Source organism: Nelumbo lutea, chromosome 6 (assembly GCF_056320005.1).
Source record: "Nelumbo lutea isolate HS-2025 chromosome 6, American lotus-T2T, whole genome shotgun sequence".
Lineage (NCBI taxonomy): Eukaryota > Viridiplantae > Streptophyta > Magnoliopsida > Proteales > Nelumbonaceae > Nelumbo > Nelumbo lutea.
The window spans coordinates 5,304,067-5,376,155 of record NC_142689.1 but is presented as its reverse complement, the minus strand read 5'-3'; the positions used below and the strand labels follow the sequence as shown (position 1 = coordinate 5,376,155).

The 72,089-nt window shown below is 38.2% G+C and overlaps 3 protein-coding genes and 1 pseudogene across 10 annotated transcripts in view; 1 reads left to right on the top strand and 3 right to left on the bottom strand.

Moving 5' to 3' along the window:
* LOC148846994 (serine/threonine protein phosphatase 2A 55 kDa regulatory subunit B beta isoform-like) overlaps positions 1-11,936 on the bottom strand; it is a 19,514-nt gene extending 7,578 nt beyond the window's left edge. For 2 of the 4 annotated variants that reach the window (XM_088952141.1, XM_088952143.1), the window contains exons 1-6: positions 11,332-11,936; positions 5,729-5,832; positions 5,480-5,575; positions 5,265-5,384; positions 1,393-1,596; positions 1,203-1,294 (exon numbers count right to left, since the gene is read on the bottom strand). In XM_088952141.1, the coding sequence (XP_088808267.1) occupies positions 1,203-1,294; positions 1,393-1,596; positions 5,265-5,384; positions 5,480-5,575; positions 5,729-5,832; positions 11,332-11,446 (731 nt within the window). In that variant the 5' untranslated portion in view covers positions 11,447-11,936. Of the gene's footprint in view, positions 1-1,202; positions 1,295-1,389; positions 1,597-5,264; positions 5,385-5,479; positions 5,576-5,728; positions 5,833-11,331 lie in introns of all 4 variants that reach the window. The other 2 variants (XM_088952140.1, XM_088952142.1) reach the window with 1 other exon arrangement.
* Positions 11,937-19,100: 7,164 nt separating this feature from the next.
* On the bottom strand, positions 19,101-26,767 carry LOC148846993 (uncharacterized). 2 transcript variants are annotated; one of them, XM_088949917.1, is made up of 7 exons: positions 26,315-26,767; positions 26,093-26,203; positions 25,729-25,797; positions 25,237-25,368; positions 19,901-19,978; positions 19,674-19,802; positions 19,101-19,451 (listed from the first exon to the last, which is right to left on the bottom strand). In XM_088949917.1, exons 1-7 carry the CDS (start codon positions 26,519-26,521, stop codon positions 19,263-19,265), a joined length of 915 nt encoding a protein of 304 aa, XP_088806043.1. In that variant the 5' UTR covers positions 26,522-26,767; the 3' UTR covers positions 19,101-19,262. The 2 variants fall into 2 exon arrangements, with proteins under 2 accessions (XP_088806043.1, XP_088806044.1); XM_088949918.1 differs by having other exon boundaries at positions 26,093-26,196; positions 26,315-26,655.
* A 373-nt stretch (positions 26,768-27,140) lies between these two features.
* On the top strand, positions 27,141-39,190 carry LOC148846992 (SNF2 domain protein). Of its 2 annotated transcripts, none has more exons than XM_088949915.1 (5): positions 27,141-28,219; positions 37,245-37,297; positions 37,750-37,916; positions 37,995-38,146; positions 38,260-39,190. In XM_088949915.1, the coding sequence occupies exons 1-5, from the start codon at positions 27,397-27,399 to the stop codon at positions 38,727-38,729; spliced, it is 1,665 nt and encodes a 554-aa protein (XP_088806041.1). In that variant the 5' UTR covers positions 27,141-27,396; the 3' UTR covers positions 38,730-39,190. The 2 variants fall into 2 exon arrangements, with proteins under 2 accessions (XP_088806041.1, XP_088806042.1); XM_088949916.1 differs by having other exon boundaries at positions 27,221-28,219; positions 38,082-38,146.
* Positions 39,191-46,284: 7,094 nt separating this feature from the next.
* On the bottom strand, positions 46,285-52,853 carry LOC148846991 (pentatricopeptide repeat-containing protein At2g03880, mitochondrial pseudogene; annotated as a pseudogene). Of its 2 annotated transcripts, XR_016100398.1 has the most exons (4): positions 49,434-52,853; positions 47,452-47,543; positions 46,602-46,738; positions 46,285-46,351 (listed from the first exon to the last, which is right to left on the bottom strand). The product of XR_016100398.1 is annotated as a pentatricopeptide repeat-containing protein At2g03880, mitochondrial pseudogene, transcript variant X1 (transcript). The 2 variants fall into 2 exon arrangements; XR_016100399.1 differs by lacking the exons at positions 46,285-46,351; positions 47,452-47,543 and having other exon boundaries at positions 46,601-46,738.
* Between the last annotated feature and the right edge of the window lie 19,236 nt (positions 52,854-72,089).

The following is a 72,089-nucleotide window of genomic DNA, read 5'->3' as shown; positions in this document are numbered from 1 at the left end:
AGTGCACCACCACCTTAGAATCCCCTTTCTATTATAAGATTTGCAAATTGCAAGCTTTAGCCACATGGAATCCTTGCACAACAGCTGTTACTTCCACTAGTATGGCATCACCTTGAGCAATGGATCTTGAAAATGTTGCCAGTATGTTCCTGGGGGAGTCCCTAAAGGCTCCTCCAATGCCAGAAGGTCATGAATTACCTTTACTATTAGCCATCAAAGCTCACTTCAAAGTTCATCATGTAACTTTCTGACCAGGTCAAACGATTTGGCAGTTCAACCAGCCAGGTCATTAGGTTGTTTAGTGTTTACCAAGTCAACTGTGTGCAACTAAACAAATCGAGGGGTAAATGGACCCAGGAGGATAGGTGACAGGTTGAGCAGACTGACCGGACGATTCAACCATGGGTTAAAAATATTATCCCCAAATACATTTGTTCTCTGTAAACCCTAGCCTTGCTAGAGTATCAGCCACCCCATTTGGTGCTCTGGGGGTCCATTTCTGTTTCACTCCTATCTCCCTTGTTAGATGAATAAATTATCTCAAAATGTGCCTATACTGCCAGGGTCTTGAGTACTATTTTTTCAGATATCCCACCATTTTTTATGGATATTCAACAATTTGACTGTTGTTCTACTATCACCTTCTACCTCCATGTTATGCAAGTTCGGCCTTTAACACTAACAGATCTTTAGTTGTTGAAGACCAGCAAGCAATTCAACTCATGTAGAGTCTCCCTTCGCTAAAGAGCATGAAAAGAGGACTACAAAGTAACCTGATCTATCCCTTAGAATACCTACCATGCCCAATGGACCTGGTTTTCCAAGGCTACATCCATTAAAGTTGAGCTTAACTTCATTTGACATTGCCAAGACCCACTCTCTTGCCCAAATTATCCTTGATATAGCCTTGCTTCAAGAGACACCTAAAGTTCTCTTTAAAGGTTTTCTTTCTACACCTATACCTAATTGTAGATCATCTGATTATCATTTCAAGAATTTCTCTTGAAATTTACTATTGAAAAAAGATATTTGCTGAGCTTTTGAGCTAATAGCCTAATTCTAATAAAAGAGAAAATATCCCCAAGCTAAGAGCATAAATGTTAAATTGACAGGCACACACAACCAGAAGAAAGTTGAAGAAATATACTACAAGCCTACAAATGAAAAAGAAAAAGCATATTCAATAAAAAAATCAGATGCACCTGTTATTTGAAATGGAATTTATGTGATAGTCATGAGCATGAGCATATATTCTTCGACATTTAGCCACAAGGCTTGTCTCATGGCTTGCTACCTAAATACAAAAAATAAAAATGTGTGTTACTTCTGCACAGAAAATAAAATAATAGCAAATGTTCCAGAAGATCAATAGGCTAGGCTGGATACAACTACCACAGGTAAATGTAGTGACGGAATGCCTCCCGGTGGAAATGCAAAGTCATTGCTCAAATAATTGTACGATCTCTCTAGACATACTCCATTTGCAAGATATGGTTTCACACCAGCTGTTACACTTGAACTGGCAACATTACCATTTCCCACCCTCGAGGGGTCCACATTCACTTCACATAATTTCTTCACCTTCTTTTCTTGAACCTGCCAAAATTCAAACAGAAATACCACACAACAGCAAGCTTAAGAAGCCACTACCCATGAATCAGAAAACTCCAAGCAAGTGTAAACAGTAATGGTGTCAGAGAGAGTTCACTGCCTACAGAGGTAAAAAATGCAAATTTTCTTTTGAGAGAAGGTAAAAATGCAAATCTCAAGTAGCCATTCTCCTAAGCCCATAGCTAACTTATGCACGCATCAAATGGGTGAATGTTGACCACATATGTAAAGTTGTGAACAATGGACAGGATTAAAAAAAAATTAATAATTACAACCATAAATTAAGTAAAAATAAATTCCTATTGAGCGAAACCATGAGGACAATTCTGAGAAAGGCAAGCCCCAAATAAGCAGCAAAAGTAGTACAAATGATAATCTCTTGCAACAGGTTTTTCTACTTTTCTTTCTCTTCTCCCCAGGGGAAGTGATCTGGACACATCCCATTTTTTAAAAAGGGGCATACACCTAATTAGTAAAAAAGTACATCTTCTATTCTTCTAAATTACAAAAACATCCCCTGTGATATGATTTTTCTCATTATAAATAGGAGTTCCAGTGTCTTTCCACTAGGAGCTTGCCTGATCTATCAAAAATTGGATATGACTAAATCAATCCCCCTTCTCTCTGCAGTTGAGGATCTATGCCTACAATACTTTAATCTATAGAGACCTCTTAGTATCCAGATAACCCAAGTTTTCCAAGATTTTCCTCTTAAACCAAAGCAACAGTACACAACAAAAGATGAAGACCTGAACATCGTAAGCCAGAGCAAGAATTCAGGAAGCAGCCCTCGGAGACTGACTCATTCTTTGAATAAGATTATAGAATCCATTGCTTTCCTTTTAGCTAGTACTATGTGGGTTCACTGTATTGATTGTTAATTGACTAAATCTAAGCTGGTCTACCTATTTCCTTCAAATGGCATTGAAATCTCTGCTGATCAATCAAGGCGAAGAAATCACAATGGAGAAAGAGGAGCTTCATACGTGCTAATAGATGGAGAATGAAATGTAGAGTTGAGGCCAAGACCTTCATTCTAGAGGAGGTTAAAACCAGAAGAGGGATTCTATTGAAAATCAATGAACTCTCAAAGGCAACAGTGGTGTTGAATGGGAAAGCTACATTGTGGTTCAAAGGCTTTCTAGAAGGAGCCATCCACTCACAAAGGCAGGTAAACTGGAGTGTCTCTTACAGGGAAGGAAATACCACTTACTGGGTGGAGATAATGGAGAATATATGTGGAGCTTATGTGATGCTGGCTAAGTTCTTCAATCCTGGAAAGAAAAGTCTGGCCTGCTTCCCAGAAGGTAAACAAAGTGTGGGTTGGAAACAGGTAGCAGAGGTCTTACAGCACTTCCTGTCTTTAACAGGTGAACTGAGGAAGACAAATGAAAGGTCCGAGGTAAGTGAAGAAGTATTAGAAAAGAACTTGGAAGAGAACAAGGCAGAGGCTTGCAACTCAGATTCTGCTACAGGGGTACAGAAGGAGTTGAGTGGTACAGACCTTGTTGACTCAGTGTGGTTCTCATCTGCAGAGCATAAACTGTCTCTGGAGGGTATCAAGGAAAATTGAGAAAGGAGATATGTGGTAATAATGAAGAAAGAGACCCCTGATCGGAAGAGAATCAAAGAAGTGTAATTCTACACCCAATGTTTTTTTGCTCAAAAAAAAAGTGATGAAGAAGTTGAACATAAACATATGGCTTTCATAAGGCCTTTCAAAAGTGGTAAGGCATTGCCGGATGTGGAAATAAGGAACTGGAAACTTCAACAGTGGAGACCAGTGAGGAAGTACTGTTGATAAACCGATGGTGCCCCCTGTCCAATGACGTATTGAATATTGATGGGGCTTTTACTCCCAAAATCTACGGCATACCAATACATTTGTTGCAGGAAGTCACTTTTCACAGAATTGTTTCAACACTGTGATCACTGAGAGGCCATTGATACAAAGGATTTGAGTGCTGACAAGATCGGGGTCATCGGAGTTAAACCAGAAATGGTGCCAAGGACTCTGAATCTACAAACTGAGGGCCTCTGCTACAAAGTTTGGTTTGTTTTGGGAGCCAATGCATCACTCTGGGGTGGGTGCAGGAAGGAAGAAGAAGATAGTGATGTGGAAGGTTGGGAGACATGCAGCGGTGAAGTGAGAAGTGATAGGCGCAAAGTGGAAGAGGGTGGATCAAAGGGAAAGCAAAACAGGTCCCTCAAAGAGTAAACGCAACCGTTTCTTGCAAAGAAAGGAGACCAGCAGGCTTCTCTAATTAATTTGAAGGGGACTTCTTATACCCAAGATTGGACGGCCAAGAGGACCTATGCACAGATTATGTCATAGAGGGGTGTCGTGTCCAACAAGTCCTTTGGACAGGCGGTGCTTTCAAATTTTGAAGGTGTTGAGAGGCGAGTGGACAAACAGTATGAGGTGCAGGTTGAGCCATCCCATCTCGGTTTCATTAATGGGGTGGGCTCAAGTGTTTTTTTGTAAGGCTCATGAATCTTTAATGAGTCATGTGCCTTATTCCTTAGAGTTGACAGGGAATGAGAATTAGGTCTTTTGCCATCCCCCTCGACGGTTTCTTACACCCAAGAGATGATAGGTGCGGCAACAAAGCTTGCCCAGAGGACTGTTGACATTCCCCGGGGTTCAGTTGGATAGACAGCAAGTAATCTAGCTTGGAGGCTGATTGCAGTTGAGAATTCCACCCCCCTGAAAGACCAAATCCGAAGTCTAACAGAGAAGATAATGAGTATTCAGACGCAGATAGCAACCGGGAAGATGTACAGCTTGAAGGGGATGAAGAAGTTAACCAACCTTTGAGTAAAGAAAGCCTAAACTCGACTAAGGCTTGTAGGATGATGGGGGATGACAATTTGGGTACGGAATATTGCTTGCAGAAGATTCTTCTAACAGCACGATTCTGCTGAAAGAGTTTGGATCTTGTGAGGCTCCTGCTGATGGCAATTTGAGTACGGGAATCTTTTATGAATCCAGTTTGCACATAAATCCTTTATTTCCAGTTCCTATCATCTCTTGAACATATCTATTGGCTATAACAGTTTGATCAGTTATCCATTAATCTTCAACAAAAGCTCCTTTGATGTGGAAAATTTAAGAGATCCATGATAATTCTTACTAGGCGTGGCATTTCTTTTAACACGCTAATGATTCTTCAAAGCTAAACCAGAAGTGATGCTAGCTTTTACTAGGCATGGCACATTAGTTCTCTAAATGATTAGAAAATATTCCTTTTTACTCTATATAATTTGGTATTTGTTTATGGCTTCCTTTCTTCAATCTCCAGAGGTTAACATGTGAATTCTAAGATATGGCTTCCTTTCTTCAATGTCAAGGCATCTAGCAAATAGAATGCACCAAGAAATGTTTTCAAAGAAGAAACTTCCCCAACAGGTACAAGATTTATCAATTTACCAACCAAGACAGCAAATAAAATCATTATAATTCTACGCATCCCAGTACAAAGGATATCTTCTATAAAAACAAAGTTGGAAATGATGTTTCATGCCAGAGATATGGCCCTACATGGTAATATGATAGCTGAAAAGATTATACAATAACTATGACCAGGGAAACAGTGCACTTTCATTTTCACCCTCATGGTAGGAAGAAAAATCCAGAAATTTTGCCACATTACCTTCCAAAACTTAATTGTTTTGTCATTAGTGGAGAGAAGAAACAGGGCACTGTTGGCTGTCTGGCACCATCTGATCTTGTTGATTTTCTCTTCTATTTCCAAGCTCTTAAGATAGTCAAACTGAATTTACATGCACAATTGATTAACACCCCAAAGTACACAAAAAAAAAGAATGGATCTATACAAGTTTCAATCAGAGATGACCCAAGATATACCTCAGGTTCATGGCTTTGAAATTCTGTTTTGTACCGGAACTCTGGATGCCTACTAATTGGATTATCCATCCTCTCAAGATCCCTTCGAAATCCATGCTGTACAACATCATAACAGAACATATATGATCATTTTACAAGAAACAATAAGTACCAAAACAAGTAAATTGGTAATCATATGTCACATAAAAAATCAAAAAATTCACACATCACATAATTAAAAAGAAATGTGCAAATGGCCAAGAAACTTACATGCCGTGTGTCAGTCCGTTCAAATAAGACAACTCGGCCCCCTCGATCACCAGTAGCAAGATGATCTCCTGTTTTATCAAACTCAATTGCTGAAATAATATCAACTGCAAAAGGATAGTGGGATAATCAGCATATCAGCCAGTGAAAAAGAAAAATAGGAAGCCACATGTTAATCCCTACCAATATATTGGAGAGAGAACAAAAATTTACTCGGATGAGCATATACTCAATCTCAAACATTAGTGTCTGTACCAAGTTTAAGAATGATACAACCCATAAAATACAGTTAGATGTGTGAAACACATTAAAAGGTGAGTACGAAACCACCACAAAGCAAGAAAAAAGGTCATGTCTGCCTCTTTTTTAATACAATGAAACACTAGAACCAAACTTGGCAGCACCTTTTTTTATCTTTTCAAAGCCTACAATTTACCCCAGTAAGGTTTTTCCCCTACCACCTGCAGGATTGTATCAAAAGGATCACCATTCCCAGTTGTTAACTGGGAGAAAAAAATAAAGGAACAGAACTTATTGACACCTCAATGGGCAGTTAATACAGGGTGAGGACTATACAAACTAGGTGCACTCTATCATAGAAGGATTTGCGCCTCCTGATGGTTCTCATGGAATAGAGTGCACCTACTTTGCAACAAGAACATCGTGAATTGACTTGGACACCATGGAAATTTTCAAGGACCATACAAATAAGGAAAGCTAAGCCTCTGATATGGTGCATGTATGTTTCATTTAACAGGGTTATAGATTAGATATTTAGATGCACTCTATTATAGAAGGATTTGTACCTCCCGATGATTCTGTGGAATAGAGTGCACCTACTTTGCAACAAGAACATAATGTATTGACTTGGACACTATGGAAATTTTCAAGCACCATACTAAATAAGGAAAGCTAAGTCTTTGGCTTGGTGCTTGTAGGCTTCATTTAGCAGGGTGCTAAGATCTGCAAATACTCTAGCATACTATCTTGCTAAAGAAGGAACAAATAGGCACGAATTTTGCAGGGTATCATGACCTCCAGGATAGTGTAAATGTCAAAGGTAAGAATCATATGAAGTTACAAACTTGGGATGAGAAACAAAGGGGTTCACTCTGGTTTTCTATTGCTCTGTTTTTCGGTTTCTGTTTCTGGTCTTCTGGGAAAGAAGACCCTTTTGCCTCTATTGCATATCTGCTATTCTCTACTCAAACACCAAAAAAGGCCATCACGTGAGAGATCTTCTCAACCCATTAAATAAAAAACTAAAAACAGGGACAACCTTCTTAACTATAGGCAGTAAAGAGGTAACCCAATTTCATGAGCTTCATTCTCTTTAGTGCCATGTGCAAATACATCTAATAATTTCACAACCAATGGAAATCTGACTAATATTTTCCCCTTTTTTTGAGAAAAAGATAAGGTAATATTGTATTATCAGTATACTACAAAATAAGATTACAGTGTGAAACATATATGCAACCATGGTTCAAAGTATCGATACGCCTCTGTGTATCGGCAGAGGCGTATCGGTACTTAGATACACGCGAAAATACTAGTTTTTTTTTTCAAAATTTGGTTTTTGGGAAGATATTTAAAATATTTTTTATTGAAAAAGAGTGGGGTCCCAAAACACCTGTAAACAGGTGTATCAGACCCTCAAAGATACGATAAGATATGCCTGATACAGGGAGTATCATATCGAAATTTTGAACCTTGTATGCAACATGTACAGCCAGAAACTATACATCAAGTCTCAATGGAAATCTTCAACAAAAACTTCCAAGGACTAAAAACTAAACTTGAAAGCCAGGAATTTCTGATGATTTATCTGGCTAGCCAAAAAAGATTACTGTGATAAAAAAAATACTCATTATGAGGGGTTCTGCTGAAAAGGTCTTTAGCCGATACTGACAAAAATTAAAAAAAAGAAAAAAGTCTTTAGCCAAGAACCAGGAATGTATAGATGTCATTGCCTGCTGAATCAAACTATCTTTATCCCCACTCTTTCCTTCAAAGACCCTCCTATTCCTTTCCTTCCACAACACCCAACAAACTGAATGGGGTATTGTACTCCACAATAACTTCCCTTTCTGATGTAACCCCTGCAATTTCCAGGACTGAAATAGCTCCCACAAACTCCTCAGATGACGCCAGCTAACATTCAACAGCCCACAAAAATGATTAAATAAGCAACCGATTAATTTGCAATGTACAAGAAGATGACCAATAATTCTTCTTTCTGTCCACACAACACAAACCAGAGAATCCAACAACATTCCCCTCCTCTCTAACTGAATCTTCAAAAGGCATTTATCTTTTACAGCAGACCACATAAAGAAATTGATCTTAGATGGGGTTGTGAAATCCATACCTCCTTCCAAGGGAAACCCTGAGAAAGGAAAGGAGCTGAGTTATCATAAAATGATTTGACAGAGAATTTACCATCTCTGGACCATCTCAACACTCTTTCATCTTGCCTGTCCAGGGAAGGCTGATGGCTAAGGAGTCGTTTTAGTAGACCCATCAGATCTGAAATCTCCCAATCATTAAGTTGTCACCTGAAAGTTGGGCTCCAAACTCCCTCCCTTCCAATATAGTCAACCTGCTTAGAAACCAAAGCATCTCTATTCTCTGCTAACATTTTTCACAAAAATATCTAAGACAATTTGTCAGTTTGCTAAGCTAGTATGTATGACAAAGTTGTTGCATACATCTGAAATTAAAACCCACTTTTGATTTGTAACCAGGTTTGCATGGACTGTCCTAACTGGATGTAAGTGTCCATTTTGGACACACTTTGGACTATAATACTCCACTGATTCTTGAAGGAAACCGCTATGTGAACTTTTTCTTTTTATCCTTGCTTTTTTAACATAACACAATGATTTTTTTTCCTAGAAAATGTTATTAAATAAGAAAGAACATCTTTTGGACCTTTGTCTATATGTTTATTATTTTAGAAGAAATTGTATTCATTCGAAAAGAGACAAAATGTACATGAAACAAAACAACCCGCTCCAGCACAAAAATTAACTGGGTAAAGTATTACTGCTATACAAGAAAATCACTATGAACACCCACTTTTGCTAACCCATCCACCAATCTGCTAAGCTCCCTAGGAATCCATCTTAGGGTATACTGAATGGACACTAGGATGTCTCTGTCTTCATCCAAAAGATGGCTAGCCTCCAGGGGCCACTCCTCCACTCCCTCAACAAAGTATTAACTATTTTACTTTAATAGTTTAGACTTTTTATAGATGTGTCCGCTAGTTCTTGTTTCATTACACCACAACACACATCAAATTCTGATGCCCATGTCCATGTCAATGTAACACTGCTTCTAAATGAACCGATATGCTTGCCTCACAACCACATGGGGTCAGGTACATGAATCCTGTTTTTCCATTTCGTTCTAATTAATGTCATATGCTTGCTTAACAATAAGGTTCTCAAAATTTACCTTCACCAAATAAATCACTTTCTTTCTTTCCTATAAAAAGGATGAGAAGGCCTCGCTCTAAAAATAATGGAAAGACAAGATGATCAACACATTAAAAAGGCATCCAGGTAGGGTTTATCATGAAGCTATAGTTAAATAGTTTCACTTTCATATAATACCATAACTAATCATAGGCGAGAAAATGATTTGTATTATAAGTGGTGGATTCTTCCACAAGATAGACTGGCAGTGTTATGATCAAAGGAAAAGATTTTGGATAACCTAGTCTTCTTCAGCTCTCTCCCTATCTTCATCATTTTCAATGCAATTATCCTTTATGTGCCAAAAACACAAGGCATATTTAAATTCTGAATTCCAACTTAACATGCTTCTTTCACTAAGGGTATAGATCTCCTCCAACTGACCATGTTAAGTTGTAAACAGATCAAATTCTCATCACTCAACTCAAGCACAGCCTGTGACTACTCTGAACTTTATCCATGCTGCATTCAGTTAATGAGTTGAATAAATTGGCATCCTGGTGAAGCTATCAAAATAAAGGAACTAGGGCTCTCAATGTCATCTCCAAGATCTAATACTAACCCTATATTTGTTCTGCCACTATGATGAGGAAAACAAGGATATCATTAGCAAGCTTGTCCTGTGAACCACCAATGACCGAGTCCACTTGATATATAACAAATTAAGTTAGCCTAGGACTCTACCAAGTAGACACCTAATGAACAATATATTATCAGCACCCAGTCATATGTGTAGACTTATCACTGTAAGCCAAGGCACATACACTCACCCTTCAGGATAGATAAGGCATCAATATTTTCATGTCTTGACTCATGAGTAGGGTAGTGGGTAGCATTGGTTCTTGGGAAGCTTTCACAGGTAGCTTCAAGAACACATCTGTCTGGGAATTTTTTATGGGTCCGAGTCTGTTTAGGGGCTGAAGGGGTGAGGAACTATGTGCCATTATTTGTTGAATGTAATGCCCTTGGTGTTTCTTGAGGGTCCTATATAGCCCCCCACCATATGCCAAAGGCTTCCAATAAGGACTCGATGTACAACTTTGGTTCCAACTTGGTGTATTTTTTATGAATTTAATAATATCTTACTTTGGCAAGTGTGGCATTAATAAAATCTTGGGGGTCTTATACAACATTTGAACAATGAATACCTTTAGTGAACATTAAAAATGAGGATCATAAAATTAAACTTCAAAATCATGCAATATATACCCAGTCCATGTGCTGTAGTTCAGGTTGTTCACTTCATTCAATAAGCCAAGTCAGTCCTTACATGTCTCAGTTGAGAATGAAGTTTAGGGCACATAAACCCATAACCAAGACAAGCTTCAAAAAAATCAAAGTATCATCTATGAAATGAAAACTGAAAAACTATGACCTAGACATTCAGTGAATGCAACCAAAGTAAAGTACAACTAATGCAATAAAATACTAAATAACTGAGAATCCAGAAAGTAACATGAAATCCGTGTATTCTTATGGTTTCGACAAGAAAAAGCCTAGGTCTGACACCAAAAAGAAGTGTCATAAATATAAGATATGCTCGTTGGAAATAAAAAACAGAAATTTTGACTCACTAAGATCAGACTATACCAGGTCTATTGAGTTTAGCTGCATGCTGTGGATCATGCTATTCAAAGAAGAAATTATTTGGCATCATTAAATGATCCCCTGTGCATGTTAAATGCACTCGGATCAACTCATACATCAATTTACACATAAAGGATGTTCTCGACGGCAGAAAAACAAAACTCCCCCTAAAATCCAACTGCAAACCCCTATCTGGCTCAATTGCACACTGTTATCTTTTTTCCCGTTTAATAAACTAGTTCACTCGTGATATTTACATTCTTCGTGCACGTTACAGGCACTATGGATCAATTCATTAGCCACTTCCGCAGCAACCATTCGTCCACAAGCAGCATTCCCCACCAACTCCACAACAAAATTTCATATTTTTAGCCAAAAATCCCATTAAAATCCATTATAACAAAAGCATATAAGACGAACAAAGCAATCGAAGATCTAAAGATAGATCGACACACGCCAACCAAACCCTAATCCAAACTAGGGGTACCAAATACCAGAAAACACCCTATAGTACTACGGATCCAGAAAGGGTCATACCTTCCTGAACTTCTTCCCCAGCCGTCCGTTCCCCAAAAACCTGAGAGAATTTCCACTCAAGCGACTGCGGCGGCCCCGCCGGAGAAGCAACTTCTGCGTCTCCCCCGCCGTTCATTCTCCAAAGGAATATTCGGCCAAATCGACCAAAGTATCCACTCCAAACGACCTCACGGCATCAACGATCGCTCTTTTACTTGACCCTCTGATACGGTCCTAGCTCCAAGTCCGTCCAGAAATCCATAAGAATGCAGGTTTCCCGTTTCCGATTCTTGCATCTCCCTCACAGATAGAATAAATGGAGGGTTTGAATAACGACTGGTGTTCTCTCTCTCTCTCTCTCTCTCTCTCTCTCTCTCCCTTCTTTTCCCAAAAAGAGATTGGAAGAAAATAACGGAGCAGGAAATGCGTCCCTTCTACCTTTCGGAATGAAGCACTCTTCCCTTACTAATAACTCTCTTTGGTATATGAAGGGAACGTAATGTTAGTTTATTGAAATCTCCCAAATACCCCTGTTCTTTTTTTTATCTTTATAAGATTGCTACCGGAACTCGATTAGCTTTACCCGATTGATCAAGGATATACAAACACTTGTGAGCAGAGAACTCGAATGACGCTAACTCGACCAATTAGAAAATAAACTACAAAGGGAGAGTCGAGGGGCGCCAGTTTCGTGGGTATTTTCGTCAATTCGTGCACCGTAGTCAATAACGATGACTGGTATAAAGAGTACCGATGTGACTGTAATTCTGTGATTATTCTGTGTGGGTTTTGCGATGATGAGTACGTTCAGTGCTCACAGCTTAGACAGTGCACACGTGGAAAGATACGGAATTGGAATCATTTTAGGGGAAGCGATTGAAACGAAATATTCCGATCTAACGAGTTTTAGCACGGAGTCTATAATATCACCTCCTCCTTAGGATGAGAAAGGACGTGGATTGATTTGAGCGCACGGACAATGATGTGAGAGCAGCTTTGTTATTTGCACTACCTACAAAGTAGGAGATAGCACATATCCTATGTCTGCTTTCATAGAAAATAAGGCAGAAAATTCTTAAGGAAATTATATAAAACTTTTGTCGAACCAAACACAGCCTCGAGATTTCCTTGGTTTATAGGTTGATATTATTGAGAGAAATAAACATGTTTTCTTTTGGATTTGTCGGGTGCTAGTAACATAGGAAAAGGAAGGCTTTCCCAACTATGAGAATATCACATACAATTCAGTCAAAATAACTTGCATCAAAACTACCTAGCTTTGACTGATATGCTAATTTAGCTAATCAATCCATTGCTTGATTCCCTTTCAGATGTGATTGTACTTAAGCTCCCTTATCCCTTATTTCTGTAGAATAAGTAATAAAAATCATGGTTTAAAAAAATGACTTAGAAATGGAATCATTCTGACCATTGATTTTCGGGTCAATGGTTCAATCATTCATGGATGGCTTGTTCTCACAAAAATAAATAATAAATAATAAAAAAATGGTAAAAAATCATTGAGTGGGTTTACGATTCGATTACCTAAGTCAACAGGTCATTAATCGATTCAATGATTTTTGGCCAATGCCTAGGTTTGGGCAAAATGAAACTAGTTGCCTGAATGGTTCCTGGGCCGAATGGCCCAGTCGTCCAAATCATTGGCGGTTCGAAAGCCATGATAAAAATAGCACACATGAATCCCATTTCCTCTCTAGTTATGTTTATGGTAACTTTTTATGTAGTTATTTATGGTTCAAGAGGATCTAAGACTACCTTGTTGCTTTTTAACATTGCTCAGATTTGCTACCCAGTAGAATGCTATAGCCATACATTAGGAACATCTCTTACCCAGTAAAATGCTATAGCCACACATTTAGGAACATCTCTCCTACTTGTGTGTTGTTATTTACAGGGAAATGTTTACAACATGCATGTGTGGGTGATAGAGTATGGGGCTCCATGCCACTTGTGTCCAAGTCTTGACTGAGATGGAGGTTGGCACTATTCGATGCATTGATCGCTCCAGCGAGAAGAGGTTGGACCTATGGGCGGATTTGTGGGTTGTGGCTCAACAATGGACCTTGACCTTGTGAGGCAAGAAGAGCTTGGGAGGGGAAGCAAAATGTGGAGCTTGGTTAAAATGCAGTACATTTATATTCAAATAGAAACCCTAATTTCTAGATCTCTCGATTCTAATGGACAATGGAAGGGTTGAAGCTAAGAGAGAAGTGCAGAAATAAATTAATTGATGGTGAGATGCTCACTAGAAATATCTATCATTTGAACCAAGGAAGAACCAACTCCAATATATCTAATGGGATGATGTCATTTAACCAGATGTAGGTTTGGCACTTTAAGATGGCCAAGTGTTGGTTGGGAGTAATGCTCTACTTCAAAATCAAAGTTGTAATACCTAATTGGAGATCATTTGAGAAAGGAACTGGACTGTTTCAACCTATGACACTACACATTTTTATTTTTTAATGTGAATTTATTTTCGGCTGTCATGAGAAGTTTTGTCCGAAAAGCAAAGACAATTAATCTGTATGTCTTAACTAGGTTCAAAGTATTTTAAGGGTCACCAGCACATGAAATACTTTAAAACAAGGTCAGTTGATATTTTTAGGTTCATTTTGGAATGAGTACAAATACAAATATGTAGAGTGAAAAACCTAGTATTCTTTATGTATTTGCATTATACATATTTGTATTTGTACTTTTTCCAAAATAAGACAAATGATAATAATGATGTTAATTAATGTATTTAAATGCAAATTTGAGTATCGTGCCTACTTTTTTTTTGTATTGATTACTTGCCTTTGGCCCATTGGGCCATAAATTTTTCTTGGCATAATATAGCACTTTTCTAGGTAATGTGTTATTTTTCCCCTTTATCTGTTTTATGCATGTAATTTATTTGTGGTAGCTTCTTGAAGGCTTGATTTTTTTTTTTTTGGTAATCAGATAAAGCTTTTGTTGAAACTAATAAACATGAATACGAGATAAGAGGAGTCACTACCTGACTCCTTCATCGCACGCATAGCTAAAAGGTCAGCCAACGAGTTACGTTGTCATGAAACATGGATAAAACGGTAAGCCTCCAATGGAGATATTAGACTTCTAATGTCCTCCCAGATTACACTCAAGAGGGGAGAAACATGTCAAATTAGGGGATTCAATAGAAGTCTTCAACTCCTTTATCACCTCCAATGAGTCTGATTCAAACAATGCCTTTACCTGGCCAAAACAGGAAGCCTCTAAGCTGGGGCGCTTTTGCCATCTTCACTGATGCACAGCTACATTTCAAAACTCTTCCCATCAAGATAAAGCCAATTGAGTCTATGCAGGCAGTCGCAACAAAGTTACTCCTGTGAGAGAAACTCGCGTCTACATTAACCTTGACCCAACCAATGGGGGGAGGGGTCCAGCATTGGCTCTGCTAAGCCAAAGGAAGCAGGGAGGTGTGAGTACGATGGTCAGGCTAGGAATCCACATAGCCACTTTTAATTCTAAAATGAAGTTTAGACTTCTGGTAATTACTTGCTCTCGGGAGGTGACTGAACCATTAGAAACCAAACCATTCCCAAGGGTTACTCATTCCATGACCTGGAGCTAGCAAATCAGTGAACCAATCAGCAAATGAAGTATGTGAGATTTCCCCTATTCTTAATGTTAGACTACTAGCCAGCCAGAGGCCCCTAGCAAAACTGCATTGAAGCAGGGTCCGGATGTAGTAGGCACATTAGGTAAGCACAATGAGTGAGCATTGTGTGACACTTGTCCCAGCTAATGTGCTTTTCATCCAAACATTTTTGTTCAATTAGATAGAAATTATCAATTATTTTATTATCTTTGTCAAAATAAGTAAAAATAAAAATAATGAAAAAGAAAAACGTAAATGAGTCACAATTCCCAATACATTTAAGTTTTTATTTTTCATTATTTTTATTTTAAATTATTTTGACAAAGATAATAAAATAATGGATAATTTCTATCTAATAGAACAAAAACGTCTGGATGAAAAGTACATTAGCTGAGATATGTGTCACGTAGCAATTACGTGTTCATTCATTATGCTTACCTAACATGCCTACTACATCTGGACCCATTTAAGCAAGGCATGAATTATTGATTCTTCATCCTCTCCACATCTCCACATAACTACCAGCACATTTGAGATATAGCCCACCAGAGAAAATTCTTGAGCTTCGGTGGGGTGGGAATAGCCCAAACCGTTTTCTAGGTTGGGGTCGGAATGTAAGGGTGATTACTATGCCTATAGGAAGATTCCGCGTGGGAAGACATTTGATTTGATTTTTTTGCAACATAGTAGCCACTTCTTACAGAGTATTCTCCATTTTTTGGAGAATTTCCAAATGAGATTGTCTTGTTGATCATGCTAACCTAGAGGAATTTTCTTTATGGCATTAACTTCTTCGGGCGAGAAGAATACCACCCTTCAACCTTGCACTTTTGGTTGTGTTTTGTTCACCATTTCCGTAAACACTTTTGATTTATTAGCCCCAGTGGAACTAGGGAGGCTCAAATATCTTGGCTGCCTTCTGCCCTCCTTGATACCCAGAATCCCAGTGATTATTCTCCGGAATTTAATTGGGATGTTCTTGCTAAAGCTCACATCAGACTTGTGCAAATTAATTAGTTGCCCCAACGCATCAGAGTATTCCTGGATAATCTTTTTAATTTGTAAGGTATTCTGAATACCAGCTTTTAGGAAAAGGAGGCGATCATTTGCATAGAAAAGGTGGGACTAGTGTTTAGCGGATCTTTGATCTTCATTGGGTGAAGTCTTCCATCTGCAATTGAATACTTGATCATGAGAGATAAAGCTTACACCGCTAGAATGAAAATATATGGAGACAGGGGGTCCCCTTACTGAATTCCCCACGAAGGCTTCAATTTTCCTCTTTGCATTCCATATACATTCTAGACGATCATATGCTTTATTGAGATCAACTTTAATGGCCATATAGAAGTTTTTGCCTTTAGTATGCTTCTTAAGAAAATCGGAAGCCTCATGGGCTATCCTAATGTTATCAGAGAGCATCATATTTTTCATAAAAGCACACTAAGAATCATCCACTAGAAGGGGTAAGGCTTGTTGAAGACGGTTTACCAAACACTTGGCGAAGATTCTGTATGAAACATTTGTTAAACTTATCGGGCGGAATTGGCTCATATCCTGGGGGCACCGGCGCTTTGGAATGAGGGGGATGCTTGTGAAGTTAAAGCTATCTAGAACTACTCCTTTTTCAAACCAATTTTGTAAAGTTATAATGAGATTAACTCCGATAATGTTCCAAATTTTTTGAAAAAAAAAAGAGTCAAAAACCCATCCGGGCCTGGGCCTTCATTGCCCCCATAGAGAAGAGAAGGTTGCTCTATAAATTTCATATGCACTCAAGGGCTCACACAAACTAGAGCTCATCTCTAGAGAGAACAGGGTTAATTTTCTCCAAAAGAAAACTACTATTTAAAGTTGGACTTGAGGATGTAAAGAGATCACTAAAGTAACCTCAAGTTACCTCCTCAATTTTTAGATTCAACAGTAACCATCTGTCATTCCTTGTTTTTGATGTAGTGAATTCGATTTCTTTGTCTTCGGATGATGGTCGCTCTGTAAAAGAATTTGAAATTACAATCACTTTCTTGGAGCCACAAAATCCTCAACTTTTGTTTCCACGTCACCTATTCTCTTTGTAATTCAATATCTAGTTGGTTTCGGAGATGAGCTACTTGTTGAAGATATGCACTGTCCACAACATTGTCTTGATCCACTTCTAATTGGCGTTTTATTGAGTTAATGCGGTAGCGGATGTGATCAAAAGAGTTATTTTTCCATATTTTTAAAGCTTGTCTACATCTACTCAACCTGGAACCCAAGGAGGATTGGCTATTTGGATTTTCCCATCTCCCTTGCCTCCAAAATTACTCCTTGACAATTCGAGTGAGAGACCCACATTCCTTCAAAATGAAAAGGCTGAAAACCCCTCCAAAGTTTTTTTATGGCAGTGAAGAATAATAGGCCCATGATCTGAACCCACTACCATCTCATTAAAGACCCACGCTTTAACATATCTCACCAAGTGCTCCATTCTAAGCAATGATCCAATCATTTGTCCAACAAATAATCAAACCTCCGGCACTCGGCAGTGCCAACCAGCTCCACCATGACTAAATCCATAAACCCATGATTATTAAGAGTGCGTTGAAGATGACTGGAGTGGATTTTAGTTTCTGCGAGAAAGATAACTGAGGGGTCCTGAATTCGAATATGCTCCTTCAATGCTAGAACCGCAGGGGCCCGACCCAAGCCCTAGCAGTTCCAACATAATAGATTCATTTTTCTCGATAGCCTATGCAGGGGTTAGTGGGCTACACATTGGAAGCAAGCAGACCTCTACTTGGAGGATGTATTAACCATATGCGAAGGGGAAGCATTGGTTGGGAGCATGACTATGGTACTGACCTAACAAAAAAAAAAAAAAGATACTGGTGATGTTGATATAATGCTCAAGTATTCATTGAATCGTCAGCATTGCAAGGTCTCAAGAACTCAACATTACAAGATGCGCCTGATTGGATACAAACAATATCTATCATCTTCGTCACTATCATCTCCACCTTAAGGAGTTTGAAGAATTTAGAATCAAGGTTCAAAGTATTGACACATATCGGCCCGTATTGGCCGATATGTATCGTTTCGGGACCCTTCTGATACGCCCCTACAGTGCGTGTATCGGAGGTCTGACCTGTTCAGGGGGTAGAGGAGACCTAAACCGGCCCCCCTGAACCGGTTGTGAAAAAAAGGAGCAAAATGTATATTGATTCTCGATATTTTGAACCTTGTTTAGAATATCTATAAAATGCCAACAGTACCAGAATTTTAAAAAATTAGTTCCATACGGAGTGCAACTTTTTGCCATTGTTGGGAGTCTTCTTGAATAAAAACCTTCTCTCATTATCATCAGCACTACTTACATAGGGAGTCCTCTTCTCCGTTCTCCCCAACTACCTGAATGCCTTTCTTAATATTCCTTTGCAAAGATGAGTTTTCTTCCATTTCTCTAAGGCTATGTTGGGTTTGAAGGAAAAAAGTAGGGAAAGATAGGGAAATCTATACCAGGTTTGTAAAGGTTTCCCCGCCTTTCCTTTCCTTTCCCACTTTTTTCTTCAAACCGAACACAGACTAAAGGTTCTTTTTGCAAATTCCTCACCCCCTAAGAACAAACCCAGGATTCTACTCACCTCCACTTCTTTATCCACCAATCTGAATTTGGACAAAAGGATATTATTGCAGCCCTGTCCTTAGAACTTCTGTCACGGGATCTATCTACGAGATAGGACTGCAGACCGATGAAGCAATAACCGTTGGCGTGGCTGTGTATTGGTTTTGTGTTTGCTTTTCATTTTCAAATGTCACTCTAATTTCTATTTCTTTATTCTACTGGTGGCATCATTATTCTCCCCATTGAAGCAATAGAAGCTCAACAATGGCTCTATTATTCTATTTATGGATCTAACTCTGATGGTGTTAGCAAGCGAGCATACTTTATAAGACTACTAGAATATTACATGTATATTAAAATTTCTTCCTTTAAGTCGGGAAAACTGGTTTAACTGCTGTAGTTATGAGTTATGACTTACGAATACCTCCAGGACATTGTGCTAGAGTCATACTGTTCATGACAAATCCCAACATTGCAAAGCAGTTCCTGTTATGGATTTTTTTTATTATTTTTTGGTTTAATTTCTGTAGGTTGAATTAGTTTTACATTTGAATAGGTATTCTCAATTGAACTCTAAATCGTCTGCAACAGTTACAATAGTATAAAATGCAGCAAGTAACCGGAAAACAGAAGAAAGAAAGTGAAAAAAAAATAAAGATCCAAAGACTCTTCTCTTCACGAAATGAACTGACCCATACAGTCCTAAAGCTCAGCCTTTGCTTTGGAAGGTTGTTTAGCAACTTGTGTTTTCTTCCCTTGCCACCATCGCCTTATTCGGAATGCCACCTTGTTTGCATGCCACCTAAGTGCTGCCCCAGTATCTGTAATTCCTTTCATGATCCTCTGTTTCCAATCTGATTTTGTGGTTTCCATAGTCCTAAGAACTTTTCCCTGCAGGCCAATCAAAGAAATAGCCACACCATTAATAGATAAAAAATTGTTAAATAAAATTTATAAGAAAAAATAAACAAATAAACCATTATACAGATGCACCATATCATATATCAAGTGCTCTCAGTGCTTCTTTTGGCAAAAGGCAGAGCAATATGTAGATACTCCATAACTGAAAATAATAAATAAAACTATGATTTTCTTGATATTTTTGGTCAATACCAATTTAGAAGGGAAATCTTCATCATCATCATCATCGTCATCGTCATCATTATCTTCATCCCCAAAATTCTGCATGTTCATTAGATCCTCCCTTGAGTACATTTTCATACTGGGTGCTCCTGGCATACCCTGTAAAGAAATTTCTGAAAAATAAGTACCAATAATATGGCAAAGAAAGTGGAATTGCTTTATAAACCATGCACATGCTGAAGTCAACGGAGAATTACTTCCATGGATCTCAATATTTTTTCCATTTCTGCCTCTTTAGACAACTTTGGAATAAAAGGTTCTCCTGGATTCCTATCCTGAGTCACAAGAAAACAGATATTCGTGAGCCTAAAAATAAAAATATCCTATCACTTCATGTTATAGAAATTGCGAAGACATGGCTTTCCATCTAAACCAGAACTGACCCATGTAATTAGGTTTCTCAGGCTTACTAATTTTGAACCTAAAAATCTTAGTGCTTGTTATGCATGGACCACGTATATCTGGAATAGATAAATTTGAACAAAGAACATAATTTGCATAGACAAGGATTTGCTAAGAATTTGTCAATGGGATGTCCAAGTACAGAATCTCACTGTACAAAGGCACTTTGTATACACCTTATAATAATACAATACTTAAACTTTTCAAAAAAAAAGTCCTGCAAAATGAAATATGTAATATAGGATGGAATTTTAAGTGCTTTCATTTGGCAACCCTTGGTTCTTTTGGTTCATACTAGGGAATCCTACTACTTTCTGAATTACATTCTACAACATTAATAAGATCTACAGGACAAGATTAGCATCCAGGGACAGATAACACTTTAAAAGGTTATTCACTAGATTTCTGATGCGGGAATTACATCTTGATGCATGAGTTTAGGGCTTTTAGACCTTATTGTTTTGTACTTTACTATTGTGCCTTAAGAATCATATTTCAAACTCTAAGTATCCTTTTTTCCTCTTGAATTTCAAAACTTTCAGATATTTTTATTATCCAGTTCTCTGACATGAGAATGTGAAAGATTTACTTGGGGGTTGATATGTAAATCCGGTAGCCACCATTGAAGGGATATGGTTATGTGCTTATTACAGGTGCAACTTGGGCTGGGTTAGCCGAGACCAAAACCTGAAAAAGTTGAGTTGGGTTGGGTCAGGTTGACAACTGGGTTAAGGTTGACGCTTTCTAACCTTACTTCACTTTGGGTTGGGTTAGGGTTGACCCCTTAGGCAATCCGACCCAACCTGAACCCAACTCTACTATGGCTGTTGTAATAAGTATTCTAATCCCACTACATATCATCATATCCCTTTGTCTTAACTCTTAAGCCCTAACCCTAATGATAGGTTGTCATTATGATTTTCATTCCACAATAGGAGATCTATCCTAATTTGAAATAGACTCTAATCATTTGAAACATTCATTCTTTCCACTTTTGCAATAAAAAATAAAAATAAAATCAAACAAGTAAATACCAATAAAAATATGATCAGTAATACGGACATAAAAATTCAGTTTAAGTTTCTTAGCCAAAGCTTAAAAGAATTTCAGAGATTTTAAGAGGATAGGAGAAAGGTTGGGTTGGCTCCAACCTGAGTCCAACCCAATCTGAAGTCAACTTTGGGTTGGGTCATGGTGGGTTAGGGTTGCAGGATTTTAGGTTGGGTCAGGATTAGGGTTGACTAGGTCAGGTTGGGAGTTCAGAACCTCCTAAGGACTGCTTACCACTTGCTAAACTCTGTTGCACATAAGAAAGCAAACAAGAAATAAAAGGAAATCCATTGGATCCATATAGTTGAGTTTCTCAGTGTTGTCCTGGTGGGCTTGCTAATTAGTGGATGGTCCTTAGTTATTAGATCATCTCCTCCTCGTAAGGTATGGAAAACCATTTTCTGTAACTCTATATTGAAGAGCTTCACCAATCTAATTTTTGACAGATGCTCTCTAGGTAATTCGGTTCAGCAGGGATTTGAGAAACATTGTGAGATAGTACTATAGTAGTGTTACTGTTTCTAGCATTTTCAGGGCCAGCAAAGTTAGGAGGCTCTAGGACAACAGAGCTTATACAGTGTCAGACTTTAGGTGTCTACAGGATTGAGGGAGATTCGTAGGACAGATTGCAGAGGGGAGAGGGGATGTTGCAGAATTTTAGGCCTTGAAGGACAGCTTGAAATTATGCATTAATTGGATCCCCCACTCCCAATGGTCCAGAGTATACCACAATGAAAGCACCTGAAGTATCTCCTATGACTCCCCTACCCTGGATGGGCCAGCATTGCCCATGCCGCATCCATCAAAGTTGAGTTTGATGGCTCTAGAATCCAGAGGAGTCCATTGCAACCCTTTGACAGTTTTTACTTGAGCTCACTACTACCTGTCATCAGCCCATCGCCCCCTCTTTTGATAAACAAGTAACTTTAGCTGAAGTTTATTGATATACTACCTGCCATCTCCTTATAATATTTAGAGAGGAGAAAGGATTAAAACTAACTGCAGGAATGATCTCTGACATCAGAAGTGAACCCCCTGTTACATTGGGTTCCCAGATCAAAAATATCTCTGGCATACATCTTTTGGTACATGGCCCCTGTTTGAGGATATAGAGTGGTCCCTGGTTTTTTTTCTTCTAAAATCTTATTTACAATTTTTTATTGAGGCTCTTGTGTTCTTACCATTATATTTTCATATGATTTTTTGGTTGACCCTGAACAGAAAAGGGAAGTACCTTATGTTTTCAATACAGAGCAATGCTGTTCTTCATGCAAAGGCATGGATGAATCAAGATGACTTTGAGCATTCAACTGCATATCAAGATTATGTAATAAGGTTTTAGAACTCACTAATGCAGTAAGTGTGAGCAATGTTAAAAGGAACCCCTCTCCTCTTTTGTTTTGAAGGAAAATTGGAAGTTTCCCAGCTTTATGTCAAGCTAGTTAGCTTTCAAGATATCAAATTGATACTTCTAACTTCCAAGATTAACAACATAAGCAAGCTCTATGCCTTAAGAATGATTTTAATGGCTGCTTGTTAATCAACATTGAGTTCTCAAGGACACACAGCATCATTTAGGTGTTACTCAAGCCTTTAGACTGTGTGAACACATCCAAGGCATTCTTTCTCTTCTGAGGGCATTGTGAAGGCAGTGCACAAAAGGAATTTGGAGTTTGAAGGTGACATCCAGAACAAAATAGGAAAAGGAAATAGACAGTATTGAGGAAAATAGAGTGTTAGTTTTGACAATGAATAGATTTTTTCTCTTATGACAAGATCTGCATAAATTGCACTTTTTCTTTTGAGAGAAAGGTGGCAATATATTTATTGACAAAAAAGAGTGTGAACATAAGAGGATGTACAGGAGCAAAAAACAGCCTCATCACTCAATAACAAAAATTGGGCAGGAATAGAACTATCGCCATACAAAAGGCCCTTTGTGTGTCAGCTCTAACTAATCCATCAGCTATTGAGTTTAACTCCCATGGAATCCATCTTCTTTGGGAAGAAAAGGGTGAAGTAATCTCTAACATTTCATTCAAGAAATGGGTCAGCTGACTCAGCTACCAAGGCCCCTTGCTCAACCCCATAGCTCCATTTAATAACATCTGCCGAATCTCCCTTGATGGTGAGAGGAGGCCCGAACCTCTTAGTATTTGTAAGTTGGTATGGAGGGCAAGCACCTCAGTTTTATTTGAGGTCACATCTCCAATAGGTCCATTGAAGATCCAAACAGTGCTCCCATCTGCTTTGATGAAAATGTCCCAACACCAGTTAGCCCTGGGTTTCCATAAGAGCTCCTATCAAACTGTAACTTGATCTCACCTTCAAGGAAGGAGAGGGGGCCTCCTAGAGGGAGTATGATTTGGAGAAGATATAATGATTTCCGAAAGGTTCCTTTGTGCAAGTAAATTGTACTTAATAGCATGAATAAGTGTTTACATTGGCAGAAGGTACAAAGATGCATCAATTCTACATGAGGTTTTCTGACACATCTACTGGATGAAAATGAATAATAGATAACTAGTGTTTCTATTTTTGTTTTTTCTCCTGGTGAACTGAGGGTTGACTTGTGAATGATATTGTACAATATGGAAATGGATGGTTACTAAATACAAGGCATAAACTATGTGCATTTAGGGGAATAAAGTTGGATGGTATACAATATTACACAATGGATAGAATCATTAATATAATATCAAGTATGAGAGGGTGTGCGTCTAGATAGGTTGGATGACATGATTATTAGCCAATCAAGGTCAGAAAAAGGAGAGAATTGTATGGACTATGGACATTAACACTTAAAAATGATCAACACCTGGGCATTCATGCTAATTAGGTATAATAAATTAATGATACAATATTGCCAACACTTGTAGTCTGATTGATTATTCAGTTCAGGTAGAACTCTCAAACATGGAAGCATGTAGGCAAAGTATTCTTCTGTTTTTACTTGACTACTTTTTAGAATATTCCCTTTTAGTAATTGTAAAGAATATGGTTGACTGTTATGACCCTAAAGGTTATACAGCTTGGTTTGATGTGTTCCAATAGTCACGAAAATTTTGGCATATTGGTCAAGTATGTAACCATTGCTATCAGAGCCTACCACAACATCTCAAATTCAAATCATGGAAAAAGTACTTGGAGCAGAGTGAGAGCCGTCATAGGAAGGGCTATTTAGGGTAGAGTGAAAGTCATCATTAGAAATGGCTACTTGGAGTAGGGTGAGAGCTTCCATAAGGAAAGGGTGATGAACTGCCAAAGTGAGAACCACCATGGAAAGGGCTAGCAACCACCAAAATGAGAGCCATTGTGGAAAGGGCTACCTACTGACAGAGTGAGAGCTGGCTGGGGAAAGGGCTACTTGCCACCAAAGTGAGGGCCACCAAGACGTTAACGTGGAAGTGTGGTAGTATGTTATGGTCCTAAAGTTAAACAAATTGGATTAACACATTCCAACAGTGTTAAGGCTCTTGGCGTATTGATCAGGTATGTAACATTGAGACATAATAAATGGCCAACCCTGTCCTGCATGACCACATAGAAAAGAAGCTGATAAAACCAATGACTTTGGACTAGCACATAATCCACTTTTATCTGATCCTATTGTATGGGAGTCCTGGCCCCCAGACTCTATTCTAAGTTTCTTCTAATATTAATGACATATGAATGTTGCAACCAAGAAAAATGTAGTTTAGAAGGAATTTTACTTGGATAACCAAACAAGGCCATCAATGAACCATTGACATTATAGAGGAAGGTTGCATCTACAACCTTTCTAGAAAGGATCTATCAGGTCTAAAATCTTGGCAGTAGACTCCTACAGACCTATGCTACTTGGAACAAAAGTAATAGTAGCTGACAGTTGGATAATATAGAAAAAAAAATATCCCAAAAATGTGCAGGTAATTTTTCTGATTTGTTTCAAAGATTGTACAAAATGGATAAGAACATCAAGAGTCGAATTGATAAAAGTGGATAGTAATGATATATGCAGTTGACCCTTAAGTTAGATGTCATTCATAATATTTAATTGATGCTAGTTTCTTGTCACTTGAACTGTTTAAATTATAGTTACCTTTGGAACAGGAGGTGGCTCAACAGCACATGCTTTTGTAAGATCATTGCAAAGAAACTTTACCAACACATCAATTTGAGGCTTGGATCGGAACAGATATTCTGCAACATCAGTGTCAGAATAACCCATAACCTGGAAAGAATTCATGTAAAAGTCCACATACGTCATGAGAAATGTGGCACTGGATTGATTCATAATATTTGATAACATCAAGAGCTGAAATTAAGGTCATTAAATGGAGCCTAAGTACCAAAAAAATGCAGCAATACGAAATTACACTGTGCTAAAGTATTTCAAGGAATGATTTAATTTTGGGTTCACGAATATTGGAGATGAGTAAAATCATTCAACGTTTTTGTCCAAATTGTTGCTCCTTGAGACAGAAAATCATTGGTTTCCTTGAAAAGAGAAGCTCTCTTTCAGTGGGTAACGCAGATAAATTTGATTTATCAATCACAAAATTTGGGTAACAGCAAATGAACAAAGTTTCACCTCTTGGCAAGCCCGTTCGATGGTCTTACATTCTGAATTGCATTGCCCTTCAGAGTCTTGTTCAACAAGCTGGAAGATGAAGGATATTAATATGAGAAACCACGGTAACAAACTAAACTAGAAAACAAATATTATACTTTTACAGTAAAGATATATGCTATCTATTAATATGATATCCAGAAGATAACGAAAGCATAGAAGAATCCTCAAGCTTGAGAAAAATTAAGAATCAATACGTGATTTGGTTACTGGGCCAAATATGTATCGTGAACCCTTGTTACTGTTTCATCAACAAAAAGTTACAAACTACGCAAAAGACAATTTTTTTCCCAAACATGATTGTGACGCAGAAGATTATTCTTACCTCCAATTTATCCCCCTTCTCTACGATGTCTATTCGTAGAATCCAATCAGCTTCCTGCTTCTTCAAATTGCAAACGTTCTCTGACATTTCAATGATCTGGAACTCTGAGACCTAAAAAGGAAGAATTAAATCAAATGAACACACCTCTTCTAACACAGTTAACCGTGACATTTAATTTAAACGAGTAAATATGGCTAAATCCGCTAACTTTAAAAAAAGGACCTTCTTGGGAGCGATCTGGGCTTCTTTGTTCTTGACTTGGTGGTATAGCTGATGAGCTATCTTCTCGCAAACTTGACATTTAATGTACGGTATATCTTCCTTCCTAGCGACTGAAACTGGTTTCTTAGCAGAGTGAGAGATGGGTACCCATGACGACATTAGCAAAGTTACTACTAAAAAGACGAAGATGGATTCCGTCTTCGCCATTAATCTCTGTATCAAAGCTCTACAGCTCTACAATATGCCCCCTCGATTTCGAAAAATACGAGATTCATACAAATGCAGAACTGAAGCAATACGCTTGAGGGATCCGCCGCATCGCCTCGCAGAGTGAAGTTCTCTATGAATTATGTGTTGGGCGTCTCCGATTGGCTACACGTAAGAAAAGTTTACTGGGGGCCCATTGTTTGCAGCCAATGAGAAGCGGCGTGTCATACCTCACAGAGTGGAGTCCACAGTCCAAGTCGAATCGAGCTTGGCCCAGCTTTGGATTGTATAGAGTTGGAGACTTAGAGCTACGGAGTTGGAGTCCACATCCGTTCATGGGCTACTAGGCCCAGAAATAAGTGGGCTTGTTTACTGGGGGCCCATTGTTCACTTGGACGGTTAGATTCAAAATTCGTTCGAGATGATAAATGATCAGATGGCTATAAGGTATTGAACTCTGTCGAAGAGATACACCGCATCAGTTTGCCCTGTGTAAGTCAACGTAGTCCGTTAATGAAAGTCAATGTCTAGCGTGAGCGTCCACTCATGTGACTATGTGAGAGGCAACGTCATCAACGGACACCTTTCAAAATTCGAATTCGAGGGCGTAGTGTCACCCAGGTACATGCTAGTAACGAACGCCAGTCTGAATTCGAAAGGAAGTCCGTTACTTAGTCTAAAACCCTAAAAAAAAAACTCGGCATTTGCAAACCCTCCCTCTCCCTTCCACTCTCTCTCCATTCGGACCAGAACACTAGGGGTTTGCGCGCGTAGCTGTTCTTGACCTGTTTGAAAATCATCTAATCTAAATCACCTCCGGAGCTTTTCAATCCTTTTTTTTTTTTAATTTCTCTTGAATTATTGTAAATTTCGACATGGATGTAGTCGCCGTGGAACCTTTTAGCGGTGGGAAATCGCCGGATTTCGGTCCTCTAATCGGCCATAATTATGAAATAATGTTAAAAGAGTCGGTAGATCGGTTCTTAGATGAATGTCGGAAAGGCATTTCTGATGTTTCTGGTTTTGGTTCGGTTTTCTTTCGACTACTGCAAGCTAGGGTTGATCCTCCTATCGAAGTTATCTGGTTCTACTCCGCGGTTAGCTTTCGTGGTGGTAATCTAGACGGACTAGACCCTCTAAGTCGGGTTTTAATGGTGAAGGACCTGTTTCAGCTGCTTACCGCTTGTTCGGCTTCATGTAATGGTTTGAAGAGTGTTGCCGTACTAGCTCCAGTCCTGTTTGAGTTGCACCAAGTAATTGTTGGTTCCTCTGAGAAAAAGCAGTCGTTGAAGACCGAGAAGAAACTCACGAGGGAGATTGATTGTCTGATCGAAGGAATTGTTGGCTATATCAGCATATGCTGTAGTAAGGATTCAGATGAAGAAGATGCTTCGGTTAGTCTGCTTCCTTGTTTTACAGACTTGATTCGTGTTTGGATGACTGACCAACCGGAGGGGAACCGTGATTCGCGGGAGATTTTGAGGCTGTTTTTCCCGCTATCCAGTCAAGAGATTCGCCAAGAGCTTGGTGATGGAGGATGTATGGTCGGTAACCTCGCTGGAGTTGTTATCGCAGAGGCTTTCTTACTGAGATTGTCATTGAAATTTCGTACTGGAATTTCAAGAGCTGAGTTGCAGAACGAGTTGAAGTCTTGGGCAGTCGGTTCGGTTACTGGGTTTCGTAACTGTTACTTCTTTGGTATGCATTACTTTCCTCTTCCATATGTTTCCATTCTATTTTGATCTATAAGTTTATTTCACTTCCCAAATCTCCAGTTCGTAAGTTGGATTCTTTGTGTTTTATAACATAACTGTTCCAATGGTTTTCCTCCCTCCCTGCTGGGCGAGGGACAGATGTACACAGCCTTACCCCTGCACATACAGAGAGGTTGTTATTGCCAAGACCCACTGTTTCCAAGATAAGGGGATAACAATCAACAATAAATTATACTTATTTTAGCAAGATAAAAAAAGTTTTCTACCTGGTAGTTATGCATAACAAAAATGCTGAATGCTGGCTATGCATACAACGGGAGGTGTCAGAAAGGAACTGCTGCATTGGAAGATCAGAATCCGAGATCATGGAGAGGATTCAGTCGGGAGAGATTTCCCCGAAAGAAGATGACAATGCGGTAGAAGATGACTTAAAGATATTGGAAGAGCCGGATTTGAAAAAAAAAAAGGGTGGGAGGGAGAACAGTTTTGGAGAGAATGAACATGGACAAGGGGGAGAGAGGCACGAAGTTCAAACAGGGCTTGAGATGGAAAATGGTGACCTCCATGTCTCTAGGGAAGAAGTAGAGACCATTGATGAGGAGGATGAGGAAAAGAAAAAGTCTCTTTCAAGAGTCTACATAAGGAAACAAAAATCCAGAACCAGGCCTTTGAAGAGAATGCAGGAGTAGGTAAAGAGGATGGAGCAACAGGTACAGAGGAGGAAGAAGTAGTCATAGATGAGACTCATGGAGTTGAGAAATCTGTGGATATGGGAAAGGGTGCTGAACACAGGGGTGAGGGTCAGTAAATTGTTGGGTTTATTCTTCTTGGGGGGAGAGGATTTTGCAAAGGAAGCTTTTAGGGAGGTGGAAAATACTAGAGTCCAGACGAAAGAGAAGAATAAGGGGGTGGCTGATTCTGGTTCAGGGACAACTAAAGAATTTGGAAGTGTAAATATAGTTGGAGATGTAGAGGAGGGGAAGGGTAGAGAAGACCTGAGTGCAGATCAATTGTTTGAGAAGAATGCCATATTTGAGTTAGAAAGAATTAATGCTCAAAGGGAGGGATCTACAAGGGTGAGAAATGCCCTAATGCAGTAAGAAGATTTAGAAGACAGAAAACCAATCAAAAGAGACAAGTTTCAAATGTTTTTGCAAGACTGAAGATGGGAGTATATGGAGCGGGATTAAAAAAGAAAGGGAGAAAGATAAAAAAGTTACCCAGATGAGACAAGAGATTTCTATATTAGACAGTGGGCATGATGAGGAAATGGATAAAGTTTAAGTTGAGCATTTCATCAGTTGGAATTTTTGGGTTTCAGGATGCTTTTTTCATATGTTTTCTGGCAGAATTTGGAGGTTCTGGGATTCAGTCTCTTGCTTGTTTTAGTTTGTTTTAGGAGTTGGTGGTAGGGCCCTTTGTGATTTTTGTTGTGATATTTGTAATTGGATATGGTTTGTTTCTTAAGGTGCTTTGGTATGTCTGCAGGGTTAATTCTCTGTTTTTTATGGGTTTTTGTTAGGGTGGATCTGTCGTATTTTGGGTCTGTTCTTGCTAGGTGATTCCTTATCACCCTGCTGTAATATCCTTTTCCTATTCTCTAATAAAGTTTATTTTTTATTTATCTTCAAAAAAATGCTTTTATTATGTTTGGTTCTTACATCGTTTGGGGAAATTGTTACTATGTACTGTGTGGCTAGGAAGCCAAGGAATGACTTGTTTGACCATTGTTATTTAGTTGGGGAATATTCTTTGCTTGGTTTAAGTTGATTCTCTTCAAGAGAATGGGTGGTGTTGGTGTGCATTGGAGGAAAGTAATACCTTTTTGTCCTTAGTAGATGTTCAGGACTGTTATCAGTCTTGAACTCTAACGGATTTCAGGTTCGGAAATAAGGAAAAAGGGTATAGAGAAGAGAGGAGAAAGGGGGAGGAAGAGAAGTAGAACACAAGAGTTGAAAGGAGGAACAAAAGCTTAATGTTCTACCGCCGCCACTTTATTTAATATTTATAGGTTATGCTCATTACATGGAAATGACAGATCTGCCCTTAGTCTTTACATAACAAATAGAGCAAAATAAGACTAAAACAAATAACAATTGAAACAACTAAATGACCAACAGCTGACCCTAGGAAGACTAGAACACCTTCTTCCCTATGAACACAGTGGGACCGTAGCTGTGGGCCCACATCAGTGTTCTCTACACTCCCCCTCAAGTTGGGAATAAATGTTTATCATTCCCAACTTGGAGATCCGCCTCTAGCTTCTTCCGTGGTACAACTTTTGTGAGGATATCTGCTAGCTGCATGTTGGAAGTGATGTACGGGAGACACACTTCTTGTGATGAGACCCTCTCTCATACAAAATGTCGATCAACTTCAATATGTTTAGTTCTGTCACGCTGTACCGGGTTGTGTGCTATATTAATAGCCACTTGATTATCACAATACAGCATCAGGGGCTTCTCATACTCAATACCCAACTTCTCAAGTAGTGATCTCAGCCAAAGAATTTCAGCCACTCCATTAGCCATTGACTTGTATTCAGCTTCAGCACTCGGGAGACAACACTCTGTTTCTTATTCCTCCAAGAGACCAAGTTACCTCCCACAAGAGCACAATATCCAGAGGTAGATCTTCTGTCATCAATACTCTCAGCCCAATCGGCATCCGTATAGACCTCCACCTTCATGTGACCATTGTTCTTGAACAGTATACCTCTACCCGTGCATCTCTTCAAGTATGCTAATATTCTTTCTGTTGCTATAAGGTGCGTGGTTCTAGGAGAATGCATGTACTGACTGACAACACTAACTGTATAATTGATATCTGGCCGAGTGAGGCATAGATATAGGGGCTTTCCCACTAATCGCTGAAACATAACCTTGTCTTCAAGAGGCTCCCCATTCTCTGCACTAATCCTGTGGTTCTGTTCAATGGGTGTATCCACAGGTTTGACACCTAGCTTTTTGGTTTCCGCCAACTGATCTAGAACATATTTCCTCTAAGAGACAAAGATCCCCTGTTTAGATCTAGCAACCTCAATACCCAAAAAATACCGTAGTGCACCTAGATCTTTCACCTCAAACTCTTGATGAAGGAGCCGTTTGAGGGACTCAATCTCATGGCTGTCATTTCCTGTCACCACAATATCATCAACATATACTGCAAATAATGTCAGAGAAGACTCCACCCTCTTGATGAACAATGTATGATTTGACTGGGCTTGTACATAACCGAACTTCCCAAGGGCTAGTCTGAATCTGTCGAACCAAGCTCTAGGTGACTGCTTCAAACCATACAATGCCTTATTGAGCCGGTAGACCTTCTTACCTGCCTCTGTATCATAAAATCCATGAGGCAACTGCATGTAAACCTCTTTCTGTAGGTCCCCATTTAGAAAGGCATTTTTAACATCCATTTGGTACAAAGGCCAAGTGTGGCTTGCTGCAAGAGATAATAGAACTTGAATGGCGGTCATCTTGGCTAACGGGGCAAATGTCTCCAAGTAATCTATACCATAAGTCTGAGTAAACCCTTTTGCAACTAGCCGAGCTTTGTACCTCTCAATGGAACCATCCGCATTGTGCTTCACAGTAAATACCCCTTTGCATCCAACTGGTTTCTTTCCTTTGGGCAAATCAACTAGCTCCCAGGTATTATTTTTCAACAGGGCATCCATTTCAATTTGCATTGCACCTCTCCACTCCGAGATTGATGGGGCTTCTTGCACTGTTCTTGGAATAAGGACATTAGCAACGGAAGTGAGATAGGACTTGTAGGAGGGAGATAGGCAATCATAGGATAAGAACTGGGAGATGGAGTGGGGTATAGATGTGGTGCAATGCCGTTTTCCTTTACGGATGGCAATGGGAAGGTCAAGGTCGTCTATAGGGGGTGAAGTGGCAACAATGGAAGGACTCTTTGTGGGCCCTGGGATTGTAATATCTGGACTTGGAGCTGCAGAAGAGGTTGGAGCTGGTCGGGACTACTGATGACCGGGATCAACCTGCCTGCATCGCCTGTGATAGACTCTCAACTCCTAATCCCCCTGCCCACCCTCGCTACTGCAACCCTCATCACCCAATGGAATAGGTAAAGGAACAACCCCAAAAGTATTAACCCTGCCCTCACTGCATTCCCCCTGAAGAAAAGGACCCAAATCTCCACGCTCACTACTCTCCCCCTGAGGAGAGACCCGAGATTAGTAGGGTGTCTCTTCAAAGAAAGTGACATCCATGGAAACAAACTTCTTCCCTGAGATAGGATCATCGCAGCAATAACCCTTTAGAGTTTGTGCATAACCAAGAAAGATGCATTTGGAGGCCTTGGGTACGAACTTGGAGTGATGGGGACTGAGAAGTTGAACAAAAAAGGTACAACCAAATGTTTTCAAGGGAATAGTAAACAACTCCTCATTGGGGTATAGAAGGGAAAAAGGGAGGTTTCATATCAAGAACTCGGGAAGGAACCCTATTAACAAGATATACCACTGTGAGGATAGCATCACCCCAGAAGCGAATAGGGACATTGGAGGTAAACATAATACTTCTAGCTACCTCCAAGATGTGCCTATTCTTCCTTTCTGCAACCCTATTCTGTTGAGGTGTATGAGGGCAAGTGCTCTGGTGGATAACCCCATGATTAAGAAGGTACGATGCCAATGGCTTAGCAAAGTTTTCATTGGCATTATCAGATCTAAGAACTTTGATCCTAGTAGCAAACTGGGTTAGGATCATTTGGTGGAAGTTTTGGGTTAGGGCGGGAACCTCATCTTGTGAACGCACAAGATAAACCCAAGAAAACCGAGTATGGTTATCAACAAATAACAAAAAATATCTATACCCACCCATAGAAGGAATGTGATATGGCCCCCAAACATCAATATGCACAATATAAAAAGAACTATTACTCCTTTTATTACTCAATGAATAAGAGTTTGTACAATGTTTAGCAAACTCACAACTTTCACATTTCAACTGAGACGACTCAACAGACTCAAACAAAGTAGGGAACAAACTCTTTAAAGATCGAAAAGACAAATGACCCAATCGGTTATGCCAAAGCATAACCGGACTCACAACCTGAGAAACAAGTAACTTCTTATCCACTGACTCTTCCCGACGAGAACTCTCCCTGAGCAGATAGATCCCATTCATCTCATGGCCAGTCCCAATCACCTTCTTCGTCTCCAGGTCCTGAAAAACACATCGGTCAGGGAAGAAAGTTACTGAGCAGTTCATATGTTTGGTAATACTACTAACTGAAAGAAGGTTAGTATCATGTTTAGGAACATGCGGGACAGAAGACAAGGAGATAGTATCTGACAGTCTGATGTCACCCTTGCCAGAAATAGGGACAAGAGAGCCATTAGCATTAGATACTCTATCCCTACCAGAAGATAAGTGATAAGTAGTAAACAATGAGGGCAAGCTAGTCATATGGTCGGATGCACCTGAATCTATTACTCAACAGGGTTCAATAGTACCTGGAGCTGAGGCATGGTAGGCTGAGGCTCGAGTACTTGAATGTGCAAAGGCCGATGTGGCAGGGGCTGATGGTGACCGCGGTGGCTGAGCTGAGTTGCCAACTTTCTTTTCCAACTGTATTAGAGCAGCCCGAACTGCAGCTAAGGTCTCTAAGGGTGTGCCTCTTGTGCCAGACAAGGATGTTGAATCAGTAGTCACGGCCACATGAGCATTACCCTTCTTGTTTCTCAACTTTGCCGGGACCAAATGTGGATGCAGCTTCCAACATGTTTCTTTTGTGTGTTTAGGTTTCTTACAATGCTCACATACCACATCCCTTTTATCTTCCTTCTTTCTATCCTTCTCTGAATCACCCCCAATTTTGGGTTTGACAGCTACCAAGGCAGGTGTAAGTGGCTGAGGTTGCATCATGGCTTTCCTCCTGGTCTCTTCACTGTGCACTAAGGAGTATGCCTGAGAGAGGGTCACACTATCTCTGGTCAAAATCTGCTGCCTCACAATATCATATTATGAATTCAGTCCTGCTAGAAACTCAAACACCCTGTTTGTCTCGATGTGCTTTCTATGGGTCTGAGCATCTTTGGGACTCTCCCACTCAAGAGTCTCTAAGTGATCAATCTCATGCCACAGGGACTTCAAGGTAGAGAAGTAGACCGAAACCGGTTTCTCTCCTTGTTTAAGGGTATTCACCTCACATTTCAATTCATATGCTCTGGCAACATTAAGGGGTTGGGAGTAAGTTTCTTTCATCATATCCCATATCTCATTGGTTGTCTTTGCCCATAAGTAATTTTGGCTGATATGAGGCTGCATAGAATTACATAGCCATGCCATAACCAAGTAGTTTTCTTGGACCCACTTGGTATACATAGGGTCTCCCTTGGAGGGCTTTGTCACATCTCCCAAGAGATACCCTACTTTGCCCCTTCCCCCAATAGCCATCATGGCTGATTGGGCCCATTCCAAATAGTTTGATTCATCAAATCTTACGGTTGTAATCTGAAAACCTGTCTCAGAACCACACCATAACTGTTGTTTTCAAAACTGTCTTCTGCCTGATTCTTAAACTCCATTTCGGTTAAGAACCAATAGTCTCAAAATTAGGGTTACTACAGTCAAAACAGCACTTGGACTATCAACCACAATCACAAAATCAGTATAGAACCAGTCTGTACTCACAGTAGATGTGCATGAAACAGGTATAAAACTGATCTGAAACCAATTACCACACACAACAGCAACAGTCCGTACAGTTTTCACCCCCTTAGAAGAGTTCGAAACCCCAAAAAACTGAAAAAACAGCTTGGAGAATAATCTGATATGCTAAAGCAGAATTAGGGTTTTAATCAGTCCTAAAAGCAAATTCTCAGCCGTACACTCCAGACAGTACCGTACGGATAAGGCTTGTAGTAGGATTAATATGGAACCCTAAAATTGATCAATGAGGGGGAGAGAACTATTAGGGTTTGCTGCAGTGTTAGATCACAAGGTTCAGCCCAGTATTAGGGTTTGCCACAGGGTTAAGACAAAACCCTAGAGAATATAAAGATAAAACCCTAGAGTGGTTCGGCCGCCCTTTCTAGATAGGTCCAACCTATCTTCTGTGATAGTACTTCTCTTAGAAAATAAAAGACTTACAAGTGGATGTTGTTCGCTGCCTTCCAAGGTTACCCGAACCCTAGCCTTCCCTGATTTTTCCTGATCACCAACACGCTGCAACTGTGGCAATTCTTCAAATAGCTGCTAAACCCTCTGGAGATCTCCAAGAACCAGTCAACGAACTCTTCTTTCTTAGCTTCCAGCCTTAGATGGTTCTCATGTGGTCGGATGGACTAGACTCACATGAGAAACCTTAGCTCTGATACCAAGTAGACCTTCAGGACTGTTATCAGTCATGAACTCTAACGGATTTCAGGTTCAGAAATAAGGAAAAAGGGTATAGAGAAGAGAGGAGAAAGAGGGAGGAAGAGAAGTAGAACACGAGTTGAAAGGAGGAACAAAAGTTTAATGTTCTGCCACCGCCACTTTATTTAATATTTATAGGTTATGCTCATTACATGGAAAGGACAGATCTGCCCTTAGTCTTTACATAACAAATAGAGCAAAATAAGACTAAAACAAATAACAACTGAAACAACTAAATGACCAACAGCTGACCCTAGGAAGACTAGAACACCTTCTACCCTACGAACACAGTGGGACTGTAGCTGTGGGGCCCACATCAGTGTTCTCTACATCCTTTTTAAGCAGAACAGGTATGTGCATCATAGAACTGAATATTAGTGGTAATTTGTTCAGCAATCTCAGTATGGTTAGTATTGATGGCTCTTATGGGAATGATAATGGGGAAAAACATGTCAATGTCAATGGCTGTCAAAGAATCCAGCAAAGAGAAAACCGGTCCTTCTGGTGGAGAGAGGTTGGTGTTATTTCTTGGGAGTCCAAGAATCCTAAGATATGAGCCTTGTGCAGCAAGAGGTCAGTGCACTGACAAGTCTTTCAGAGATGATACGAAAGTAGTAAATGTTTTCTTTATTGATGTTTATGAAAAAAGTTACTTGAAAAGATAGTGGGCTATTGCTTGAGGCTTGAATGGGTTTTCCCTTATTGGTCATATTTGTGGCAAATGGAGCTTTGTGCCTTTTTTCAAAATGAAATTTAATCAGTAATGTTAAAACCCTTTGTTAGGCTTCTAGGAAGCATACTTGGACTTGTGGATTGGAAGCTCTGCATTGAAACAGACGACAATTTGAATCCAGTGGTAACCCATTGACTAGATAAAGAATCTGAGGTCCATGTTTGTATACTGGAGCTTAGTTTCATGAAGAAGAAAATTGGGAAATGGTGTAGGATTGAGAACTATAAATGGTGTCTAGGCAAGCTGAGTCTGCTGCATATTTATCTAAGTGATTCATATATTGGTTAAACTGTTCGAAAGGGTCATTACTCAATGGTGGTCCCAGCTATTCAGTGTCTTGAGGGTGTTTGACTAGATAGGGATCTAACCTTTGGCAATTTTTTGTACAAAGTGGCTACTCTGACTCTTTCATAGTTTCATGTATTTTTTATATGCTTGTTGCATATATATACGAATATTCTTCAAAAGGTAAAATTTATCTTCACTATTTTTATTTACTTGACCCATTCAGTTTTATATCAAGTACAGTTGGCAGTGGGCTGTGGGCGTCCAAATGAATATTCAATGAGTGATAGTATCTCGTAATATGGATAATGCCTCTCCCTTTTCCTTCTACTTTATGTTGGACATGAATTTTCTTTTACTCTTATTTCCATTTTCTATTTTTTGAGGGTAAATTGGGTTTGACAGAATTCTTTTTTTTTTAAAGGTAGGGTGATAGAAGTTTATCATTTATAGGTCTCATAATATATTTTTAACTATGCTTTTGAAAACAACTTCAGCCGCAAATGTTTTTCTTTTATTCTATGAATGCCTCCATAGTCCATTTGTCAATTTTGGGGTGCTTACTTTCTAATCTCTAATTGTCTATTGACATCTGTCAGAGACCCTTGTCAGGATGCTGCTAGAGCGAACTTTGCCTGTCACCTCTATTTTGGTGAGTATTTCTTCAAATGAATGCTTATTGGAGTCTGCATTTGCTAAACCAATGGTAGGCACACCACAGTTGTGTACCACCTGCCCCTCAGCACATGAAGAAATGCAATTTTGCATATTATTTGCTTAAAACTCCCATGCGTTGAGGACAGGTGGCATAAGTCCGTAATGTGCCTAATGTTGTTTGTATTTGTATACAACTTTTCTTATGCATTTCTTCAACTCAAAAAAGAAAAAGATTGTGAAAATGATCAGGTAACGATTTTCTCACAGAATTCATACATTCCACTGTGAGTTTGTTTGTTGATCTTGACCAATTTAGTTGAAGATGCAATATACCTTAAATATATCCACTTTCTTGCTGCAAGGGGGTAATCGGGTATATGTTTTTTAATTTTCCTGATTTGTTTGCATTTTAACTGGTGCACTGAATGTATTTTTGCCACAAACCAGGGTACCGAAGATGAATCTTTTCTGCGGAGAGTCCTTTATGATGTTGTAGTACTGGTGGAGTATTCTTTCCTCAATACTGATAGTGGGATCCATCTCCCTGCTTTCCGTATGAAAACTCTTGCTGTTGCAAGGTTGCTTGTTGCCAATGAGGCCATTCAGGGTGCCAGGTAAGAGTTGAATAAAATGGAATAGGACTGTGCTACATGAATTCTTTCATATCTAAATAATCAATTTGCTTTTTCCAGGGAAAATGGAGATCATGCCAAAGCCATTTCTTATATAAATGCCTATACTAGATCTCGTCTGCCTTCTGAATTGGTTAAATGTGTCAGTGGTCAGGTTGGCATTGATGAAAAAAAGAGTGGATCTGATTTTTCTACACCTCAAACTCTTATCAGTATGCATCTTTTCCCTCTCTTTTGTTCAATCTTATTATTTATTTGATATTATCAGTTTGTTCATGACCGATCTTTTCTTAATGCATAACTATAAACTGATTTCATTCTCTAGAGTGGCTACTAAAGCTTGATGATCAAGGGGCTAAAGTATTTGATCATTACATCTCAAAAATGCATATGAAGTTGAGGCTTGAAATATCAAAAGTGGAAAATGAAGCTCTGCTGTGGAATCCAGGCAGTGATAAGGTGGAAGATGATCTCTTCTTTTACATTGATGGCAAGGGAGAAAAAAAGGGAGAAGATGAAGAAAAAGCTGGGGGTGATCAAGAGATGATCGAGTCCATGGATGCTTCATTCTTGGCTGCTGCTCACACAATGAAGTTCACTGAAAATGATAGGAGGAGAAAACGCAAAGAAGGCAGGCAAACTGAAGGTGAGACAAGGGTTAAGTTTGTCAAGTACCACCTTCATGATGATTCTATCAGAGAGAAGCCTTCACCTTTTACTGATTATGATAGTCCAAGTAGTGCAAGTGAAGTGGAAGATCCACAATCAGATGAAGATGTTGAAATGGAAGAATAGAGTTCTAGTGAAGCAGAAAGATGTGATGGGGAAGTTGCAGAACTTCGGTAAGCATGTCATGGACAACTATCTGCTGGTGGTTGGCTTAGAAAACTATCAGGTTCTGACTGATCCTTTTGGTCTGAACACCACCAAATGTTGTAGCAAGTAGCAAAGAACCAGTTCTAGTTGGACAGATCACAGATGAAGTTTCAAGAGTAAGTGGCCAGAGTGGAGCCAATGGAAGGTTCTGCTGCTGCTAGCCTTTTGCCAATTTTTCTAATTGCAAGGCCAGTTTGCAAAATCTGTCAATTAGTCTGATTTTATAGTCTTTTCTGATGTGGTTGTTGTCTGATCAAGTACACCAACCAAAGAAGAGGCATCTTGCTAAAATATTCTTCTCTTTTCATTTCTTTATGTAAAAGAGATTTTAAATTTCATGTTGTAGGGCAAAATGAGCAGGTCCCATTTGATATATTCAATACCGTACCTCTTTTTGTAGCCTAGACTAATCAATACACTTTTTTTTTGTTAATTCTTCAATCAATAACCCACCCTGGTTCTCCTTGTATAGGTCTTCTGGTCTGGTGGTTGGACATTAAATCCTTTTTTTCAGATCCGGACCTTTTCGATACTCTTTCTTTTTACTCTGAATAAAGTTCACTGATTCTAAAAAAGACTAAAAATGAGAATTGGAAAATGTTTAACTCATGGTTGTGTTGTAGAACAAATAGAACGGATTAAAAGAATTCTACAGCAGTGGGGACTGAAAAGACAACAAATTACGTTTATTTTAACAAAATACTTAAATCGAATAGTTTCCCGAGCATGGGTTCGAGTAAACAAGTCAAGAATCCATACCTAAGTAACTGCATGGATCACTGAGCATACACCATCCGGCACTGTGGCAATTGCTAGGCGTACATTAGGATCAATGTTTGGTTCAATTCTCATTCTTTCTCATTCTTATCCAAGATGAAATTCTAAAATGGATAAGAATGGGTAAAAATAGGCAAAATGAGAAAAAATTGTCATGAACTAAATGTTTTATTTTTCAAAAAATGAATTCTTTTCATACTGACAAGTGTCCATTCTTATTCAGACTGTTTTCTAAAAGTGTTAGTTGTTACTCTGGATCGTATGGGAAAAGCTCCACCTAGCCTGCTAGCCGTTATCAAAAGGGGCCCCTACTCGGTTCATGCACCACAGCACCAGAACCTTGTTTCTTCAAACCGGTCTGATCATCTGGTCCGGGCGGGTTTTCAAAACCACGCTTTATTACAACATAGATGCGCAGTTATGTGATTGCAAGGTTGTGAGGAAAGATGGGGCAGCAGAGCAGTAACTCCACCTACGCAGGAAAGCTACGAGGGTTCCGCCCAAAATTCATGCCATCATGGCTTTGTAGTTTGTAGATGGTTTCTCCTTTCCACCAATAAAGCCGTTGGTTATGGCGGTAGCAGGTCCCATGCAACGTTGGAGCTTGGAAGCAAAATTACATTATGAAGGAAGATGGTGAAGTAGTTGAAGTTTTGGAACCCCTCACATCAGTACGAATAGAACGATGGAGCTCAGTAAGTTTACGTTTGATTCACAAGAAATTCTGGAAAAAAACATTTCTAGGGAGGATTCAAAATTTCCCCAGTGCAATGTACAATCTGAAAAATTATAGAAATCCTTTTGCATGTTAAGGTGCCCATCCCGACGTCCAGCAACCCTATTCTCTTCTTCTCGGGGAGAGGTGAAATGCGATGAACACATCTAAATATCAACATTACTTAATAGATTTAAATATCATTACCATAACATGAGAAATACCAAGCTGATAGAAATGAACAACAGAGAATACAAACAAAACAAACATGAAAGCAGTGGGGGAAAAGGAAGGGATTTCTCTCAAATATGGGTAACCCCTTTTAAGGATGTTATTGATTATCCATCAATCTGCCCTTTGGTCTCCTCCCATTTCTCCAATAAGTTATCCTCTGGCATTTTGAACCATTTGCTCTATTTCTTTGGTGCCAGTGGAAAGGAACGGCTAATCACTCCAGTCCAGGTTGTCTCTCCACAAGATGATATCCATTTCCATCTAGCAAAGAGGATACCAAAACTACAACTGTAAACTGTTGCCACATAGAAGGCATGGAACTTTCTGATCAGTAGTAGGAATTACAATTCTGCTTTTAAAGTATGGCCAGCGGGGGTGCATTCTGTCTATGGCACGAGCTCAGGTATCTCATCATCAGTGCTTACCCTGCATCCACACATTACAATTAAAACCACACACAGAAAGCAAGGACCATTCATGTAGCAGGGCATAAGTCACATATCCACTTTTTTTTTTATTGGACAAAATATATCCAGTGCACTAAATGCTAAAAATGCCGGAAGCTAGATCCCATATTCCAGTCCACCTCTCCCAAGATCCTGGATAGCCTGAACCAGTATTGGCCCATCGGTTAGTACTACAAAAGATGTTTTTTTCCTGGTAGAAAAATATACTTATTTTTTAGCTTCACAAATTATTATGAAAACACTCATTTGATGCTGTTCATCTAACCTGTATCCAATCAGTATAATTGGCTTTCGAAGTAAAGGAATGGCAAAGCTCATTTTTTTTGTTAAATGAACTGTTATTTTTATTGGCTTGTATTAAATGAAGTCTTATTATGCTACCAAGTTCGAAAAATCCCACAGGGCCAGTAACCAATAAGAAGCTAATATCATCACCCAATATCAGAGTATATTTCCATTGTGAGAGACCTAGGTGTATATATTTCTTTTTGTCTCAACAATTGAACATTCTCAGAACAATATGCAAAAATCTCCTGTTTGTTTGCAATCCAATTTCATTTGCACTACTACAATTCATAGGAGTGCAAACTAAAAGAGTATAAGTTCTCTGGTTCACTTTTGCTTTAGGTTAATTTTACTTCATTGGCATTAACAATAAACAAAAGAAAGTAAAATTTGAAACAAAAATAAATCAGAATTTGCATTCCCATGCTTTTGCCCCAGTGCAAATGAAATTGCATTTCAAACAAACTAGGCCTTATAATGATGAGAGACACGAATCACGAAATGAGGCATCTACCATTCTTTGAAGATGCCAAAGTATCTGCCACTCTGTCAGTCAGAAATTGTTGGTTTATCTCCAGGTTTGATAGACAGGCTTGGTACGGTATGAAGAATTTCTGCTATCCAGAACCATATTTATTTCCTAGAGCTGGGTACATTATGCATAAAACTTGCAAAGGTGTACTGCACATTGAAATAAATACTTTTCTCTAATGATTGATCAGTTGCTAGCTTGATAATCAATCTACTCTGGAAATTGTTTCTCCATTCCTTGTCCATGCAACCTGCAAGCATGGCAAAGCAAAGAGATTAAAAATCTAGGTTGAGAAAATAAAGAAATAATTATTGATTTGCTACTTCTGATACCTTACAAACATACCGCTTGAACAAAGAGTTTGTCACTTGGCAAGAAGGCCATATCATGAGAAAGCTGTAACAACAGCATTTGGTATTTTCTGCAACAGTACACAGGACAACAAAATCAACTCAGAGCAAACAACAATATTAATCATACTTATAACAGTGAGGGTCACGTACTAATAACTTTTAAGGCATTATTTTGAGACTTTCGTTATCTAAAGACTGTAACAAACAAGTGAGCATTACTTGATGAATGCCATAGGGTCTTATCCAGGTGAATGTTGTGCAAGTGTCCCAGATTGAGAAATGGATTTAATGATATTATTGGGACGATCACAGGTCCCAGCCACATAAGAAGATGATAGAGGGCCATGGCTACAGGGTAAAGGCTTTTTCAGTCAAGTTCTTCTGTGATGCCCCATGTGGGAAAGGATTCAGGCTTCACTTGTTCTTTCATTTGGAAATCCATGGTGACTATAAATGCAATCGTCTTTTTGTGTATGTGTTTCATATATGCTTCTGGCATGTTCTCAACAATAAGAGGAAAAATATTCAATATGGTGTCCATTTGGAAGCAATGCCTTCTTGAAGAAAAATATGAGATAAATTGTATGCAGGTATTGACTTTTGCAGTTGCTTTGCCAGTTAGAAAGAAATGGAACTCAAGGATGTTGATAGAATATATAAATATGAGAAAGTGGAGCATAATAATTATTATACATTATTACACATCAATAGAAAGACTTCAAGTGTGTTATTTACTATGATATTGTATGGAGTTGGGACTGACCAATACACATTCGAAGAGTAATTTTTGTATTTCTACTAGTCTTTCAGTGCCAGCAAAGGGCCACAAGACTGGTAAAATGTTATTTGGGTAATGAACTCCACATCTCCATTGTTTAAAGGAATGAGACCAATATTCAATGGGTCGCACAAGACTGGGATGAACTGTTTAAAGGAATGAGACCAATATTTGGGCAATGACCACAACGTCTCCATTGTTTAATTTCAACAGGTTGGGATGAACTGTTTCCTGTATCTAGGCAGCTGGCTCTCCCAAGGCCGGTGTCTGACCACATTCCTCCCCAGCTTGTCTGCAGTGGGCAAGAGAGAGGCAAGACTCCTTTCAAGCTAGCGAATGCATGGTTTGAAGAGGATGACTTCCTTTCCCTTACAGCTGATATTTGGGCAGGTGTGCAGGCTGAAGGGCTGAAGGCACAGGCTCTTTCATCTTACAAAAAAGTTGAGAACAGTTAGAGAAGTTTTGAAGAACTTGGAAAATAGGCTTAAATCTGAAACTGAGAAAAAAAAAATATGTCCAAGGAAATAGACAGAGCTGAAGAGCAAAAGCCTATTTCAGAAGAAGAAAGAGTGAAAAGAACTCAGGCAAAGGCCACTTTTGATAGTCTGGATTATAGAGATGAGCTCAAATGGAGGCACAGGGCAAAAGCTAATTGGTTGAAAGTGGGAGATAGGAACACAGGATGGAAAATGCCTGGAACAGGGTCAACACAATCTACAAATTAGAACATGATGGTGTGGTAGAGGAAAACTTTCCTGAACTTAAAGCTATTGCAACTAGCTTCTACAGAAATTTGTACAAGGAATCATGGCCTAGAAGGCCTCTCCCCTCTGATCCCTTTAAGCATCTTAGTGAGGAGTAGAAAATCTTAGAAAGACCTTTTACTGAGGAAGAAGGGAGGTAATTAACAAGTTGGATAGTGACAAATTGTCAGGGCCTGACGGACTGACAAACCTTTTCTATTTAAAATGTTGGGATGCTATCCATCAAGATGTAATGAATGTCTTTCATAATTTTCAAATGAATGCTTCTCCGCAGAGGAGTTTGAATACCACTATTATCAACATAAAGTTCTTGCTGAAAGAATGAAAGGAGTGATGAATGGTGTGATTTCGAGTAGTGTGCTTTTATACTAGGCCGGAAGTTGCTGGATAATGCCTTGGTGGCTAATGGACTAATTGACTCTAGAAGGGAAAGAAAGCATGGTTTGATTTGCAAACTGGACATTGAGAGAGCTTAGGATCATGTGAACTAGAGATACCTCGATTTTGTGCTAGAAAATATGGATTTTGAGCAAAAATGGAGGAACTGAATCAAGGTTTGCACTTCTTCTAAGTTATTTTGTGCTGGAAAAGATTATTCTGGGGCAAAAATGGAGGAACCGGATCAAGGTTTGCACTTCTTCTAAGTTCTCTGTGCTTGTTAATGGGCAATCAGCCAGCTTCTTTAAGAGCTCGAGAGGTATTAGATAGGGAGATCCGAGATTCCCTCTCCCCCTCTCCCCCCCTTTTATTCATTTGTCTTGTGGAAGTCTCTCCCAATTCAACAAGCTGGCTGGAAATGTTGGACAGTGGGAAGGGTTCGAAATTTCTCCAGGTGGTTAAAAAGTCCAAATTTTTCAGTTTGCTGAGGATACTTTGTGTTTTGCTGATGCTTCTCATGATCAGTTGGAAGTGATATTGGCCATTCTGTGTTGATTTGAGGATGTATCCGGTTTTAAAGTCAACCTGGGCAAAATTTGGTTATCCCAGTTGGGCAGGCTGAGGATGTGGAGGATTTGGCTGGTGTGTTGGCTTGCCAGGTGGAATCAGGTGTGCTCTCCTGTTGAGAAAGGTTGCTTGAGGGTGAGGAAAACTAAGGTGTTCAATAATGCTTTATGCAGGAAAATGGATCTGGAGATTTGGAACAGAAAGAAATTCCTGGTGGAGGAATCTGATTGCTTCAAAACATGGACTTGATAGAGGTGGCCGGTTCCCTTCTGATTCCTTACCTTCTTGGGGCTGCTCCATCTGGAAGGGGATCATGAAGATTCTTCCTTCTTTCTCTGGGGGTTTAGGCTTCAAAGTGGGCAGAGGAGAAAGGCTTAGTTTTTGGAAAGACCCTTGGTGCGCTGATGATAACCAGGAAGCCATGGTAGCTGACAGTTTTGAGATTGTGGGAAATAATATTACCCAAGGTTCAAAATTTTGATACATATCGTATCAGGGGCTTCCCAATACGCCCCTCCAGGGGGTGTTTCAGGATTTCAACCGGTTCAGGGGGTTGACGGACCTTAAACTGGCCCTTCTGAACTGGATTTAGAAATAAATAAATAAATAAATAATAATAATAATATCTATCAATACTGCACGATATGCTCTACTGGCGGCGTATCAATATTTTGAACCTGGGGACCACAGTTTCGAACTTAGGAGGAATTTCCATGACTAGAAGTTGGATAAAATGCTGGAATTGCTTCAGCTTCTTAATGATCAGGTGTTTGAAAGTTCTTGATTCCCTTTGTAAATTGGGCAGCTCAATAGCTAAAACACTTGTAATCTTATTTCAGATTGACAAATGAAATTTATTTGCTGATAAAAAAAAAGGACCAGGCTGTGAATGTTAACCAAGAGGAAAAACTGGAGGTGGAAATGGAGTGGGAATGGCATATTCTCTGTTAAATCTCTGGCAAATAGGTTAAGTGGTAGCAGTGGTCACTCTTCAGATTTGGAACCCCATCAGCCCCTCTAAATCTAACTTCTTGGGTTGGGTGTTGGTGCTGGATAAATGTTTGACTAAAGACAAACTAACCAGAAGAGCCATGCAACTTCCAGACATGAACTGTGGTCTATGTGGGCAGTCTCTGGAATCAGTTGATCACCTGTATTCATTGCACAATCTCATCCAAAATCTGGGAGTATTTCCTTAAAGTGGTGGGTTTATGTTGGGTTATGCCTTGTTCAGTTAAAGATATAATTTGGTGTGGAGTAATAACCTGTTTTCCTCCTGGGTAGACTGTTTTTTCTACCAGGAGCCTGTTGTACTATGGTTTTCTTCTATCAATAAAATCTTTACTTTGCCTTTCAAAAAATACTATGTTTTTTTTTTTCTTATGTATTTGGATTTTTGAGAAAATTTCTATTAAAACTCTTCTGAAGCACTGGAGTTTATGCATAAATCAGATGGCTAAACTTAGCCAACCACACAAGGGTGTCAGACTGCACTGACAGATTCTGAGGTCCTAGACCCAGGAGATATTCTGTAACTTAGGTTCACCATTATTTGATACTTAAATACAATTTTACCTTATTTGTCAAAAGACTCAAAATAAAAAGTAGCACTAGTGGTTCTTACCTTGGCAGCATAGTTTCCATTCGACAAAGCATCATTGCTTGAGTTGATGGATGCATGGTATATAATCCTGCAGAATGCAGTTACAAGAGCTGAAATACTACTGATCATAAAACATATATTTCTGCAGACTCATTGAAAAATTCCTATATTCTCATGTAATACAGAATTCACATCTATGCAAAGAATTTGTTTGAAAAGTATACATGCCAAATGATCTGGACTTGCTAATCATGAGCCCTTTTTCAAAAAAAATAATAATAATAATCACGCTAATTGAAAAATAATAATAATAATCACGCTAATTGAATAATACTAACCATTCTCACAACTTGCACTTTGAAGGTAAGAAAGAAATTGCATGCTGGAGGAATGGCAATAAGGACCAGGATAAAATGCTTCTAGCATTCTCATCTCTGTTGCTTTTGAACATCCTCTTTACTCTTCCCAGCCACCACTAAACAATCAGGATTCAAAACAAACCGAGGGAATTAGACAAAATCAAGGAGCAATAAGAATTCTACCAAAAAAAAAGACTTATTATATATAACATCATATATACATTTGACTAGATAACTATAAGTTCTTCTGAATGGCTACAGTATAACACATGGCTCCAAGCTTTACTTTATCTTTCGTTGATATATGGTACTCTTTTTATTTAATCTTTTCTCCCTATATGCTCTTCAATCTAAGTGTTATTTGACAATACTTTTTTCTTTTCTTCAGACAAGAAGGTTTATCAATGGCATAGTTGAAAACCCAATTACCAACTAAACCACCTACTCAATTTCCTATGAATCCTTCAACTATTTTCTCAAAGAATTGTCTGTCACCTTTCTTTCACTTTCTTATTTTTCTTCTATTAATTTAAGGATGTAATCAGTTTTCTTTGGGAAGTATAATTATTCATGCAGTATTTCACATCATCAACCGGCATATTATGGATTTATTTCTAATGGTGAATGACCCCAAGAAACTTCTCAAAATAATGGTACCAAGTTGATACTTGTATGCTCCTGGAGACAATACAATATCAATTTAAATCCAGAATACAATATAAACCACGAATAGTAAGCCAAACCAAAAACACAGTCTAGTAAATACTGGCAGTAGCTAAAGAGAATCTTACAGTATATTAAGAAAGTAGAGTATAGCAGCACAACATACCCACTTGACTAGTTTGAAGCAGTTTTTCCCTACACTCCTCTGTTTCCCTTTCCTTATCTCTAGATTTATATGTTCTCCCCATCTCTCATAATCTACAAGTTGAGAACAAGATACTGAGAGAAAATTTGGAATTCAAATATAACTAGGTATTACAAGGAAATAAGTACTACAAAAGATTGACAAGCAGTAACGTAAACCATTAGCCATTGAGAACAAAATTGCAGTGGCAGTTGAGCAATATTCCCTGATTAGAATTATTCCACTAACACCAGCTTGAGATGGAAGGACTTTTTTACAAGTAATGATCTTTTTTTTTTTTTTTTGAGATTCAGGGACTTGTTGGTATGATGATTGAAATATGGACTCAAGGTGTTATCTGGCAACCGAGTTGCTAAAAAATAAAAATAAAAAAAATGCATTTTCTTTCTTCCTCCAATGCCTAAGCAGAAATTCCAGGAAAACCATGCTTTAGCAAGTTTCTGTAACTTCAATAGGAAGACATGATTTACTAAAATAGTTTTGCATGGTCATCTTGGTATTTGTTTCTAGTTTTTTCCCCATGCCTCAGTTAGATTCTTTCTTTACTGATTGTACATTTAGTATTCTTTTTTTCCTTTTTTGATCAGCAAAGAAAATCATTTATTGATTTAAATCTGAAATTAAGATACAATACTTTCTATAGCAAACAATACTGCCCAAAATTAGGATGGTCTATTAGCTCCCTGCTTGGCTAACACATCCACCAACCCATTAGCTTCCCTTTTAACCCAATCGAAAAGTAGAGTTAAAACTTAAATCTCTTTGCAAGTTTGCCGATCTGTCTAAAAGTTAATCTTAGCTTCCAAGGTACTGACTCAATTTGCTTTGCCCATGTTATAATCAGAAGCGAATCTCCTTCAATTTCCAGCTCTCTTACCCCTAACTGTTCTGCAAGCTTCAGTCCTTGCCATAGAGCCTCTGATTCAGCTTGAATCGAGTCTACAAACCCAATTGGTCCTGAGAACAAGGCCAGCACTACTCCATGATGGTCTCAAAAGACTCCTGCTCTTCCTGGGTTTCCAAAGGAATTCCCATCGAAGTTTAGTTTCAGTTTATTTTGGCCCTGGTTGTTTCCTTCAGCATTCATTTCTTTACAATAGAGCCAGACCAGCTATTTTCTGCTCCTCTTTCTTAACCGATTGTACAGTTCACATTGTACAACTGATTGTACATGGTTCGTCCTACAAGTTTTGTAGAGCACTAGTGCCCACTCTTGTACCCCACTTGGAAAAGGCTAGAAATAGGATATCACAGAGGGATATTCCACCAGATACTCTGTGTATACATTTCTTGCTTGCAAAATAAGGGTTTTGCCCTGAAAGGGAAATTCACCCACCACCATATAAGGGGTTGTGTTCACTCATTCCAAGTTATTGTAGGTGTCCCAGCTTGTAATCCAGGTTATAGCAAGTTAAGGGGATATTAATAGGCAAGTCAAACAATCACCTGTTCTTCCTTTTCTTCTTCTCCACCAAGTCCCTTCTTCCCCCACACCCCACTCCCAGTACTTCTTGCTTCTTTTGGTGTTCATGGAAAATAAACAAAAAAAATAAGGTAAAGCATGTACAGTCACACAGACGCATGCATAAACATGAAATTTTACTTGTTTTCTTTTTCAATGCAACAGAGAACTTTTACATTTTCCTTTAAGCAAGCACATCATCCAAGTCCACCATGTCAAGACTGACATTGTCGTGGCCATAAAAATTTTGAACTTAGAAAGAAAATATAAGAAGCAAAAGAAGTAGGTACTGAAATAGTGAAATTGTCGCATACATTCTACACACAAACATGTACATAGATATCCTTTCCTTCTCTATGGTGAGGTATGTATTATATGTATTGGCAGATAGATATGAGAAATGGTGGAAGAATGAGTCATTTTTTGCATGTGTGTGTGTGTGTGTGTGTGTGTGAGAGAGAGAGAGAGAGAGAGAGAGTACCTGTTTCAGGATGAAGATAACCGTTGTTAGAGAGTGACAGTCAACTATTGTAGGTAGGGCTGCAACTTGGGTAGGCTTGGGTTGAGATGCTGTGTAATTTTTCATTTCAGGTACCCAACTTGCACCCCTAGTTATAGGTGGCATTTATGTTACATTAAGACCTCAGCAGTGGAATCACCAATAATCCTGACAAGAGCAAGAACCATTTTGGAAATGGTGGAAGCGACTGCTATCGCGAATAACAACTCCTCTATTTGTGATGCCTGATATGAGCTTGATAAAATTATGACAATCTCCACAAATTCGGATGCTCTTGAAAATGCGGATAGGCTCGCCAGGTCTCTTAGTTACAAGGGCAAAAGCCAGGGCCAACCTTTCACTATGATAAAGGAGGTTTTCCTTTTTCTCTGTCTCAGGAACATTCTGAAGTACATTTTCTGTGTTTGGAATATATCCTGCTAAAATCAATTCCTGATATAGTTCCTCCAACTTTAGACAGATCTCTTTGAACTTTAGATGTGAACCATCTTTAGATAGAAACACATGAACTTGACCATCGACCTCTACCCAGCTACACCCAGGTTGCTTTTTTACACCTTGACTGGACATCAATGCCCTAACCTTAGCAACATCATCCCACCTTCCCTTGGCAGCATAAATGTTTGATAACAATATATAAGTAGAATCCTCTTTCGATTCAAGCTCAAAAAGTTTCTCTGCTGCTCTTTCTGCAAATTCTACATTTCCATGCATTCTACAAGCCCCAAGAACTGTTTGCCATATCAAGATATCATGGGAAAGAGCCATTTCCTGAATAAAATTTTGAATATTGTCAAAATTTCCTGCTCGTCCAAGGATATCCACCATGCAAGCATGATGCTCAATTGTTGGAGTAATCCTGTAAACTCCGTTTAAAGAGTCAAAATACTGTTTGCCTTCCTCTATTAAACCAACATGGCTACATGCAGAGAGAACACCTATAAATGTAACTTTATCAGGGCTGAAACCTTCATCTAGCATGCAATGAAAGGCCTTGAGAGCCTTTTCTCCATATCCATGTTGTGCATATCCACAAATGATTGTGTTCCAGGAAACTATGTCTCGTGAAACCAAGTCTCCAAACAAAGCTTCTGCATCTTCTATAGAACCACATTTACCATACATATCAATGAGTGCACTAGAAACAAACATATCATCTAAGTGGCCAGCCCTAATGGCCCAGGAATGAAGCTGCTTCCCATTTATTAGAGCTGCTATGCTGGAACAACCTTTCAAACAGCTGGCAAGAGTAAATTCGTTTGGGCACACACCTTCTCTTTGCATCTGGCAGAAGAACTTGACAGCTTTCTCCCCTTCATCAGTCTGTGCATACCCAGAAATGATAGTTGTCCAAGATAAAAGATCTCTCTTCTTCATCCTATGAAAGACTAGACATGCATTCTCCAAGGACTGACATTTAGCATACATGTGGACAAGAGCTGTTCCCACAACACTATCATCACCAAGGCTAGTCTTAGTAATATGGGTGTGGACTTGCTGTCCAAAATCTACATTGGATAGGTTGGAGCAAGACCTTAGAATGCTAACGAAAGTGCACATATTTGGCTTGAAACCTTCCATGAACATCTGCTTAAATATTCTAGGCCCTTGGTTGCAAAACTCTCCATCTTGGATTCCGGATAAAACAGCATTCCATGAAATTGGATCTCTGTTTTTCATGACCTTAAACACTTTGAAGCCATCTTGAACATACCCATTTCTCATATACATTGTGATTAAAGCATTTCCAATTGGATTATCTGATACATATCCTAATTTCCAAACACAAGCATGGATGCTGTCACCATATCGTGTATTACCAATATTAATGGCAGCACTAATGAGACTAGCGAGTGTAAATTGATTTGGCCTCAGGCCTGTTTGCATCATCTCAGCAAACAGTTCTACTGCTTCAGAGTAAAACCCCTGTTGATTGAGATGATCAATCATTTCACTCCATGCCACTACATCAGGATCCCGAATACTAATAAAGACCTTGTAAGCATCGTTTACCAGTCCACACTTGAAGTACATATTAACTAGACTACTATTCAGACAGTAAACGACTTGGGAGCCAATTTTAATTGCTAGAGAATGAACTGCTTGGCCATCCTTTGCATTTCCTGAGTTCCCACAAGCCTTAAGGACATTGGATAAAGTAAAACTGCTGAGTCTCACTTCAGATTCTGTCATTCTATGAAACAGTTTCAGGACCTCTTTCTCACCGCCCATCTGTGCATGTCCATTAAGAAACACATTCCATGCTACATCATTCTTCTCGGGCATGGAGAAGAACACCCTTTCTGCAAGTTCCATCTCTCCACACTTTGCATAAAGGTCAGAAAGAGCAGACCCAACAAATAAATCTGAAAAGGTTCCAACTTTAATAACTTCTCCATGCACCTGCCTTCCGGAATCCAATGCCAACAAAATTGAACAAGCTTTCAAAACTGAACAGAAGGTAAAACCATTTGGCCAAATGCCTTCTTGCCGCATCTTTGAGAACAAACGAATAGCCTCACTGCCGTCCCCTTCTGCAACAAATCCCGAAATCAGTGTAGTCCAAGAAACAACGTCTCGCTCGGGCATTCTCTCGAGCACCGAACGGCCACATCGAAGGCCCCCACATTTCACGTACATATTTACCAATGAATTCAACAAATGGGAATCAGGGTACAAACAATTCTTGACTACTTGCCCATGAACCACCTTTCCATCATTCAAAGACCCACTTGAAGCGCAAGCGTTCAGCAGCTTGGAGTACCTCTTTAACGTCGCCTTACAATCCGAATCTGCAACTCCTCCCAGACCCAGCCTATACAGCATCCTCCCCTGTTCGATTGGCAAGTCTGTTTCAACTATTTTAGGAACTTTAGATGTCATCTTACCATGTCGAGTAGGAGCCCGTAATCCTCTGGGTCCGTTTTGAGTCTCTTCATCAAGCTGAAGATGCAGAGATAGTACCGAGCAAGTGGGAGTTGGAAGAGTTCGAACTCCAATACCCTCACAAGATACATAGCTAGTTGGGTCTGTATCAGCTATCCCGACAGCACAAGATACCGAACAAGGTCGAATGGAATCAAACAGTGGTGTTATTATTCTAGGAGGTCCTTTCAGGAACGGAAAAGAATGATTTGATACCGGAGGAAAGGATAAGGAGAGCCCACGAAAACTCGGTGGCGGGCTACGCATTGATCAGAATAAAGATGTCAAGTTTCATGGGAGCCAATCAATCTTCTCTTCTGAAACTAGTCGATGGACAAGGCAACAACAGGCATGCGGGATCCGGGAGGCACAAAACCACGACGAAAGAGTAGAACGCGCCTGGTGCTCCCAGCAAGTAAAAACTCTGCACACTCTGAACCATGAGAATCCAGCCGCACATTCAGAAGTTCTTCCCATGAATTTCACGTACATGTACATGAGATATTCTAAATGTACGGCTGATGCTATGTACACAGGCTTTTACTTGCAGGAGATCCGGGCTCCAGTTTTACAGCGTATCGTGTTAACAAAGGTAATGGGTGCTCGTAGTTTGGATTTTGGAAGGAGTACAAATATAAATTGGGAAGAGTGCAAATAAATGTAAATATGTACAGTACAAATAATGAAATATAAGGTTTATAAACATTGTATATATTACATAAGGTCTTGGATATTTGCACCCTTCCCAACTGGACTCAGTAAGTGAAATCATGAATAACTTATTATTTGCTTGCTTTATATTAACACGAGACAATTTAAAAAAAAAACGTTAATTGAATTAATGTAAAAAATTACTTCCATAAATCAATTAATTATGTTACATTTTCCATTTGAAAACATTTTTTGGGTAATGAAAAATATTGATAATTAAACAAAAGGACCATTGATACTTGATAGTTTATTAATTCTTCACCAAAAAAAAATAAGGATAATTTATTACAATTGCCAAGTCTTTGGTAAATCCATTCATGATGACAAATTCATCATTTTTAAGCAACTGTAAAAAAAAAAAAAAAAACAAACTTAGCTTAGTTTTCAAACTCAATTTAGTTGGAGAGAGAATTTAAATAACATGTTTTTTTCTAAGATATAGAACAAGATTTTTTTTTTTTTGCAAGAGTTATTAGTTATCGGTTTTTTAAATGATTTTAGTTAATTTAGACCTAATTAAGGATATGTATAGGGGTGTATAACCAATGATAGAACATATATAGGAAATACATCAAAATTTATAGTTATGATGGATTTTCAAGAAGGTTCAACACTTGACTGTTATTTATTTGTATTGTTCATAGATGAGTTGACTATACATATTCAAAAAGAGGTTTCATGTCTTTTTTTTTTTTGGCTAGTGGTATTGCCTTCATTGATGAAACTAACAATGATATATAAATTGCAAAATTAAGTAAGTTTATGGACAACTACTTTGAAAATAAGAGGTTTAGTAGGAAAAATATAGAATACATGATATGTAAAACTTAATGATAATAGGAGTGCGAATGATGATACACTTAGGTTTAGAGATTAGGAGACAATGCGATGTGGCTTTTTTTTTTTATACATTGGTTAGATTGTAAATTCATAACAATGGAAAAATTAAGGAGGGGTGTTACCCATAGAATTAGGGCATGATGGACAAAATGGAAGGGTGCATTCTAAGTCTTGCGTGATAAGTGAATACCACCTATATTACAGTGAAAATTTTAACAATTGTTAGGTCAGCTATATTGTGCAAAGAATAATGTTGGGCAATTTCCAAAATAATGTGTACTAAAACTGTATATGCTAAGATGGATGAGTACAAAAACTAAAAAGATATAGTAAAAAAATGAAGTTATTCAAAAGTAGTTCCCATAGGTGATAAAATAAGAAATAGGCTAAGACAGTTTAGTCATGTACATAGAATACTGGCAACATCACCTGTAAATAGAAAGTTGAAGGGGCTAGAAGGGATAGGGGTAGTAGATAAAAGAGGACATGGGCTAAACTAGTTAAGAATGACTTTGAGTACCCATAATTTAACGATAAATATGGCATTAAATAGAATAAGATAACAAAACATGATTCATGTAGTCGACCCATATAGTTGGGATAAGGCTTAGAAGATGATGATGATGGCAACGATTAAACTAGTGGGGTCTTTATATTTTATTATTCTATAATCTACATTTAGGAGGAATCCAATCACAAAAAGAAAGAAAAAAGAGGTGTAAACAGTTTGTACTTAGTACTGAACTAATGCAATATACTCTAGTTCTACTATTCAATTTGTTAAAGCACTAGCATTATTATAAAGAGAATGCTTGATTATAACACTGATTACATGTTGGAAAATTCATAGTAGGAATTAAATTGTTATGCGTTTCATCAAGTCTCTCTTACCCAGCGGGTGAACCCATGCAATGCATTATTGCATGGGGTTGAGTAGAAATTTGGCAAGTGATTTTGAATATATATATATATATATATATATAAAGGTTTTTGATGTTTTATGATGTTTAAGTAATAATGAGATTAAGTAAAATAAATGATGATGATGTTGTTCAAGCTGACGTGGACGAGAAGCAAATGAATTTGTTGTTGAAAGGGACTAATCGAGCTGGTTTGGTGACTTGTGCACACAAAAGTCAGAAGTGGTTACCCGTGTAATTGTGTAAGAGCACTCCAACATTCAAGATAGTGAAGGTAAAGTGGTGATTAACTAGGCTGAACTAGTCATACCCATAAGTTTGGGTGGGCAAGACGAGTCAGAAATTGAGAATACTTCCAAACTTGAACTACTTGCTAAAGCCCAACTAAATCCACCTAAGCCCATCCCAATCTACGTACGTTGGGTTTAGCTATAATGGGTTTTGGATTATCGAACTTGGGCTTTGGGCTTGTTATATATTAGGATCAGATATCCATCTTATAGGGTTGGGCTAAGTTGACCCAATCCGTCCAAATCATATAATTTTGGATAAATTATAAATACCCTCTTGTACTATGGGGCCAGTGATAAAGACCCCCTATATTTTAATTTGCAACAAAGACTCCCCAAAACTTTTACTTTGTGACAAATACCTTTTATCCGTTAAGTCAGATAAAAAAAATGTGTTAAATTACCAAAATACCCCACTAAATTTTTTTTATTTTATTTTTTGCCCTTTTTTCTTAAAACCTAATTACCCAAAACACCTTTGATCATCACTGGAAAAGGAAAAAAAAAATCTAACTTTAAGACTGTTGATAGGAACGAAAGAGAATCCATGATGTATCTTCAATCTTGCCATATTCTCTAGCACCGTAGCACAGGAAGCAATACTCCCCCCCCTCCCCCTCTCTCTTTCTCTCTCTCTCTCTCTTTCTGGTATTGAATCCATCTCTAAATTCTCATTTTTGTCATTTGGGTGCTTGTCTGTAATGAGAGATAGCTCCTTGTTTCAACAAATACACCACCTTCGACCCAATCACTTGTATAGTTCAAATTGGGTATCTTGTCAGCTGCCCAATTCTCTCTATTATTCTCTCTATTATCACAAATAAAACATTTTTCAGGCAACCCACTGCATTCGACGAAAGAGCAATTCTGCCACGGTGAGATGTCTCACGACATTTTAATCAGATGTAGCGAAAAGAGGAGTTGAAGCATCTGGTGCTATCGATTTGTATCGATAAGAAGAAGGCCATTCGAGTGAAGAGGTTGCAATAGAATTTCAGGGGAAACCATACCATTTTTGTTGTAATGGAATGTCAGCGAAGAAGGTTCCTCTTCCTGCAACTTGGACAAATTCATCCAAGATATAAACTCAATGTGTATGCGTGTTTCTTAACATAATTTTGAGTTGTATTGACAAATGAATTTACCTTAATGTTTGTATTACTAGTTTAGATTATGGGTGTGGCAGAATTTCAATATCAACTATTGAAGGGCGGCAAGAGCATAACTGGAAGTCAACTCATGATAAGTTTAAGCCCAGAAGTCCAATATCAGTAGTACTGTAGTAGTGAATACTAACTTCTAAATTTTTTGTTGCAGAATTTAAAGGAGCGCATGATTATTTTTTATTTCGTGAAAGGCATCAGTGCAGAGTCACTTCTTGGATCCTACGGGCTACATGTTGTCCTCTCTTTAGATTCTCAGTACGTTTGTGAACTACGTTTTACGGTTTTAGTGTGGTGATGGGTATCCATGGTGGCAGTTTGGTCGGAGATATCTTTCTCACCATTCAAATAAATAACAAAAAGATAATTTGGAGATTTAAAAAAATAAAATAGTTAAATAAAATTATTGTTTGAAGATAACTGACGCAATACTAACGGAGGGGGTCTTTATCTAATGGGTGAAGTTCAAGATAGTCTTTGTAATTTACCCTATTATTTTTATTATAGATGAATAGGAGGGATTTAAAGAGATTTAAGACAATAGGAAGGGACGAATAAACCTAAGTTTAAGTCCTTATATAACATTTTACAAAAAAAAAAAAATGACAATCAACTGATTAGCAAGATGTTTGCTAGTGGTAGCGGAGACTTGGGATCTAATCCCACCTGCACCGGGTTGGGGGATGGGCTACCCCGTTGTGTGCCCTTCAAAAGAAAAAAAAAAAAAAAAAAAAAAAACGATAGGAAGGGATATTTAATGGGGGAAGGAAGAGATTGCAAACCACTGAAATAAGTTGCAATTGGCCCATTAATGCCCAGCAATACAAGCTTATAAGAAAACACTTATTTGTAGTAATCTAGTAGACAACCTTATTGGGTTGTTATTGAATCTTGGGCAAAATTTTACAAGAGATTATTTAGCTATCTTCCGGCCTTCTCCTCCTTCCATGGAATGATAGGAATTCAACTCCAAGTTTATGGCAAGAGGAGGAATCAAAGTGGTCATTATAATAAAATTCTTTACACTTTTACCCATATTAAAGGAGTGTCAAGAGTTCTATTCCCCATAAACTATACTTTTTTATAGTTAACTAGCCGGAACCTGTGCCATGCATGAGTTTTGTTAAGAAAAGGTTAAATAATAGAAATATAAAGGAGTATATAATTGTTTTATATTTTAACTTTTAAATAACCAATCCAATTGAACTTGATCATATATATATTTTATATTTTAAATATTTTTTAATATAGAAAAGTGGGAAATTCCCATATTTCTTAGTCTAAAATATTTTATATCATAAATTTAAAATTTTAATTTATTTTTTAATAATACCATTGTAATTTATTAAATTTAAATTTAATTTATAAGTTTAAATCTTTTGAGCAATGGTGGGTTTTCACTAATGATCAATCAGTTTTGGCTGACAAACTCTCGACCTAACCAGGTTGATTTGGTTGGTGAAACAACCTACAACCGAACTTAACCAAACATTAAACACTCATAATTTCAGCTAAATTAATAGTCTAATCTCTAATAAATAACAATAGTTTAATCTCCAATAATTATTGAAATTTTATAGCAAAAGTACACAATCCTTGAACATAAATTTATAATGAAAATACAATAGATATCTATTAAGAATACAATAATTACAAAAATACAATAAATACTGAAAATATGTTAAATTAGTAAATAAATAGTGTAATCTCAAATAATAGTTTAATCTCTAATAAATATTAATCAATAAATTATAAAAATAAATAATTACTAAAAATAAATTTATAACCAAAATATAATAAATACGATAAATTAAATAATAGTTGTTTAGTTTCCAATAATTATTGACAACTTACTGTAAAATAACAAAACAAAAAATAGATTTATAAATAATTATTGAAAACATGTTTATAAGAAATGCAGTAAATAATAAATATTAAGTTTAGTATGTATATAAATATATTTTGTTAAATTTTTATTATTTGAATAACATTTAAATTGAATAATTCATAAAATTATAATTTATATTGCTACTACATAATTTCATGATGAATTTTGTAAAAATATAGAATTATTAATAATATGAATATAATTAAATCTATTATAATTAATTTTTTGTGTTTTGAATAAATATTTTAAAGTTAGTATATAATTTTTTTATAATATTTAAATAATTATGAAATTTTTAATTGAAACTTTCTTTAGATAGATGTAGATAAAAAGTGGAGGAAAGGATAAATAGAAATTAAAGATAGTTTAGGAGGGAATCTCTCCAGGGATGCTCACGGTTTGGTTAACTGAACCATGGGAGATTTTTTAGAAACGAATCGGTACTACCAGTTTTCAAAAAACCGATAACCAAAACCGAACTAAAACTAGTCGATTAACTGATTGACTAGTTCAGTTAATTGTGGGTTCGATTTGTCTATTTTTGGTTTTTTAATTTTTACAATATATATTATAAATTTATATAAAATTACATTTTAAATAATAAATAATATATTATAAATATATATTTATATATAATGCATATTTATTAATTTATAATATATAAAAAATATATAATATATAATATACATAAATATATAGAAATATATGTTTGCAGATCGGTTTTCTATATTGGTTAACCAAAACCGAATAGGTACTTTTGGTTTTTTCAAAACATTGAACTAAAACCGAATTGATCGATTCGGTTAACCAATTTTTTGTTTTTTTTTCTCACCCCTAAATCTCTCTACTAAATTAGAGATCATTCAGGATATAAATAGGAATTAGAGACAATTTAGAAGAAAGTGGGGGAAAGCGGTGCCACTTAGCTAAACATTAGAAAAACAAATCCCTCATTCTTTATGGTTGTTAGAAATAGTTAAGCCTATGATATTTCCTTATTGGTTTAATGGGTAATTATGTGAAATTAAAAAATAAAAATTCAAAAAGTAGGAATTAGGAAGGGGGTTTGGAGCAAGGAGATGCATAGTGACGTGGACTGTCTTGCTATATAGATAGATAGAAAGATAGATTTCCAAATGAATTTAGGAGCTTTTTTAAAATGGAAAGTACGGACAGGCCCAATGCATATTTATGATTTCCACTTCAGAGCTATAAACATTCAAAATGGCAACAACCCACACTTTATGCACTAACGCCCACCGGTGAATTGACATCAATTCCAAGCTGGCACATACCCCAACGGTACTCTGTGCCTATAAATTCTGACCTTGGACTGAACTGTCTTTCTCCCTTTTTAAAACAAAACACAAGGAATTAATGGTATACAAACCACTTCAAATAGGATCCCAACAGAGATTATAGAAGCTAGGGGGTTTATTTTTTTATAAATTATGAATTCATGATAGATTTCATTAGAGAGAATCAAGACATTAGAAGCTTCTTTTTTATTGTGATTTGTATACCTATAATTCAAAAGTAAGGAGAGGAGTAGAAGTTCGTGTGAGTAGTGAGGTTAGTAGATTGGCCTCCCTATTTCCTCTATGTAATATAAATAGATATAGAGAATGGGGGTAAGCAATCAAAAAATGCCTAGCTCTATTTGTTTGTAAGGCTCAGTTTGGAAGGAACACAAATACAAAGATGTACATACAAAATACAAGGTTTTGAACATGGTTTTTAAAATTGATCTGGAGACTGAACCGGTTAGGGGTTCGGTTACCAAGTCGAATGGTCGGCCCGTTCTGACAAAAAAATGAAAACCGGTCAAAACTATTCAAACGGTTCGAACAATTAACCGTCCAGGTTAGCGGTTTGCTGACCAAAATCAACGGTTTTTATGGAAAATCTGATTTTGGAGAAAACCGAAACCGGTCACTTGACTGGTTCCCAGTTTTTCCGGTCTGGTCCGGTTTTGAACTCTACATATTTATATTTATACTCAGTTTGGAAGGTTGTAGAGCATAGAACCTTGTATTTTGTTTGTATTTGTATTGTATATATTGCACTCTTTCCAAATTAGTAAAAAACTACAAATTAATACAAATATGGACAATGCAAATATCAAGATTAATAATACTGTATACAAGATGTTGCATTGAACAGATGACAGATCTGTATATGCACTCTTCCCAAATTGAGCTCAATGAGTTTCTTTACGGTGTAAATCTGAACTGGATATACAAATTTTGCACCGGCTCAGTTTTGTATCCGTTTATTTGTAATTATGATTTGCATCTCTACTTGATACAAAATTTGTACCTTTTGAATCATTTGCATTCACTGGCAATGCAATTTTTGCATCACAAAAAACTGATGCAAAACTTTGCTCCACTTTACTCTTATCTCAATTCTCACACACGTATAGTGGGATTGCATCCCCTTTTTTCTTACCAACTCCCAAATTAGTAATCCCCTCTTATTTGCATTCTCTTTCATATAAGTTGGGGAGCACTTCATTTTACTTCTCACACAAGTAAGACAGTTAAATTCGAAGCAAAACAAAATTAGAATTTACATGGCCAATTTATCCTATAACATTTACACCTGTACAAATGAAATTCACCACAAATAAATTCAACTGCAAGTATAGATGGAAAGAGTGCAAATTTGGGTTGCTTTTGATTCAAAATTTATTTTTATTTGCTTGCTTGGAAAGAGCAAAATGAGAGGTGAAATGTTGTGATTCCGGGGAATATTATAGAATGAAGGTGGGAAGGATGCAAAATATACACCGTCAATAGATGGAAAGAAAACATGCGGAAAGCCCAAAATTTATCTTGAATCCCGTTTGGGTTCACAATCCAAACCAATAAATTATTAGGTTGGAAGTACAAATTTTCTTCATTTTTTTATTTATTTTACCGAAATTAAGTGAGTAGACAAAACTGCCCAGGCCCTAGGATAAGAACATAAAACAAATGCAATTAATTGCAAATGGAAGTAGATTGTGATGCAGGCCCAATCGAGTTGAAAAGGCACTGACTATCATTTGAATGAATACAAATAAGCAATACTTTAAAAACGACCCGAAATTCTGGCCACTGGCTTTTTGGTTTTTGGATCAATAGATGAATCGTTCAGTTTGGATGGGCCTGTTTTGACAAAAAAATAATTAAAATAAAAAATAACTAAAAAACCATTTAATGAATCGATGATTTGACCATCTGGATTAATAGATCATTTACCAATTTAATGGTTTTTACTAGAGACCGATAAGATTTAAAATATCGATATGCCTAATACATCGATAGGAGTGTATCGGATGAATTGATACTATTTTTATTTTTTTCTAAAACAGAATTAGGGGGCTCGATTTAGGACTCGTCTACGCATGAATCGATCAGACCCCCCGATACATCCACTATAAGAGTATATCAAAAAAGTCCCGAAATGATATATATCAACTAAAACGTATCGATACTTTGAACTTTAAATAGCGGTTGTCTAAATGGTTACCAGATCAACAGCGGTTGGAAAACATTGCAAACAGTCTCAATTGTAGAAAGTAGATATGGAGAGCTGTCGGTGGGCGTTAGTATCAATAGATGGACTATCGTATCTACGTAGTCCACGACTTTAAGGGTAAGAAGTAAGTGTGTGGCGGTGCCAGAATCTAGATGATGAAGTACCACCAACGTATCCTCTTCGTGTTGGGGTCAAATTTATTTAAACATATGATTGGTTTAGGGTTTTGATTGTTTAACCCGAATCGGGCTTAGGTTCGATTGGTCTATCATCGAGTCATGAACTCATGATACCTCTGTAGAAATTCTTAAATTTTTATAACTTCTAATTCCATGGCCGCTTAAAATTTTTTTCATGCATTTTTCTATAATTTTTTCTTCATTTACAGTGGAGAAATTAACATCTTATAACTCATACACCAAATTTCAATTTAAATTAATAAATTTTAAGCTTTTAGAATGTACCAGTAAAATACAATCGAAAGGCTGCAGAGTCAGGTCAGGTTGCTATTGGATTGAGCCCCAATGGTTGGGGCGGGTTCTGAAACCACCTGTTACTCGATCGGGTTGGGTTAGGTTTGACCGTTTGAGGAAAACCTCTATCGAACTCGAACACGACCAATTGGCAAATCAGCACTTCATTTCCATCCAATTCCACTGGAGACCGGAGAGTGGAGATACTCTATGAATACGTAATGTAGAATGTGGCAAAAAGGATGAAGCCGTTTAGCTCCTTCGGCCTCAGAGAGGAAAAGCACCACCTAAAAAAAGCCTTAATTTACTGATGGAATCTGAAATATTTAAAAGACGTTGACCAAATTGGAAATCTGAAACATTTGTTGTTCTTTCACACAATCTGATCTGTTGTATGGTGGTTGGGAGGCCCATTAAAGCTTTGTTTGATTCTTTCATTTTTTTGGCAAATTTTTAAATTATCCTTGACGTAGGAAATTGATTAACGCTATTTCTACTGTTATCCCTACTGTTTCATACAATTGGTGAAATCCTCCTTATCATTAACGTCCACTAAATTAAAAAGATTATTTTATTCATTATTCTTTTTCAAATTTTCAAAATTTAGTTGACGGTCAGAAATAATAGAAATAATTTAAGATAATTCTGAAACAATAAAGGTAGAATTAATTAATTTCTTAAACCTTAGAGATAGTTTAAGAAATTTGTCTTTTATTTTTCACTGAATTCAGTGTTAAGAAAATTCTATCAATCTTCCCAATTGGGACTTGATGTATTGATGGACTGCCTTGCTCTGCTACCAACTCCAAGAAAGCTCCGAGTTCTAACATGAACGGGATACAATCGAAAGGATCTGTTTCATGCCACGATCCAAAGTCTTGTTTTTGGGCCTGAGTTAGGCTCATGTTTCTGATTCTGTTTTGGCCCTGAAAATCATACTCATCCCATCGGACCCATCCAGAAATCATGAATAAATTTAACCCATTACCCAGCCCATCAGGAACCGACCTGGTTTCAAATATTGAAACACTGTTTTAGTAATCGGAACCCGATAAAATCGAATCTAAACCTGCCCCTTCACGTTGTCCCGATAAAACACACTGTTTCCTTGTTGGAAGGGACAACTGGACAAGTGTCACAATTGCTCTGTCCCAAGAATTTCTGCCGAAGCATCATGTGCAACAATTTTTTAATACGTGCGGTGGATTCTTAAATCCCTATACGAATTGTGCAGGTGAAGAATCCCGATTTCGCGTCCTCACACACACCTCACAGCATTTACAATCAAGCAATGGAAATATTTCTTTATGAATGAAAACATACACGTATAAGAGATGTTTAACTGTGCCATAGGTGTTAAGAGGATTCTAAGTAAAACTGTTAATGGGCCATATAGCTTGATGGCATGGCCTGGCCCGGCCTGACCTGTTCGTGGTCAAGATTTTAGGCCCATAGGCTTGAATATGGGCCCAAAACATTAAGCCCAATTATATTTTGGTTGGGTTTGAACTATATATATATATAGCAAGACGGTTCACGTTATCTTGCTTCTCCTTGTTCCATTACTCCAACTATGCATTCTTTTTGACTTTCTATTCTCTTCACCTTCTCACCACTCCTATTTTACCATCTCAGCACCCTCTCTCTTCATTCCTCTCCCTTTTCATTAGGTTCTCCCCCCTCAACTCATGTCTCTCACTTTCTATCACAACTTAATCTCTCTCTTTAATTAGCTCAATATATGTTTTATCCTCTCCTTCACTTCTATCTTTAATTCCCCTTTATTCTCTCTACTTTTCCATAAAAATAGGGCCATAATTTGTATTTCCAAATCAAACAATATTTATATCTATAGATGTAATTTCAATCAAAGAGAGGGGAATTCTATGTTTTCTATATATTCATGGCATCTTCCATTATTGTTAAATATATTTTCCTTAAATAATCAATTAGTTACAAAAATTACCAAAAATTGTTGAAAAATATTCTACCAAAAATTATGGAATAATTATTTCAAAAAATATTTATTATTTAACAAATACCAACTAATTTAATAATCTACCAAAAATTAATAGAAAACCATTATTTAATACTTTTTGGTTATTAATAAATATTCATAATTTCAACATTTAGCATAACTTACATTAATCATTGTAATTTAATAAAATTTCACTAAATTTTACAATAATAATTTATTGATAAAAGATATTACTAATATGTGTAATTTACTAATTTCTATAAAATCAATAATTAGAGTTAACAATTATCAAATAATTTAGGGAAACTATTTAACTAATAACCCATAATTATTTTTTAAATAAGTAATTAAAAAATTAAGAAATTAATCTATGAAAAAAAATTCTCCAAAACTATTTAAATAATAATTCATTATTATTATTCAACTAAATAAGTATTAAAAATTTAGGAAAACTAAATTAGGAAAATAATCTATCAAAAATTGTTTCATAATTATTTAAATAACAAACCATTATTATTATTTCAATAAATAATTTAGGAAAATTATTAAGTCTATCTACACCGATCTAGACCACTTTGTTGACTTCGATCATGCTTGGTTTTACATTAATTAACAACAAATGGTTTACTTTTAATTAAAAATAATGTAATTTACCATAATTGCATTAGTTTACTAATTATAATTACTTTGATTAATACTAAATAATTTAGGCTTAAAAGTAAATAATTTATATTAATTTATTGTTATTATAAATAATTAATATACTATACATTACTACTAATCAATAGCAATTTTAATAATTTTTTTGAAATTATCATAAAACATTGTAATTTATTGTTATTTAATTTACTATTAGTTAATTAGTTATAGAAAATTATTACAATTGTGGGGATGGAAACTTTGCTTGTAAAACTGGGGCCCTACCCTGCCTTGCCCCGAACAAGGCAAGTTTTCTCAAATCTTAAATGAGGACGAGGCAGAGATAGGGTGAGGATAGGGAAAATATTTTTGCCCCAAAATAGGGATGGGTTTAGCATATAATTCTCCAAACCTAATGATAAATTAATAAAATATTCATAGATTTAATATTGATTTTTAAAATATCTCTAAGTTTTCCTCATATTCATCCCATAATTTCATTTATAAAATACCCTTAAATTGTCATAATCCAATTCCTAAAATACCCCCAAATTCCCATAATCTTATTTGTAAAATATCCATAAATTAGATTTTTTTAGGTGGTTGCCTCAGGGTGGAGAAATTTTGGAGATTCCCCATCCTCGAATAGGTGCCTCACCCTAAACCCACCCTGCCGCTAGAGTTGGGTAGGGATGGAGTAGAGTGTCTTGACTTATGGGGGTGAGGGACAAAAAGGGGTGCCCCATACCGTGAATAGTACAAGCCCCTACTAGTGTGTGTGTGTGTGTGTGTGTGTATATATATATATATATATATATATATATATATATATATATATATATATATATCTTTGTTTCTTTGTTTCTTTCTTTTTTCAATTCATAGTAGATCTTTTAGTATCTTTTTGGGTTTCAAAGTGGTTTAATATGAATAAATTATACTTAATGTTGAACAAAATAAAATTAAAAAAAAACCTTTTTGCCCAAATTCTTGGTCGGGCTTCAGAGCTGGGCTCAGGCTCGGACTTGAACATGTTTTGTTAATATAGAAGTAAAGTCTGGCCTGAATCCAGCTTGACTCAGTCCATGAACAGGTCTAATTCTGAGAAGATGAAATCTGAACTTAAAGGCCAGGCCTTTTCCAAATAACTTCTTCAAAGCAGTTGAACACTTGAACCAAACCTAAACCCTCCCAAACGGTTCCTAATTATTTTGGACGCTCATGTGACGACAACATTAGGAGGGTTTGAGGTGAGCCGCAAAGTTGCTGTCAACGAGGAAGGTGGTGATGAGAGCCTAAAGCATATTGAAGTTATGAAATTCGATTATTCCATTGATTCCGAAATGGATTCTTTGGTTGTTACTCGTTAGGTTGATGATGGAGGACATGGCAACTTGTGATGATGTGTTAAAGTGGAGAGAAAAGCTCCCGAAGGCCAGTAAATGATAGGAGTTTAGTAAACTACAAGAGTAGTTGCTTAAGGTCGTTGGTTACTGTCACCGAGTAGATAATGAATATTGGCTTTGACAAAAACAAATATCTAAGATCCAAATCATCCAATGAAGTTGGTGTAGAAATCCAATGAATGAGTTAAAAATGAGTCAATGGATTAAGTTAAAAATGCAATATGTATAAATGTATATTTACCGTCATTGTTATTATTATTATAATTAATGGCATCACCAATTTACACTCCAAAAGACTCTTGCCACCTGGCAAAAGAAATAAAAAACAACCCGCCAATTTCTTGCACTTTCACAGGAAATATTAAAAAGAAAATTCTTGACTGTTGTTTCATTGTTAAAAAAGTCTAAAATTGACCGTTGTATCTGATTGAATTTGTATTAAAAAGATTTTATTTATCACTACCAATCATGATTCAATGTATCAATATGGTCGATACTTAAAAATTCAATCTGACATGACTAACCTTGTAAGTGTATATATACTCTTTTCTTTAATTATTATTTCAATTAATGCCCCTCTTTTGATATGGAAAAAAAAAATCAATGAGCATCTTACCACCATTAATGTACACTTGCGGCAAGGTGTTGGTTGTAGAATGTAGCAGAGAATTGAGATACGTATTGAATATGACAATAAATTTAGATTCTAATACATATTTGTATTCAAAATGAGAGTAAAATGCAAAAGTTGGTGAGTGTAAGTAGATTTTAGTCCTATGATTTTTTTTTACATCTAATTTATACTATTTTAAAAAATAGGAATAATCTTAATAATATTTTTGGAAATTTTTAGGACAAAATTTATTATTTTATATTTAAATTTATTGATAAAAAAGAGGGCAAATATGATAATTAGTTATTGATATTAAATGACTTAAAATAAGTAATTTTAAGATATTCAATGCATTTAACTCCCTTTCATTAAATCCAACATTTAAGTTATTAACTTGTATTCATCTGCTTACAAAAAAAAAAACTTGCATTCACCTTCATTGGATCATTTGTTTAGGGCATTTTTGTTTCTTCTCATCATTAAGGGTCCATTTGGTTCATAGTCTGAATGGGAATTGGAATTTGAATCGGAATCGAAATCCTCTGGAATTAGAATTGGAATGGTCCACCCATAGTCTGTTTGGTTCAGATAGAAATGGGAATGGGAATTAAATTCAACAAGAATGTGATTTCATTCCCAAGGGAGGGGCAGAGAATGGCAATTCCAACAGAAATGGGAATGGGATTCCAATTCCACCCAACCAAACAGTTGTAATCAGAATAGCCTATTCCAATTTTGATTCCAAACCCATTTTCCTACAAACCAAACGGACCCTAAATTCTATTTTAAATTCATATATAATAAATTAATAATTTCAATAACACAAAAAATTATACTTTTAAAATATATCTTGAAAAAAAAGTGTTTTCATCTAGGTGGTGGTAAGAATTTAAATCATTTTGGGTCAAATGGGACAATCTATGTTGTCACAATTAAATAATAAAATATAAAAATAGATAAAATATAAAAATTAAAAAATTAAAAAAAATAGAAAAATTTTAACATTATATATTCGGCATATTAAATAAGAATATGTATGATAAATAAAAAATGATTTTATTAATGATTGAAATGGAATGCAAAATTTAAAACTAATTGGAAATAAAACTATTTTCCTATTTTCACTCATTAAATTGCATATTTAAGGTATATTCTCTCATTAAATCCTATATTTAAGATATATTTTTCTCATCATTAAATTCTACTAATTAAACCCATAACATTAATTTTAATAATATAAAAAAATTAAAAACAAAACCATTTTCTTCCCTCTCGGTGGGTAAGCAATTTTACCATATGGGGTCAAATGGGTTAATACATAATATCATAATTAAATATATAATACAAATAAAAATAAAAAAGAATTGGACATATCTCTAATATTGTATATTCATTATACTAAGCAAAAACAAGTATGAAATGTAAGAAGTATTCTTATTAATGTTGAAAATGTAAGCCAAATTTAAAATCAACCTAGAAATGAAATGATGCCATGCATGGTCAAATAGAAAATTTTTTAAAAATAAAAAATACAAAGAATCACAAAAGTAAAAAAATAAAGAAACGTTTGGGCATATAACTAATGTTATATATTTATAAAAAATAAAATATTGGGAACATATCTATTATTATACATTCATTATATTGAACAAAAATAAGTATTATACATAAGAAATAATTTTATCAATGATGGAAATTGATAAAGGAAATTTTGGCCCGACCTCTTTATTATGAGACACGTGGCAGAAACGACAGCTCGGCAAAAGGAGTCAAGCCTAGGCGGCAACAAGGGCACACTCCGCCGAACTAACCCACCTTGTAACAGCTCGGGGTAGACTTCGCCGAACTACCATCTTGTAACAGCTCGGGGTAGACTTCGCCGAACTGCCACCTTGTAACAGCTCGGGGTAGACTTCGCCGAACTGACCGCCTTGTAACAGCTCGGGATAGACTTCGCCGAACTACCACCTTGTAACAGCTCGGGGTAGACTTTGCCGAACTGCCACCTTGTAACAGCTCGGGGTAGACTTCGCCGAACTGCCACCGTGTAATAGCTCGGGGTAGACTTCGCCGAACTGCCACCTTGTAACAGCTCGGGACACACTTCGCCGAACTGACCCACCTTGTTACAGTTCGGGATACCTCCGAGCTCAAGACCGCCTCACTCAGCACTTCGCATCATCTTCTAGGCACCAAAGCTAAACAAGTCGTACCATGCCTGGCACCAGGGAATTCTGTGCCCGAGGGCGCCACGCCTGACTGACTTGGGATCTGACGTTTTAGCAGTAGCACTCTAAACGGCCACCTGCCACCGCCACTGACGCCGCCATCTCCAGTTAGATGGGTTAGGCAGTGACAGTTCTGTCTCAACAGAAGGGACGACAGCCGAGTTGACAAGCACCAGAGTAATCATACCCGATCTGACAAGGGCCTCGGGACGAGTACGCGAAGCGACTATAAGAGCCCCCTGCCCCGCGATAAGAGAGGTATGCAAAAACTTTGTGCTATCTGGTATTACCTTGCTTTTGAAAGATTCTAACTCGAGCTTCGGAGCCTCTACACCGGGTTCCCCCCGGAGCTTTCCCATCTCTCCCGTTTCAGGATCCCTACTACCTCGTTCGAAAGCAAGGCAGCGGACAGCTAAGACCAGCCGGATCGCGCTCCATCATGGCGCCGTCTAAGGGAAGACGCTTCAAAAAGCCTCCCTCCAAACTTCGATACCCCCTTTCTTCCTTAAAAATCCCAATACTCATGGCCTCCTCCAGCAACACCGGACGCGGCAAGGAGACAAACGCCACCGGGGAGCAACTTCAGGTCGCCGTAGTGTGCGTTGGACAGTTCACCATCCCCCTTTCGGCGGATGGGATCCCCATCCTGAACACGCCACAAGCAGTGGCACCCGTAAACCCTCCTACCACAAACGTCCCCTTTCATCTCCCCATTGAGACAACTTTCACTGAACCAACTGCCGTCCCCCTGGCAGCTAGCCAAGACCGGTTGGAGGACCTGGTGCAGTGCATGCGGGCAATGCAAGCCCAAATGCAACAGTTCCAGCAACACCAGCTTCACCAGCACCAAGTGCTGCACAACATCTCCCAGTATCACTACCAACAGCAGTTCCCCCAACTGCCATTGAACCAACCACTACTTCCACCTCGCCACCCCGCTCCGAGGCTGGTCAAGGCCTCCCCGCAGGATGGGCGCCCCCGCCAGGCGAAGGCCTCCCGGCCCCAAAACCACCCCAACAGCCAGGCCTCGTCCCCAGGCCGAAGAGAGAGAAATGTCATCCCCGCCTCGCAACCCGCGGGTGGGTCGGGAACCTCGCCCGCGAGGTCGGCACCCTGGCGCTCCAAGCCCGAGCTCCCGCTCACCGAGAATCGATTCAGCGCCCTGGCGGCGGACTACCAGCACTCCGGGCCCATAGAGGTCGGTAACACGGAGGCCAGCAGCACCAGCACAAGGCCCGCTCAACGGCGAAGCCGCCAGATCGCCACCCGCGCCTTGTCGGAAGTCAGAGGCAAAGCCACGAGCTCGGACGAGGTAGGGGCTACCCCGACTCTCTCCGTTCCTTCCCCCCTCGCATCGGAACTCCTGGCGGTCCCCTTGCCCAGAGACTTCAAACTCCCACTTCTAGACAAGTACGACGGGTCCTTCGACCCCAACGACCACGTTGACGCCTTTCAGTCGCAAATGCACCTCGCCAGGGGCTAGCGAATCGTGCATGTGCGTGGCCTTTACCACCACACTCAGGGGGGTAGCCCGCACTTGGTATAGGAACCTGGCCCCCGGGTCGATAAAGTGCTGGGCCCAGTTCGTGCAAGTCTTCACCACGCACTTCGTCACCAGCCGACGGTGCCCCAGAACAGAGGAAAGCATCTTCGGAGTGGTCCAAAGAGAAGGAGAGTCTATTCGGGGCTACATCAAGCGGTTCAACGAGGCATGCTTGCAAATACCACGGTTGGACCCTGCAGTGCAGCTCGCGGCGGCCAAAAGAGGGGTGACGCACAAAGAGTTCAAATGGCACATGGTGGCCAACCAGCCCGCGACCGTGGCCGAATTCCTCAAACTCGCGGATAAGTTCATGAGAACTGAGGAAGAGATCAACCAACGAACCGAAGGCGGGAATGAGAAAAGAAAGATAGAAGGCGAGCTCTCCAACCCGGTGAGTAGAAAAAACCCGATCCGGGAGCCGAAGCCGAACCAGTCCTTCCGGGCCCCCTTAGCAGTTCGGACGGACTACACGCCGTTGAACACGAGGCGGACAGAGATCTTAATGATGATCAAAGACGCTCCGTACGTTAAGTGGCCACCTCGCCTGAAGGGAAATCCGAACGATAGAAACAAGAATTTGTATTGTAGTTTCCATAGAGACCATGGTCATAGCACCGAACAGTGTAATAACCTCCGCGACGAGATAGAGGGACTCATCCGTCGCGGATACTTGAGAAATTTTGTACAGCACAACAATAACAATAAAGCATGTCGGCAAGGGGAGCAAGAAAAGGATGCACCCGAGTCTAGCAATAGACCTGCCGAACCGTTGCAGAAGCAGCCTTCGGAAGAGAGGCCAGTTCGGGGAACCATCCATGTAATAGTGGGAGGATCCGTAGTAGCGGGGTGTACCTCGGCAGTAGCCCGGACTTCAGTTCGCGAAGTGGCCCTCGAAGAAAGGAACCCCCCAAAGAGGCCAAAGACCGAAGAGCCAATCTTTTTCACGGAGGACGACGCGCGAGGAGTCCACTACCCCCATGATGACGCGCTTGTCATTAAGCTAAGGATTAGCGATTTCGAGGTCAGGCGCGTGCTCGTAGATTCGGGCAGCTTAGCGGACATCCTCTTCAAATCAGCATTTGACCAGCTGCAGTTAAGGAGGAGCGAGTTGAAGCCCGCGAACACTCCCCTGGTAGGTTTCAGCGGAGAGGAAGTTAGGCCCCTCGGGAAAATAACTGTCCCTGTGGAAGTCGGCACATGGCCTTGTGCGGTCAGACTCAACCATGATTTCCTGGTAGTCGCGACCCCCTCCCCATACAATGCCATAATAGGGCGGCCGATCACGCATGTCCTACGGGCGGCGGTCTCCACCTACTATTTGGCCATGAAGTTCCCTACGGACTTTGGTATAGGGGTAGCGCGGGGCGACCAGCTCGAGTCCCGCAAGTGCTACGTTGCCGCCCTAAAGGGAAAAACCAAGACGGCCGACGACCTCGAGCTAGAGCGGCCGGTGGAGCAAGGTGAGGAGCGAGCTT

Coding starts and splice junctions, on each gene's coding strand:
- LOC148846993 (XM_088949917.1), bottom strand. CDS start 26,521: ATGGCGAAGACGGAATCCATCTTCGTCTTTTTAGTAGTAACTTTGCTA. Junction 25,798..26,092: donor AGAAGGGGGATAAATTGGAG/GTAAGAATAATC, acceptor TTCATCTTCCAG/CTTGTTGAACAAGACTCTGA. Junction 19,979..25,236: donor AGCCACCTCCTGTTCCAAAG/GTAACTATAATT, acceptor CTTGTGACTCAG/GATAGGAATCCAGGAGAACC.
- LOC148846992 (XM_088949915.1), top strand. CDS start 27,397: ATGGATGTAGTCGCCGTGGAACCTTTTAGCGGTGGGAAATCGCCGGAT. Junction 28,220..37,244: donor TCGTAACTGTTACTTCTTTG/GTATGCATTACT, acceptor GACATCTGTCAG/AGACCCTTGTCAGGATGCTG. Junction 38,147..38,259: donor TACACCTCAAACTCTTATCA/GTATGCATCTTT, acceptor TTCATTCTCTAG/AGTGGCTACTAAAGCTTGAT.